The sequence below is a fragment of the Camellia sinensis genome, chromosome 14 (assembly GCF_055761805.1).
Source record: "Camellia sinensis isolate YWXY chromosome 14, ASM5576180v1, whole genome shotgun sequence".
Taxonomy (NCBI): domain Eukaryota; kingdom Viridiplantae; phylum Streptophyta; class Magnoliopsida; order Ericales; family Theaceae; genus Camellia; species Camellia sinensis.
Genome location: NC_138974.1, coordinates 44117763 through 44189851, shown reverse-complemented (window position 1 = coordinate 44189851; position 72089 = coordinate 44117763). Strand labels below are relative to the sequence as shown.

General features: G+C 34.5%; 2 protein-coding genes and 1 long non-coding RNA gene across 6 annotated transcripts in view; all 3 read right to left on the bottom strand.

Annotated features, from left to right (window-relative positions):
• Positions 1-6648, bottom strand: part of LOC114268248 (RNI-like superfamily protein) — a 12029-nt gene extending 5381 nt beyond the window's left edge. Inside the window, exons 1-9 of one of the 3 annotated variants that reach the window (XR_003631195.2) lie at positions 6320-6648; positions 6119-6197; positions 5929-6034; positions 4796-4864; positions 4559-4720; positions 3495-3568; positions 2202-2304; positions 1958-2000; positions 494-556 (exon numbers count right to left, since the gene is read on the bottom strand). Coding sequence is in view for 2 of the 3 variants with exons in the window: in XM_028209387.2 (XP_028065188.2) it covers positions 494-556; positions 1958-2000; positions 2202-2304; positions 3495-3568; positions 4559-4720; positions 4796-4864; positions 5929-6034; positions 6119-6182 (684 nt within the window). In the remaining variant the exon portion in view is untranslated. The remainder of the gene's footprint in view (positions 1-493; positions 557-1957; positions 2001-2201; positions 2305-3494; positions 3569-4558; positions 4721-4795; positions 4865-5928; positions 6035-6118; positions 6198-6319) is intronic. The other 2 variants (XM_028209387.2, XM_028209388.2) reach the window with 2 other exon arrangements.
• A 3894-nt stretch (positions 6649-10542) lies between these two features.
• On the bottom strand, positions 10543-13543 carry LOC145807594 (uncharacterized). 2 transcript variants are annotated; one of them, XR_014350835.1, is made up of 3 exons: positions 13412-13543; positions 11052-11144; positions 10543-10802 (listed from the first exon to the last, which is right to left on the bottom strand). It is a non-coding gene; the product is annotated as an uncharacterized LOC145807594 (long non-coding RNA). The 2 variants fall into 2 exon arrangements; XR_014350834.1 differs by lacking the exon at positions 13412-13543 and having other exon boundaries at positions 11052-11182.
• Positions 13544-38708: 25165 nt separating this feature from the next.
• LOC114268250 (GDSL-like Lipase/Acylhydrolase superfamily protein) lies at positions 38709-44334 on the bottom strand. The gene is made up of 5 exons (XM_028209391.2): positions 44033-44334; positions 43619-43746; positions 40768-41010; positions 39382-39634; positions 38709-39141 (listed from the first exon to the last, which is right to left on the bottom strand). The coding sequence occupies exons 1-5, from the start codon at positions 44280-44282 to the stop codon at positions 38909-38911; spliced, it is 1107 nt and encodes a 368-aa protein (XP_028065192.2). The 5' UTR covers positions 44283-44334; the 3' UTR covers positions 38709-38908.
• Positions 44335-72089: the final 27755 nt, after the last annotated feature.

The window sequence follows — 72089 nt, the reverse complement described above, 5'->3', positions numbered from 1 at the left end:
AAAAGGATAAAGGGGCTGCAAAAAACGCCCTTCTTACATTGAAACCATTTTGCCTATTGGTGTTTCAAACTCACAGGTTTAAGAACAAAAACAAAACAAAGCATCATTTTTCACACCATTCTGGAAACCTTCAATTGGTTATTCCGCAGAATAGAGTCAGCAGGTACTGAAAAGAAAGAGATATGCGTATTTAAGATTGTTGGAGGACAGAGAACTGACAAACAAAAAACCATGGCAAAGATTCATAATCATACACAAATGGGCCACTAACCACAAGTATGCATGGGCTAGTTGGCTCTTTTTGTTTTGAGGTCGCTCAGCAAACCAGAAACAGCTTCAAGATTCCTAGTTCCTTCTCATTGTTTACCATTGTGCTTGTTTCAGTTGTTAAAAGTCACTTAATTTTATTTCTTTATTCCAGAAGTTCTTAATTTCACCACACAAATCTGCCGATATATATATATATCAATAAAAAAAAATAGCCTAGGCTTACATGCTTTTTGGACTTAATCCACCGTAGTTCCAGGCCTTGCAGGTTACTGGTCCTCAATAAATGCTGCAAAAGAATAGTAATTAGAGATACAGAAAGAGAGGTGGTGTAAATTAACGGCCAAAGTTATAATAAACATTAATTTCCAAAGCTTTTACCGAAAAAAAAAAAAATCCGAAGCTATACCTTCTCTGAAAGACTCCTAAAACAATTCATTCAAGTCGATTAAAATTAAATTTTTATTCGAATCATTTCAAAAATCTTTTCAGAAATTAACCGAGTTTCAACTCCACTTGGCAATATTAAAAAAGTTAAAACATTTTAATTCTGTAGAGTATAAAAGATTCTTGTCCAAATCTGAATTACAGCAGGAACATAAAAACTGAGAAGCAGAAGCAGCAAAATACTTTCTTCCGGTATTATAATACCAAAATGTAGTACTTCGAGCATGCAACGTTGTCCCAATTTACTTCAATTTTTTACAAATACTAGAGAAATGCCCACTTTATGATCTTCATTGGACAAAAAATCAAAACCAGAAAAGGCAAAACAGACAACTTATTCTAAGATAATAATTCTCGGTTGTCAATTGAATATATGATTTTCTAATAACCGCAGAAGTGATATTCAAGTGAACAAGTCGGAACATAGAAGTATGTAATAACTTTGAATTTTTAATGTTCCACGACACACAGAATTGTGAATACCTAATAAGTGGAAAGCTATAGATTGTATACAAGGCAGGAACAGGCATAACTAAAGGGACATTTTCTTATGTATTATGTGCCACATATTATTCTAAAGCAACTGTTGTTTATCAAGTTGGCATTTTAAATTTCTGACATCATTATGCATTTATTAAAATGTGCAGAAGGTTGCTTCCAGCAGGAACAAGAAAACTAGAAACATGAATTTTTATTGACCTATAATGTTTGTCCTTCCTAGATCTTCAATTAATCATTGAAAACTTATGATCATTTGGTTCATCCTATAGCTTTTGTAGTCATCCTTTGCCAAATAATAGATTAGAAAGAAGATAAATATATAAACATAACTGAATCAAAAGGTAAGCAGGCTTTTATCAAAATAGACACAAAATGCTTGGTGCTCGTTGACAATGGAAAACTTCAGATAAAATAAACTAAACTACGCCCAGTTTAGTTCACAAAGATGCTCAAAAATTGAGTTTCTGAAAGATGAATTGGGAAAAAAACCCTATATATGTAGAGTAAGTAGAAAAACAGATTTAAGTAGCAAACTGCATTAATTACTTCAGATACACCTAATCTGACAGAATAGACTTTGACATCAGACACAAGAGTAAACACTTTCTGCTTTTTGTAATTATGCAGAAGTGCTGACATAAAATCATATTCAAATTGATTTAAGAGACATAACCACAAGAGACGAACTAACACAACATTGTTTGACCAGGATTTTCTCCCATCTATAGGATGTGTAACTTACACATGTTTCTGCAACACAGAGTACACTTTGAAGTCTCAGACATCTGCATGACAGAAAAACATGTTGCAACAACCTAACTCTTCAAGAACCCAAAAAAACCAGCAAAGTAGAAAAGGTTTGCAGGTGAACAAGGGTAAATGGCATGGTACAACATACTGTGCAACTAAGTTCACTAAAATGGTTACAAATTACATTGTTTATGATAGGTTTACGCTCCGTTACCAAAACTGAAATGATATGTTACCTGGCATAGCAACCAAACTGTTGACAGTGGTAAGACAACTTTGAGTAGTCACCTCTAAAACAACTCGTCGGTTCTTCATAACCAATGGGTTTTAGGATGGTATCTGCGCAGATCAAGAACTACATGAAATTCAAGATTTTTGTGAAGTGTTTGTCAGAGAGAAGATGTCCTCCTTTCTTCCATTTGGTATGCTTAGAAAGAGAAAAGAGGGAACCTGCGAGAAGCTCTTCTAAAGTTCCTCTTTGGCCAAAAATAATTTCCACTCATATGATTTACACAGGCACATATAAAATAATATAAAATAGATGTGTCTATATATAACATTGCGCATATATATATATATGTGTGTGTGTGTGTGTATGCTTGAGCAAAGTAGGTTAAAAAGATTGTTCAAGCTCGCTAAATCCTTTTTAACCCCTTATGGTTTTGGCCTAAAGCACTTACCCCTTGACATTTAAATGTATACAAAACCCCTAATGTGGTTTTGACTCATTTTGCACTTGACCTCCCTACCATAACTAATTTCTTCAAAATTGACAAAAATTGTGCCGCACACCCTATTTTGAGAGTTGGCATAAAAAAAATAAAAAATTGAAGTCAAACTCCAGAGTGAAAAGACAATTTTGCCTTTTTTTCATCTTCCCATTTCAAAACCCTAACCTAAAAACCTTTAACATTAACCCTAATCCACTCACCACCATTGCCACTGCCGCCACCCCTTGCCATGCCCTCCCTCCCTCCTAAGCCCTCCACCCTGGCACCCACTCTCATGTAACCTTCCCCCCCCCCCCCCCCCAATACAGAATGTCGCAGATCTCCAACCGCCACCCCTCCATATAGAATGTCGCAGATCTGCAAGTTTTCAAATTTTTTTTTTTTGTTTCCCATTTACTGTTAGGAGTCAACAACAGTTGTGACAAGCACCAAAATGAATGTGTTGTGTATTAAATGTCAAAATCTATATGTATATCTATGGGTATAGGTATACTGTTTAGTCATGGGTGATGCTATTGGGGTGAATGAATCTGGGTGAGGTGGGTTGAATATGGCGGTGGAGGTGATGACGCAGTAGAGAGAGGGGAAGACAAGATGCAGTGGGATGGGTATAAATGTCTTTGCATTTTCTGTTAGCAACGTTAACTTTCCACTTTAGACTGAACACGTGTGAGGGTGACTTACATATTTTTAAATGATATTGGGGTGAAGTGCTTTGGGGTCAAACCACAGGAATAAAAATATTTTTGCCCTTTTTTTAAAAGAGCAAATATAATATTAAAGCAAGCACCACCTTACCTGGAATTCTTACTTCACCAATACAACCATCAAAAGTTGGGAGCAAAACTATCTCTGCTGCTTCATCTAGGCAACTGTTTTTCAGGTCAACATAACAAAAGTGCTGAGAAAAGAGTGAATGTAATGAAAAGTAAGTGTTTTGGTTTCAATTCTTTTAATTCAATTTTTTGAAAATTGAGTTTTTTGTTTTTCATGTTTTTTTGTTTTTAGTAAATATTTTTATAATTTTAAGCAATTTTTTTATTTTTTTAGATGCACCTTACTTAGATGTATTTAAAAAGTAAAATATTTGTAAAAACATACTTTAAAAAATCAATAAATACATAATACGAAAAATATATTGAATTTTCATTTTTTTTTTTTTTTTTTTTTTGCATTTTTGCTATTTAGTGAATTTTTTAAAGATTTTTTTTATAAATATTATACTTTTTAAGTGTGTTTATGCTAGGTGTACCTAAAAATTAAAAAAATTGCTTAAAATATTAAAAAGATCAGCGAAAACAAAAAAACATGGAAAACAAAAAATTTCGGTAGCGTTCGGTAGAGTTTTAGAATTATGATTTGAAAATAAAGTTGTATTTTAAGTTTGTGAGTTTTGAAATTATGATTTGAGTGTGAAAAATTTGTTTGGTTATGAATTTTGAAATGAGTTTGAAATGAATGATGTGACATATGATATTTGATTCAAAAACTTACAACTCATAACCAAACACACAACCCAAAATTCTATTCAAAACTCAAAAAAAATTAAAAAATTCCAAAAACATTTTTTATTTTAAATATAAAATAACAGGTGCAAAAAAAAAAAAAATTAACACTATTCGGTCAATTGGCCGGACGTCTGGGGGACGTCCGGGGGATGACCGGGTAGACGTGTTTTGAAAAGTGGGTGTGGAATCAATTTTGAAAGCGCTAACCAAACACTACACTCAAACAAAGGGGTGGAATAAACTTTCAAAAGCTTTACCAAATAAAACCTTCAATTTTCTGAAAAGTGAATCCTGAGTTATGATACCAAACAAGCTGATAATCTCTAATATTTCAATCAAATCAAACCGGCCTACTTCTGTAAATGTGCTTCCCAGTACATCCGTTGCCAGTCATTTGTCAATTTACATTCTTCTACAACTTGTTTTGACAACCAATTTACTGCTCGGTTCTGCCTGGCAGGACCAGGCCACCGTGACTTATATAACGTTCTCCACACTGCATCAAAGTTCAAATATCTGCAAAAACATTAACTCTATAATTAGACCTGTTGAATGTACAGTTGGTGATTGAATACACCTTTTCTTTCAAACCTTTTGCGTTTTCTCTGATTTCCAAAGCAATCATTTGCAGATTCACTATCATGCCAGTTCTTAAATGGCCTGCACAAAGAAGAATTAAGTTGTCTTATTAGAATAGCTTCACATTTTTCACTACTTCTTTTGAAGTATATGGGGATGACCGCATTAAACCACGAAGATAGAGAAAGTGAAAAATGATTAACTCAAACACAAGGGCTTTGAATCAGCATGAGTTTCAGAGTAACAAGAGCCACTGAGAAGTATTTGAAAAGTACTATATGCAAATTAAATTACTTGTATGTGTTTCAATTATGATTCCAAGACTGATGAAGTCACCACTTATGAAAAACTTGCTCGAACAGTCAAAGTAGTCAATAATTTCAAAAGATTTAACATGAAAAGGAAAGAAAGAAAATGCCACCCATTGGAGCTTCTTAATCCCAAGATAAGAACAAATACACTGAAAGTGTCTCTCCCTGTTCAATCTTTAAGTGTTTTGATTAGAACAGGAAGACAAAATTAGAATGCAAGAAAAATAAGTGAATATACGTTACCCGGTTAAACAAGAAAAGAAAATAAGTGGAGCCCTTTAGCCAATATTCCACAAACAAAGTCAGAAGGTAAGTAATAGGAACCAAGCACAGGACGTGTAGCATGAGATTTAAAAATGTTGACCAGCTGCAAAACTACATCAGACAAAACTACTAAACCAAGCTTGTATATGGTAGCAACATAACAGACACAACTGCTAAACCACTACGTGGCCTCTCCTACACGATTAATTTAGGACATCCATATGAAATACTTAAATTGTAGAACCCTTCAAATTGTACATTCAGCAGATTTAATGACTAAATGGTCCACAAAGCCAGAATCTCTTTATGAAAAACAATACAAACTTTATGGTTGAGGGAAAAAAAATCTTAAAACTGATGAACTTTAGTGACTAAATGTTAGCAGTGCAAAGTCATAACACCTAAATAAATAAAATCACATCCATTCTAATTTAAATTAAAAACCTGTGACACAATTCCAAACAAATATAAAACTCATGTACACAGATGTATAAATGAATCAATTTTATCTTTACAAAAACTAGTATATGTAATTAAGTGAGGAAATTAGAGTGAGTTTTTTAAACTGACATTTGTTCTTGTATCTTTTGCAAGGCCAATGGAGGTAAAAATGTCAGCAAGCTATCAAATAAATCCGATGGAATTTCATATACATGCGGTGGAAGAGTATCATCATCTGCAACCATATTTTAAGAAAAATAAAATTAAATAAAATATAAAATGAGAGAAAAAGAGAGAGAATAGTCATTCGAAAAATTACCGCTAAGAATTTCTTTCTTAATTGCAACCATACATAAAGTATACAGAGATGGAACTTCACCCATTCTTGAAAAAATGATCTGCAATTTTGCCAGAATCTTCAATTACGATTTCAACTCAAATTTACAAACAAGAATCAGAGAAAAAGCTATTACAACATCAAAAGAAGTAAATTGAACAATTGAATTGCAAACTAGGTCACCTTTCAAGCCATAGATCGATATTCTAGGGCATATCAAGTTTACCAAACAAAACCCTAGATTGCATCCTCATCGATCACCGTCAAAGCTAACCTATGTCTGGAAACCCCGCCGACGAAGAAAATAGACGCTAAGGGGTTGTTTGGGTGATCTATTTGAGTTATGTGATTATCAGTGAGAGATTTGTTATGCGACTATCAGTGACTATCAGTGGGAGATTGGTAGCCTCCGTTTGCGACTTTTTGATTTTTTTGATAATTTTTCTTTTGGGGTTAAAAGGTTTGATTTGAGGACAGTTTTTTTAAATTTTTTTAGTGAGATATCTTCTTATGAATTTATTAAAATACCCTTGATAAGATTTATACTTGTAATTAAAATATATTTGACGTCCACGTCAGCTTTCTAACTGTCCGAACTTCTTGTTGTGTGTGTTTTTTTTTTTTTTTTTTTTTTTAAATTTTTTTCTTATTTTCAATTTGGATTTGGCGTTTTTAAGCTAACTTTTTTTTTGGGGGGGTTTGATTTGGCCTATTTTGTTTAAATTTTTTTATTTTTTATATTTTTATTTTGGGTTTTATTTTATTTTGGTAAAATATTTATTTATTTTTTTGTATTTTTGGTTTGAATTTGATGTATTTTGTTTAAATTTCAATTTTTTTATTTTTTTATTTTGGGTTTTATTTTGGCTTATTTTGGTAAAATAATTTTTTTTTTTTTGGTTTGGATTTAGCGTATTTTTTTGAAATTTTTTTATTTTTTTATTTTGGGTTTTATTTTGGCTTATTTTGGTAAAATATATATATATATTTTTTATTTTGGGTTTGGATTTGACGTATTTTGTTGAAGTTTTTTTGTTTTTTATTTTTTTATTTTTGGGTTTTTTATTTTTTTTATGTGTTTCATTTATTTGTAAATTACGTGGCGAATGGTAATTTATATTTTATTTTTTATTTATTTTGTTTCAATGAGGCATATTTTCTCGTTATTTTGTTTTTAATTTACGATTTTGTCATTTTTTTATTCACTCAATTTAATTTGTTTTTATTTTTCAAAAATGGATTTTCATGTGTTTTATTTATTTGTAAATTACGTGGCAAATGCTAATTTCTGTTTTTTTTTTTTATATATTCCTTTTACTTTTGGATGAGGCCTATTTTTGTTTTCTTTTTCGAACTGGCTTTTCTCTATGGTTTTTGATTTTTCAGAGTTAGGCACGTCACCAACTGGAAGTGGGTATATTCTCGTATAAACACATACATATTGTACATGATGATATTTTTGAATACAGTCTGTTCCACATGTGTTACCAATGTTCCAACCCTACGAAAATTATGTCGACTATTATATATTTCCTAACATTCCGTTATTATGCATGTAATATAATTTGTCACGTATGCAAAGGCGCACCAATGCCATATGTGGGTCCTCATCCCTAACCATTAAACCATCCTCGTCATATTCAACTTCTGGTATGGCATTTACTATTGTTATTGCCTCTTTCTCGTCACAGATTGGGTGAACAGTTGTTGGATTACCTGTATTTCGCCGTATATAATTATGTAATGCCATTGACGCACCTACTAACTGAACTTGCACATTTGCAAAGTCATAGCGGGGCATGTCTCGAATAAACCCCTATCGATTGTTCCAAACACCAAAAGTGCGTTCCACCACACTGCGTAATGACGAGTGAACTTTGTTAAATAATTCCCTTGGCGTGTTTGCCATTGTGTTCCGAGCAATACGTCGGAATTCTTGTTGGTGGTAACGGTGGCTTTTGAATGGTGCTAAGTAACCTATCCGGTTTGGATAGCCAAAATCGACAAGATAATATTTGCCTGCAGATATGACAACAATGTATGACACGAAAAGCAAACATTGTGCTTCATTTTCAAGTAAAGCTATTTCCGAAAAAAAATGTATAGCCCTATAAATCTAATTCATGGCCATGTGTTACCTTCGTCAGGATGTGGGAATGGCATATTGTCATTCGTTAGTATCTCGTTGAATATGTGACTATCATGCATACTTCCTTCCCATCCGCACGAAATGAATATGAAACACATGTCAAAATCCACTGCGGCCATGATATTTTGCGTGTGACAGTATTTCCTACCGAAATATGTTGCCGCATTTGGTCCCGTAACCCATGCACTTACATGTGTTCCGTCTATTGCGCCAATGCAATCCTGCAAACAACCCACTTCTTTTGTTGCTTAAACAGGTAACAAGTGTTTGGTTTTTCCTATACGTCACCTTCAGTTAATAATAAAAACAAAATAACTGACATTCTTTATTTATATGTCAATAATGGTTTTCAGTAGTACCTTGAATGGTAGGTATTTCCGTCTAGACCGCACGTATGAATGTATATGATGCTGACTGTATGTGGGGCGGCAATGAACTACAGTGAACGCTTTCATGGAAGTTAATACGTTATGCACGTGCCGAGACACAGTCTCCCCCGAATGTTAGAACCGTTCTTGAATTTCCCGATTTTGCTTCCCTTTCAACACATAGATAAACATTGCAACGTTTTTTTCAACAGCTAAGCCATGTGGACGTTGCGGGACTTGTAACCCAAAATCATTTACTAATGTCTCACACAAGGCGACAAAAACTTCTTTTGGCATGCAAATATTTTCCTCAAATCGCCCCATATGGCCCGCATATAGTTTGGATATCCATGCATTCCTGGTCAGTATAGAATTGCGACATGGCGTTTTGGCCATGTGTTTTGCGTACCATTTTGTCGCATACTGGCATGGTTGTAGAAATGTGCAGTTGTGTTCTTGTTGCACTTGGACCGCCATTTGATTAAACATTTCCCTTATTCCGTCATTGTTGCTTCCATCCCACAGATTCATTATGTCTGATGCGAAACCTACAAGAGTGGCACTCTGTCAATTAGTTTGCTTTCCTTTCATTGACTCAAATTATTTGGAAAATTACAATAAACAAATATATTAAAATTGGTTTTCATGTAAGCAATGTCGTCACCACTGTCAGTAGTAACGCGTAATGATATGAGTTTTACAAATTGGTAACCTGTTCACACTACAACAAATTTGGGATTTAAAGACGAAACAAATTTGTCCCAAAATATATATATTTCGTCACCCAAACTAATTACGACAAAAATTTTTCGTCACTCGTTTTGTCGCCAAAGCCTCGTCGCTAAAGGGTCGTAGAGACGAAAAAACAATTTCGTCATTGAAAATGATAAATTTGTGACGAATTTTTTTGTCTCCAATATGCTCTGTTGGGAACATACTTGTAAGTAATTAGCGACAAAATATTTTGTCATTAAAGGAAGAAATTAGAGACAAAAGTATTTCGTCATAAATATAAGAAATAAAGACGAAATAATTTTGTCACGCTTAATATAAACGATGACGAAATTTTTTTGTCAAAGAAGCTACCAATAGAGATAAAAACAAATTCATCATTAAAAATGATAAATTTGTGACCAATTTTTTTGTCTCTAATACACTCTGTTGGAAACATACTTGTAAGTAATTAGCGACAAAATATTATGTCATTAAAAGAAGAAATTAGAGACAAAAATATTTTGTCATAAATATAAGAAATAGAGACGAAATAATTTTGTCACGTTTAATATAAACGAAGACAAAAAAATTTTGTCAAAGAAGCTACCAATAGAGACAAAAACAAATTCATCATTAAAAATGATAAATTTGTGATGAATTTTTTTGTCTCAAATACACTCTGTTGGGAACATACTTGTAAGTAATTAGCAACAAAATATTTTGTCATTAAAGGAGAAATTAGAGACACAATTATTTTGTCATAAATATAAGAAATGGAGACAAAATAATTTTGTCACGTTTAATATAAACGAAGACAAAATTTTTTTGTCAAAGAAGCTACCAATAGAGACAAAAACAAATTCATCATTAAAAATGATAAAATAATGTCAAAAAAAATTCGTCACACATCGAGGATAATAGTGACAAAATGTGACAATATTTTTTGTCACGACAAATGCATTTAGTGACGAAATAAAAAATTCATGACAAAATTAATCATCCACCTAAGCGAAATAAGAGACAAAAGAACCTTCTTTAGGGATGGAAAATTTTGTCAATAATTTCATAATATTTTTTTCCATATTATACTTATTTTATCAAAATCTAAATTTTAGTTCAACAAATATAACCCTGTTCATGTTGAAACCTGTTGAATATAACAATTCCATCACAACTTAACCTAACCTGTTATCAACACATTTACGAATTAACAAAATGAAAATATCCATTCATCATCACAAATAATTTCATCCTAATACAATAAAATAGTGAAATATCCACAAAATATCCAAAAGTTATAACTTGTTCAATTTTACCAAAAATCCAACAATAACTAGTGCAACTACACAAAGTATGTGTATCCTTATCAAACAAAAATGAACATTCAAGCAAATTAGATCATTGTTGCACGTCAAAAATGTCACCCCAATCCAATCTGCAAAAAAATAAATTAAAAGCTTTAGTAATTAATTAATTATACAAAAGATTAAAAATATTAGTAACTCATCAATTTACAATTAGATCAATTATACAATTTACCCCTCTAACAAACTTTTTTTTCGAGATTATGAGAACAAAAAATTAATTTTAAGGCTAATTCACAAATGGTGCATCCCATTAATGTGCCGTAAGTTCATATAACTTATATTGGTCCATTTAATTCTTAAAGTGCAAGGATACGTACCAGTTTTTCTACTCTAACAGGGATTGACCTAGAACCACACCTGTGTTTTGTATACATCCTTTCTCTGTTCGCGATGTTACCCTTTGATTGCTCCTATAAGAAAGAATGACCAATATAATAATGAAATGTATCATTAAGACAAATATGTTAGCTTTTGATTGTTCCTGTAAGGAAGAATGAAACAATATAACAATGAAATGTGTCACTAGTAAAGCAAATTTAATGCTTGATAATAAAGAATTGCATTGTTCATATCTATCCTTTTCCTATATATCATTTCAACTTAAAAGATGTTTCAAATTATTCACTAGTTTCATTCAATTCTTTGAAATATAGATTAGAGGACTTGTTGAGATTTCATTATAAGATGATTTTTCTGGGTGAAAAAAGAAAAACGAGTAATTTACACCGTTCACAATTAGGGGGGGCATATAAGCATGGGCAAGATAGATTGTGAAAAAATCCATTTACATTTCACAAGATATGGAACAATTACTGATACCAAACTCATATCCCTTTCTTTCTTCCATAATTATATCAAATCTAAAGTTCTGTCTTAATACCCTGTATTAGTTACTCAGCTAGTTTCTTACCATTATCATGAAACTTCAGACCAAACTCAAGAACAAACAGAAAATACAATTATAAAAACTGAAATCTTAGTTCTTTATTCTATGACGTGAAAGATGCATTTTAAGGAATCATAAATTAATCTCCTATTATGTGAGCCTTCCAATCCATGTTTAATAGTTTCCCTTTCTCATTTTGCCACTTATTTGGTTTTTATTATGTTTCACTTACATGCTTAGAGGATAAGGAAAAAAGAACACATGGAATTTCACAGCAAATTGATTGTGTTCTTTCTAGTTTTTTTGAAATCTCTCCCTATTCTAATCAAATTTTATCTAAGTTACAAGCAAAAGAATATGAAGTTGCTACAATTCATCCAAATTACTAGCTCTCTGTTGATCTTCTACCTCAATGCTTTCTGAGAGGCCTCATCACAAAATATACACAAAAGTAAAATGACACTACTACAAAAACATATAAAAATCACACTTTTTTTGTGTGATGTATGTTATTTAATCACACCTTTTAGTTTTGTTAAAGTGTGATCTTTGGGAGTGTGATTAAAAGGGGTCATTTTTAATCACATATTTTAAGTGTGATTAATAACATTTAGATCACACCTTTTAAGTATGATTAAAAATATTTAAATCACATATTTTAAGTGTGATTAAAAATATTTAGATCATAGCTTTTAAGTGTGATTAAAAATATTTAGATCACACATTTTAAGTGTGATTAATAACATTTAGATCACACCTTTTAAGTGTGATTAAAAATATTTAGATCGCATCTTTTAAGTGTGATTAATAATATTTAGATCACACATTTTAAGTGAGATTAATAACATTTAGATCACACATTTTAAGTGTGATTAAAAATATTTAGATCACATCTTTTACAGATTTTAAGTGTGATTAATATCTAAAAAACATGTGATTAATAATCAGATAAGATCACACGTTATATGTATTTGAAGAATGTAATGCGCACTATATACTATATTTTGAATCACAACCATATATTGAATGGAATAACGTCATATATTTCATAAATGAAAGTTAAATGTTTAAAAGTATATACAAAGGAATTAATAAAAAGTTTTTAACTGTGCTTACATATATTAAAAAATAAAAAAACTTGAAAAAATGAAATTGTTGAATTCTTTAACCATATTTTGCATTTCTCCAAGAAATTTCTGACTTGAAAAATAAAAAACACAAATTAATTCAGAAACCACTAGAAGTATATGAATAAACTTAATATTTTTTGTAGAGATTGTTCTTGTCTTACAAAAGACAAAATCGAACATTTTCTCATCACACTGACTCGTCATCTACTGCATCAATAGAAAATGAATAACAACTTTGATTATTATTAGTATAAAATGCTTGGATTACCATATATAAATATGACATATACATAGAATCAATAAATCCAAAATGAAAATCTTCAATGTATGAACAGATATTTTAAAGTCATAAAACCAAATATACATAGAATTAACAAATCTAAAATGAAATCTTGAAGTGATTATATATTCCTTACCAACTAAAGAAATTGTTGATTAGCAATTTAAATAACGGAAGTTATATCATACTTACATTAGATTTCAACTCATATTCTTTAGTACGAAATTAATCCATTCAACTCGCACTTCATCAAGTTTGGTTTCCGTGTAAGTCTTTTTTCCATTGAATTGCAAGAGGTTATTTACAAAAAATTAGATAATATGAAGAAGATGTACAATTATCATGAATATAATAGTAATAAAAGTATAGAATTTATCTTACATTTTGTTTTCCAGCTGTTTTATTGTCACTCTGATCAGAGTAGGGGACATACTGCTGAGTTTGGTGATCGTAAGAATACCAAACCCCATTGTTACCATCATAATATAATCCTGCACATTTATAAAAAAAAATAAAAATAATAATAATAATATAATCCTGCAAAACACAAGAATAAATAAATAAATAAAACATTGATCTTCATCAGAAACTAGACCAAATTCTATTTGGTCTACTCCACTAGCACTAGTACCCGTCCAGTTCGTTAGCAGCAAAATAAAGCATGCTTGCATAAAAATAGAATACATATTATCATAGATATGCTTCACCTGATCATGGCATTAAAAATAAAAAAAAATATTAATACTTTATGTTACATATTTGTTTACCACTAACCCAATTTTAACTAACAAACCATGCCTTCATTGATTAGTATTGTTTTGAATTTTCAGAGTATAAAACAGAATATGAAGATATACGAATATTTCACAAGTTTTCTCACAATTATAAAACAACAAGAAGATGTTGAAATCAAAACAATAATGACATTTTCTATCTGAGAAGTTGCGAATGTCAATATAAAATATCATCATTTCACTCTGTTTATGACAATATCATGGAGTTGGGGGGTTTAAGGCTTCTTGTGGCCATGACTCCATATGTTCATGAGAAATGACATCTGTGAATGAACCGACAATAAATACACAAGAAGAAATTGGTAGGAGTAAATATTTTTTATAAAACAAAAATATTAATTATTTTCAAGAAATATTCCTCATGAAAACTTTTGTATATCTCCACAAATTAACCCTCTGTAAACCTCAAAATTTGGAAGAAAGATCCCCCATCAGTATATTGGATAGGTTTGTTAACAGCACCCAACAAATACTGCTCTCAAAGTTGTACAATTCTATTGAGTGATGTCTCTCCTCTCATCTCTCTGAATAGTGTAGAAATATCGGGGCTCTGCTCAAAATTTCAAATATAAAAAACCTTGTAACAATTACTAAAATTATATTTTCTTAAAATAATCCATACTGAAAACCATCAACAAATGCAGAGCAATCCAAGCCAACCATAAACTCCAAAATAGAAATGCTGTCAATGTAAATTTCAGATTGGCTGAATAATTCATTAGATGAAACTTCTTTTACATTGACTGATCCCCCAGTTCTTGACGTGTCCTCTGCTAATCCATACTGCAAATATAGGATAATAGCATAGATTATTCAATTTGTTTGTAGAATGGATGGGACAAAAAAATTATAACTTATTTATGTACATCTATCGAAGCAAACCCGATGCTACTAAATAGCTATCGTACCTTATTGATTGCGGTTTTCACAATTGCTTGCTTTTCTCGTACAGGAACAATTGCACTGAGTTCCTGAAAATGCCCATTTATAACATGAAACTAAATAAAGCTCCAGCATAACCACATAAATTGCAAAACAAAACCTTTGTGTAACTGCTCTCAAACTAGAGAATACTACTTGAATGAAAAACAAAGTTGAATCCAGGTAACTAAAAGTACCTGCAGAGCTAGTCCCCAGTTGTTGAATGCCTGGAAAAAAAATATATTTATCATGAATTTGCCACCAATATTTTAAACATAAACGTATTCAAAAATTCTCAAGCAAATCATCCAAGAGCTAATGATAGAAAAATGGCAGTAGAAGATAACACTAGAATAGAAGAAAAGGACGAAACTGTGATGAGTAAGATTTTAGGGTTCCAATTTTAAATGGAATAAAAATATTTAATTTCACAGTTCTAAAAATACTTGCTTAGGGACTTTTCCAATTGAGTTGGACAGCTTTTTCATAGTTTTTCGTTGCCTGCAAATTGGAAGAATAATATTACACTTTACCCACTCTTGTGCCATTCTTTTTCAATGATGAATAACTGTTAGTTTTAATTCAAAAGAGGATTGCATCCATTGCAGACTAGAACAGCATAAGACAAACAATTTTACAGAAGGTGCCATTAGATCTTTTCAAAGTCACAACGGCACCTAGTGAACTTTATAATAATACTTAATATTATGAAGCAATATATTGTCTCATAAACACAACATTTAGTAGTTCCAAATGCTAAATTTTATATCAATCAACATATAATATGTTGATATGACAAAAGCAGAGCAAAACTAGTTAAATACATAGAAATCAAATAAATGAATTTGATCTTTTTTATGTTATCCACATATGCCACGTTTTGTGTGCTACTAATTTATCATTATTATGCAGATTGCAGAAAGTAGAACTCAACCAATATTAATATTTTTGAAATTTAAAACCTAGAAAATTAAAAATGATGAAATCTCTTTTTTTTGTTTATTGTATTTCTTCTTCTACAAATCTTAAAGTGTCATTTTTCTTCAATTATAATCTCCTTAAGCATTTCCAGTAATCTATTGCGATAGGAAGCTCTATTATATAGGCCATCTCCAAACCCATCAAAAACAAGAAAAGAGAATAAAAACAACCAAATCTTGAAAGTGCAAGCAAATCATATGGTTAGAAAATTAGGTTTGGGGATGAAAAACCCTAAGATGTGAATCGTTTACCTGTGATAGAAGAGGGGCCAATCCACCTGATTGTGCCATAGCAACCTAAAAAAAGTTAATCAAAATCACACCAAACCCATAACATACAGCAGCTAAATCAAAAAAGGGGAAAAACATAGGAGAGTGAGAGGGCAGCGACCTAGCTAGAGAAGAGGAGAAAAACAGAAGAGGGAAAGAAGAAAGAAAAAAAAAGGGCAGCGCCACTGCCAGTGCAGTTGGCGCTGTGAGAGAGGGAGAGCGAGATGAAGGGAGAGAAAAGAAGAGAAGAGAAGAAGAACAGAGGAGAGGGAGACAAAGGAGCAGTGCCAATGCTAGTGCAGTCGGCGCTGCGAGAGAGTGAGAGCGAGTGGGAGAAGAAGAAGAAGAAGAAGAAGAAGAAGAAGAAGAAGAAGAAGAAGAAGAAGAGAAGAGAGGACATACCTGTGCCGTTCGAGGCCATGAGAGTGAGGGAATGAGAATGAAGTTTCAAGTGTTTAACTAATTCTGAGCAAAAAAAAAAAAAAATAGGGCACATACAACATTCAAAATGGCGTGAAAAATTAGGGCAGATCAAGAGTGAAATCGTGAGGGAGAGAGAACTATGAATTGTGAGAGAAGGGTGTGCAAGAGTGAAATTGTGGAGATTGATGAGGGGGAAAAAAAGATAGGGAATTTTGAGAGGAAAATTGCCACCGCCTCACCAGAGGCAAATCATCCAAAAAAAAAAAAAAAAAAAAAAGAAAAACAAAAAACTAAAAAACAATCCAAAACAATTTTTAGATTTGTTTTTTTTTAAAAAATAAAATTAATTTGAGAGTAATAAAAATCAAAAATATATTTTTAAAATTTTAAAAAATTACTTATAACCTAAAAGATAAAATTATACAAAAATAATTAGTATTTTTTTATTTTTTCACCCAATTTTTTTTTCCAGTTTTTTTGAAAAATAAAATAAAATTGAAACTAGTTTCTAAAAATAAAACCAAACATATTGAAATTGATAATCTAACTACATTCTTTGAAAAAGTTCAAATTATCTCAAATTAGCCATCTCAACTTAAGAGCGTGTTTGGGTTTAATGGGTTCATTTTGTGATCTAATTCAATGATCACTTTAATTTTACAATTCAATAACTATAATATTTAAAACTATTTCAAAAGTTATAATAAAAACACAAATCACTAAATTGCCTCGTTTTACTAGCAAAACTTTTACCGACGAATAGTGTTATCGTCGCTAATTATTTAACTCTTTGCCCACGTCAACTTGTCGTCGCCAAAAGTAAACACACTAATAGCAACGCTCATTATGTTGCTAAAAAATAAGCCTTGTGAAATGGCGTTTGCAGTAGTGGTGAAGGTGGTAGAGGAGATGAGTGGTGAGAGAAAGAGATGAGTGAGAGACACAGAGAGAGAGAGAGAGAAAAGAGATAGAGAGAAGAGAGATGGATGAGAGACACAGAGAAAAAGAGAGAGACAGACAGACAGAGAAGAGTGATGAGTGAGAGAGAGAAAGAGAAGAGTAACAGAGACACAGAGAGAAAGAGAGAGACGGACAGACAGAGAAGAGTGATGAGTGAACCGCAACCTCTGATTTTTTTTTAATATATAAATTATGTTTTTTAAGATTTTTTTATAAAAATAATTTAACAATCTTATCACTAACCATAGCGCATGAGAGAAGTTGAAAAGGGTATTGCAGTAACTATACACAGATTGTATCTATAATTATTTGTATGAGGGGATTTTAAATACTGATAGGGGATTTTGACCAAATCAATAAATACAAGCATGTGGAAAGACATGTGGATTGAAAAAAGTTAATAAATGCTGATCAAGGGATTTTGACCAAATTAATAAATGTTGATTTTTTTTTTAAATAAAAAATTTAGAAAATTCAGATTTGGATATTGAAGCTCCCACAGGTCTTGGGGTTAAAAACCCCCTTTTGCTTAATATATAGTATATATATATATATATTTAATAAGAATTTATATTTGTTTTAGATATTTTTTTAATATACTAATTATTTTTTAAATTTTTTTTATAAAAATAATTTACCAATCCCATCACTAGCCATAGTATATGCGAGAAGTTGAAAAGGGTGTAGGAGTAAGTATGAGAAAAGTCAAAAATTGGGTTGGGAGAAGTCAATAAATGCTGAGTTCTTTTTTTTTTTAAAATCAAAAATTTTTAAAATTAAGATTGGGATATTAGAGCTCCCATAAGGTTTGTAAATTTAAAACCCCATTTTCCTTATATAATAACTAGCCTATCACTCGTGCTATGCACGAGATAATTATTAATATATAAATTATGTTTTTAAAGATTTTTTATAAAAATAATTTAACAATCTTATCACTAACCATAGTGTACATGAGAAATTAAAAAGGCTACTGCAGTAACTATGCACGGACTGTATCTATAATTATTTGTATGAGGGGATTTTAAATGTTAATCAGGGATTTTGACCAAATCAATAAATGTAGGCATATGGATTGGAAAAAGTTAATAAATACTGATCAGGGGATTTTAACCAAATCAATAAATGCTGAAGTTTTTTTTTTTTTAAATCTAAAATTTAGAAAATTAAGATTGAGAGATTGGAGCTCGCTTGGGGTTTAGAAACCCCCTTTTCCTTAATATATTTACAATTATCAATATATGTGAATTGTGATTTTTATATGTCTTTTTTTTTCTAATTTTTAAATGTCTTCTTTTTTTCTTTTTTTATATTATATTAAAGTGTAATATTTTGATAATAATAATATGTGTTAGACTTTTCAAGGAATTAAATGTCTTCTTTTTTTTTATTATATTATATTAAAGTTTAATATTTTGATAATAATCATATGTGTTGGACTTTTCAAGAAATTTTTTTTATACTTATTCTTAATGCATTAAAGTGTTATTATGGGGGATAATAGTAATATGTGTTGGGACTTTTCAAAGAATTCATATGTGTTAGATTTCAAAGAATTTTTTTTAAGTTTGTTCTTAATGCATTAAAGTGTTATTATGAGGGTAAGACTTGGGGGTTGGAAGAAGTTAATAAATGCTAAGTTTTTTTTTTTTTAAATCAAAAAATCAAGAAATATAGATTGGAAGATTGGAGCTCCCACAAGGCTTGTGGTTAAAAACCCTATTTTGCTTAATATATAGTATAGATGAGCAATACTAGGTATCATGAATTTTTTTTTATGAAAATGATCATGAAAGATTTATGACTCTTGGATTACACTTAAAATAAAGCACCACACACTAATCAAGGTAATCCAAGGTTCATAATTCTTTATGATCATTTTCATGAAAGTTTTTTCATGATCCTTAGCTTTTCTCTATAATATATAGACAGATAGATAGATAGATAGATAAATATGGCACATAACGTTTATATGACACAAGGACCAAAGTATCGGGACAACTGCTGCAATTTGCCCTCATCTAAATTAAAGGGATTTAAAAAGTAAAAAAAAAAAAGAAAAAAAAATTATAATATTAAAAAATGTTCACTAAAAAAATATAAATTAAAAATCAAAAATTAATTATTGAAAACTGCATACTAAACAAGGTAATGTTTTTTTATTAATTTTGAAAATTAAAAAAATTATTATTAATTTTTCCTATGTTTTTTTTTTCGCACAAAAAAAAAGTTACATTAATTATCTTTTTTTTTTTTTTTTTTTTTTTTTGTGGAAAGGGGTTTTGACCTGCGATTTTTCTAAAATGTGTGTTCTACATGGAAATGGTAGAATTGGTTTAGACAATGAGAAAAAGTGCTTATGCAAGGGGCACCTTCACTATGAGAAAGAATAGTCGGTTTTGCATAGGGTGCCTTCTTGGATAATAGCTTTCAATACTGACATGCATGAAGGGCTTAAGTGTGAGACATATGAGAGGGGCTTTAGTGCGAAAATAAAAGAAATGGTTTACAGAGTGTCTTCTTGCTTCACGACTTCAATACTTGTGAGAGAGGAGTAGGCTCAAGTGCGAGAGAGAAATGAGGGTTTGTAGGAAGTGTCTTCTTGGGTCATGACTTGAGTGTCCGTGCACATGAAAATGAGTGATAAGGGTCAGAGCGTGTCTCTTGGGGTGACGGTTTTAGTGCTCCGAAACACAAAACCATAGCATTTTAATAAAGAGAAATAATTAGTGATAAAATATTTTTGTCTCCTTAAATACAAGAACAGAGAATTTATTATTGGTGACGAAATATTTTTGTCTTCCACAATATAACCTTATGAGATGAAAAATATATTCATCGCGCAATCAATCAGAATTTATTAGTGACGAAATATTTTCATCTCCCACAACTTATTCTTCAAAGATAAAAATATATTTGTCGCCCATTTAATAGAAAGATGAAACGACATCGTTTGCATGATGGAGTGTTTATTGGTGATGAAATATTTTTGTCTTCCATAACTTATCATTCCCAGACAAAAATATATTTGTCGCCTAATAAATGGAAATATGCAACGACATTGTTTAATAGGTAGGGAATTTATTGGTGACAAATTACGTTCGTCGCAAAAAATATATATATTTTGTGACAAAAATGTTCATCTCCAATGAGCTAAAATAATTCGAGCCAATGCAAATGAAATTGGCACTTGAATTTTGCAGACGAAATTCTTTTTCGTCTCCTATACGTTTGAGAAAAATTAAAACAAACGACAAAATCAATATTTTGTCATCTTTGGGTTAAATTTTAAGACAAAAAAAATTTCGTCATCAAATTTTGTCACAATAATAGCCTAGATTTCTTGTATTTTGTTTCCTTGTTTAATTATTATTATTATTAGTATTATTATTATTTTCTTTTTGTGGAGAGGGGTTTATTGTGAGAAAGAATAGTAGCTTTGCACAAAATGTCTTCTTGGATAATAATGTTTGCATGCACAAATGGCTTAAATGTGAGAGAGAATAGAGGAACTTCAGTGCAAAATAGAAGAGATGGTTTATAAAGATTGTTTTCTCGAGTCACAGCTTCAATACTTGTAAGAGAGGAGACTCAAGTGTGCGAGAGAAATGAGGATTTGTAGAGGGTGTCTTTTCGGGTCACGACTTTAGTATTTGTGTGTGTGAAAGTAAGTGATTAAGGAAGAGTGTCTCTTAGTTTCTGACGGCATTTTAATAAAGAGAAATAATTAGTGACAAAATATTTTTGTTTCAAACTCATATGTTCATTGCCTAATCAACAAAAATACAAAAACAACGTTGTGTGGGGATGGAGAATTTATTGGTGATGAAATATTTTCGTCTCCTTCAACTTAACGTTATGAGACGAAAATATATTCGTCGCACAATCAATCAAAATGCAACACGACACATGGAGAATTTATTAGTGACGAAATATTTTCGTCTCCCAAAACATATCCTTCCGAGACAAAAATATATTTGTCGCCTAATTAACAGAAAGATAAAACGAGCATGAAGGGTTTATTGGTGACAAAATATTTTTGTCTCCCATAACTTATCCTTCCCAGACAAAAAATATATTTGTCACCAAATAAATAAGAAAATGAAACGACATCGTCTAATAAGTTTGGAATTTATTGGTGACAAATTCCTTTTGTCACAAAATACTTTAAATTTTGTGACAAAAATGTTCGTCTCCAATGAGCTAAAATAATTGGCGCCAACAAGAAAAAAAATTGGCGCCTCTTTTTTTTCTGACAAATTTATTTTTTTGTCTCCTATAGTTTTGAGAACAATTAAAAGAAACGACAAAAGTAATATTTGGTCAAGTTTGGGTTATGTTCTAAAACAAAAATAAATTTTATCACCAAATTTTAAAAATTAATTATTGAAAACTCCATACTAAACAAGGTAATGTTTTCTATTAATTTTGAAAATTACAAAATTTTTATTATTTGTTTCTCTGTATTTTTTCTCACAAAAAAAAAAAAAAATAGCTACATTAATTATCTTTTTCTTTTTCTTTTTTTGTGGAGAGAGGTTTTGACCTTCGATTTTTCTGAAATGAGTGTTCTAGACGGAAAGGATAGAGTTGGTTCCGACAATGAGAAAAAGTGCTTGTGTGCAAGAGGAGCCTTCACTGTGAGAAAGAATAGTGGGTTTGCATAGGGTACCTTCTTGGATAATAGCTTCAATGCTAGCATGCACGAAGGGCTTAAGTGTGAGACAGAAGAGAGGGGCTTTAGCGCGAAATAGAAAAAATGGTTTACAGAGTGTCTTCTTGAGTCACGACTTCAATACTTGTGAGAGAGGAGTAGACTCAAGTGCGAGAGAGAAATGAGGGTTTGTAGAAAGTGTTTTCTTGGGTCATGACTTCAAGGTCCGTGTACATGAAAATGAGTGATAAGCGTTAGAGTGTATCTCTTGGGGTCACAATTTCACAGCATTTTAAAAAACAGAAATGATTAGTGATAAAATATTTTTGTATCCTTCAATACCAGAACAAAGAATTTATTATTGGTGATGAAATATTTTTGTCTTCCACGACTTAACCTTATGAGATGAAAAATGAATAAAGCTTGAGACCCCCACCCCCAGTGACCCCCAATGACCCCCCAGTGCCACGTGGCACCGCGTGATTGGAAGGAAAGGAAAAAAAAATGTTTTTGGCCTACTGGGGGTGCTGGGGGTGCCCCCCACTGGGGGTCCCTAGCACCACTGGATGAAAAATATATTCGTCACGCAATCAATTAGAATTTATTAGTGACGAAATATTTTCGTCTCCCACAACTTATTCTTCTGAAACAAAAATATATTTGTTGCCTATTTAATAGAAAGATGAAATGACATTGTTTGCATGATGGAGTGTTTATTGGTGACGAAATATTTTCGTCTTTCATAACTTATCATTCCCAGACAAAAATATATTTGTCGCCTAATAAATGGAAATATGTAACGATATCGTTTAATAGGTATGGAATTTATTGGTGATGAATTACGTTCGTCACAAAAAACAATTATATTTTGTGACAAAAATGTTCGTCTCCAATGAGCTAAAATAATTCGCACCAATGCAAATGAAATTGGCGCCTCATTTTTGCACACGAATTTTTGTTTTCGTCTCCTATACTTCTGAGAAAAATTAAAACAAACGACAAAATTAATATTTTGTCATCTTTCGGTTAAATTTTAAGATAAATTTTTTTTTGTCACAATAGCCTAGATTTCTTGTATTTTTTTTATTGATTTTAAGCATTTGGTGACGAAATTTGGTTTTCCTCTATAAAAATAATACATTTGGAGATGAAATTATTTCCTCTAAAATTTTTTACAATAGTGACGACAAATTTTGTCTCCAAAATGGCGCCAAATCTTCCACCAAATTTTCCAAGGGCGGGAAATTATTTTGTGACGAAAAATAAAATTTAGAGACGAATAAAATTTTTGCCACCTATTGTTTTATTTGATTTTAAGCATTTGGTGACGAAATTTGGTTTTCGTCTCTAAAAATAATACAATTGGAGGCGAAACCTTATTTTCATCACTAAAACATGCATATTTGGAGACGAAATATTTTTTCGTCATGCATTTTCGTCACCATAGACCTTTTTTGTTGTAGTGTCAACTTGAATTTACCGGGGGGTGATAGTGGTAAAACAACAAAAGTGGACGTCAAAGTAAACTAACAGTTAAATTTGCATAATATAGACATACAAAAGCATCCCATTCATTTCTCCAAGAACATGCACAACCATGCTTCCATGAACGACAACCCATGCACTGAACTAAAAGTTTTGTCTACCGTAGGTAGCAAAAAAAAAGGAATAAAAACATGCACACACAACCATCCTATTTTAATACAGTGCCAACATTAAGATAAGTAAAAGTTTTCATAATGTAACAGAAGGACAGGCATCTTCAACACTCTTAACACCGCTACATCACATCCGGCGAGCCCCAAACAGGTTTGCAAAAGGCGTCGACGCAGTACATTGGAGCTGCTTTTGTGTAAGCCACCCTACGATGGAGTTGTCATCAGGCTGGCACATCATCACCTCTTGCAAATCGGCATTATCCATAAGTGTTGAGGCGAAGTGGAATAACGGCGTACCAACCAGGGATGGAATACTCGTTAGGCGATGCATACACTTCGAAATAGTATACAACGATTTGTTGCCTGTGAGGTGCCTCACCGTAACTTGCTGATTCTTCGTACGCACCACATCTGTCAAATTGTTCATGCTTTTCGCAATAACTGATGCTCCACTTGTTGTCTTCTTGGACTTTGAAACACTGCTTGATAGCGTCTTTCTCCTTTTCCCATTTTCAATCGGAACATGCTCTAGTGAAGAATCTGAATCCACATCTTGTACTCCTGCAGGTATCGGATCAGCAAATGACTGGGCTCTCAAACTGTGCACTGAATCAGATGGGTCGTCAGCAGCTTCAGCAAGTTTCTCTTCCGGGGTCCAATGGTGCTTACCAGTAGCTGATGCCCCCATGAAGACCGTCTCCATCAATTCACGATGTTCCAAGGTTTTTTTTCCTGAACTTGGCACACATCTTGTTTATCTGTAGAAATACAGATATATGAAAGAGAATTACATTACATTTCATATAAATAATTAAAATTGAACTACAAAATACCAAACATGTACTGGTAAATGACAAATATGAAACTTGTTTGTACATGTACTTACTGATTCCATCTTGTCCCACCACTCCTCAGGTGCCTGAAACATACCGGTGTCACTGTCAAAGCCTATCCCTGACACTCCTTTGCTTGAATCCATCAACTTTGTCTACGCTTGCCACCCTTTTTTCAAACTCATGTACTTATTCTTCAACTGTTTCTGTCCATGTTTTCTTTTTGTTTTTTTCTCAAATTTCCTTGCCAAGGACTTGTACCCTGCTTGGCTGAGGACTAGGAATGGGCGATTTCCTTTAGTAATCCCATTTGCAATCAACTGTAGGAAAACTCGAATTGAGTCACTGTCCCATGAGGCCTTGTAGCTGAACTAATTATGTGTCTCTTCAAGACTGCTTGACTTGTCAATGACAATGCATTTGCTTCTCGATTGGGTACGCGGAGAAGTATATGTCGAAGCCATTACTAATGTACGCTTACAAAAGATTACTATCACAAATTCAGTTGTTATATACACACGCATACTGTAACAACCCTCACCACTGTTTATTGATAGCACTACTAATTAGTGCTAATCTATGATTAAGCATGTTAATTGACTGACTGCCTGAATTACTAAACTGATTGATTGATTGATTGTGCTAGTTTGATGCAATTCTATCTGTTGACTGTTAAATTATCTGTTCATGTTTTATGCTTTAAACTGCAAATTGAAGGCCTTATCGGTGGCCAAATCTGAAATTGATTGATGTTTTGTGCTAATTAAGATTTATATCATTTTATGGTATATTTAATTGAAATGTGATTTGGTATGATTAAATTAGATTTAATAAAGCTAAATTACAAGAGTTTGACTTAATTGCCATTTTGCCATTGGTGGGCTTTGCTAGACAATTGTTTAGTTTTGACTTATCTATGCTATACATCATCCTTGTTCATTTGTGACAGACCAAAACCGACTTGAGTGAGAGAGTGGGAGAAATTGGGTTCAACTTGAAGGTTTTGCTTGGAAATTATAGGAATTGAAGAGTAATTTGCTTAATTGAGCTCCCTTATCTTGCATTCAAGACTTGAGGTAGGAGATTCATTATCTCATTTGTGTATTTGAGTTGTTCTAGCATGGTCCATGGTGAGATTAGTGATTCAAAGTCTAGAATTGGTTAAGATTGTTGAATTAAGTTGTAATTCATGCATGCATGTACATATTGTGAGGTTTTGAGGTTGTAGTTCATAAATTCCTCACATGCATGTCCATATCTTAAGAATAGTTCATGAATTCATCTTATTTTTGAGGTAATGAGCTCATTTGAGCATGTATTTGAAGCCTTGAATTTATTAAACACATGCATGTAAAGTTCTTATTTCGTTCATAAAGTTTTGTTTGAAATTGGGTTTAATTGACTCACCTTTGGGCCTTGATTTTACAAATTGAGCTTTGAATCATGTTATATTATGAGTTTAAAGTGTTTTCCAGAAAATTAGCCCAAAAGGATCGAATTTGGTATATTGAAACTTGATTTTGAGCTTGAGGTTCAAATCTGGAAATTCCAGATTTTGGACTCCCGCTTGAGCGGGGTTTTTCACGCTCGAGCAAGAACTTGTGTCACACGCTCGAGCGGGTGTCGAGCGCCCATCGAGCGTGATTTTCATACATCCAGTACTTTTGCAGTCCGCTCGAGCGGGAAAGTTTAAGCTCGAGCGGAGACTTTTGTTTGCATGTCCGCTCAAGCGGGGAAACCCACGCTCGAGCGGGATCTCTGTTTTCTGAAAATTCTGAAAATGTTTTTAAAGTGCATATGTGCATCCTCATTCCATTTTAGACATTCTTAGGCCTAGTTTAAGGCATCTTTATGAGGATATTGATGTAGAACCACACCGAGGTAAATTAGGGATTAAGTTATTATTTTCCCAACTGTGTAGCTTAGTGTGTGTTCACTCTGTAACTGTGTAGGGTTGGCATCCGAGGACGCGTACTAGCTTATCTTTAGCCCAGAACTCTGTGAGTAACAATGTTGTAAAGATATGTTCAATTGAGATTATTTTCTGAACAAATAAATGTACTGCTTTATGAAATGACACTGTTTGCTGAATAAATGTTTGTCCTATTTGTGAACTGTATTCGTGGCATCCATAGCAATATACTGTTACTGAACTGTTACTGCTACTGTTACAGAAATCTCTGTCGGTTCCCATGTTTGGAGCCATTATTGATGGTCATCATTGACTGCTCGGTCTGTTAAGACCTACTGTACTGCTTTGTTATTGGATGTACCACGTATGACTATTATAGTTTTTGAATGACTGTTATGGCATGAATTATGAGCCACAAACTGAATGACTGATATACTATTTAAATGACTGTTTTCAATACTGAAAGGACATTCATTCTTAGCCTCTTTACGCATATATTATTCACTGAGCTTTAGCTCATTGCTTATATATATATGTAGGTGTTCAGGCACCAGACCGTTGCTAGGGGCGTCAAGCTTAACTCCTGTTTTGTCAAGCTAATCTTTGTGCCTCACTTTGAGGTTCTAGAACTATTCAAGCTGAGGCTGCTTGGGGTGTTTTAGTTTTCCCCCTCTTTGTTTATGTTCTGTATAGACTAAATGATGTTGTACTGTACTATTCTATTAGGGATTAAGTTCTTGTCCTGAATGATTGTATATATTGTACATACTGTTTTGGCACTGATTATACATGTGTATTGAAAAGTCTTTTTGCATACAGACTGTCACAGCTCATTGGACATCTTTTAATTACTGTTTTGGCTTCCGCCAGCCCCTGTACCCTGTATTTTTGTTTGACTGTTAAGCAGGCCTTCGGTAATCTCGGATTACTGGTTGGTTACGGTGCTAAACCCATAGAGACGGGTTTGGGTCGTGACACATACGCCATGGCACATTAATAACAACAAACAGAGATATAGGATGCTAAATTAAATTTTCATATAACCATTGCACATTAATAACGTACGTACACAGGTTCCATGGAAGTTAGTAGTGGACAAAAATATGATAGTTATTAATACGGCTCCCATATGCGACAACATACTACCAACATACTAACTACATACTGACAACATACTAACATGTTTCTACATACTGACAACACGGTAACGGTGCTTACATACGGCACAACAAAATGACAACGACAATGCAGAGCACATACACAATGGTCTTAAGGACACGCAAGGATTATTGAATGTTTATGACATCAGCCCGCAATTGCATGGCAATTTCATCTCCGGGTGACGCATAGTCTTGGTTCTCTCGCCTTCGTTCTTCGTACCAACCAATCCAACTGACATAGGGCTGATGAGTGCAAATTATGGAACTATTAGTTTCATGGGTTGTTAATGTTCATATAGTTATGACCGGTAAAGAATGGGTCACTCACCACAGGGCGGGGACAGACAAAGTAGGGACGCCCTGGATTTTTGGCGGACCTGGAAATCTTAACAATACAAGGGCCATGTCCACAGGCACACATTCGTTGTGGCCATGTACTGGAAGTTGCAGTAGAGGTGAACGACTCCATGGTACGCTTTAAATTTCAATGAAATTTACATGAATCAACATGAAAACGTACAAAGACTAACGGAATTTTATATTTGATTCCATGAACGAACTTGATTGTTTGTAAAAGTATTGTGCATCTTGAATTTAGGTATATTGGTAATATATTTTTGAATATATTTTTTAATATATTTGTGAATATATTGTTAATATATTTTGTAATAATTTATTTTTTTAATATATTGTAGACGCCCCCGAACGCCCCGGGAGGACGAGTCCCCTCGTTTTGTTCGTTTTGCGGGTCTACTACAGTTCAGGACTCTCAAATTGTCACGGTTCTAAATCTGAACCAAAGAGTCCAAATCCGGCAAATCGTTTTGAGAAACAGATTTTGAAAGAAGTGCCAAACATGGACTGCTTTGCCAGATACAGAGTCGCCACCTAAATATTTTTATGGGGGAATTTAGGAAACCCTGACTCGGTGCCAAAGGCCACGTGTCCATCATCACCAAAGTTGCCTCGGCTCGAGAGCTTGGGTACGATTGGGGAAGGTCAGCTATGAGCACCCCCTCTCGCCCGATCCGAAGATCGGCCTCTACTAACTGTGATATCCATTTTTGAAAACGTTATGTGTTCTTATTCCAGTTATTAGCCTAGAATTACTATGTTATGCGCACAGCAAACAAGTATAGACCAAATTGCCTAAATTGGAACAAAACATTTCATGCTTGTTTTGAAAATAGTTTGCTACTCGCAAGTAGGCTGAAATGTAGGTTTTGCCACCCTCAAGTGGGCTTTAGAAAAGATGGTTTTGCCACTATCTAGTGGGCTTAAAACTCACAGTTTCAATGCATTATCTCAATTTAGTTAATTCAACCTCCACCCACAGGCACTCAAGCAGTTATATCACATAAGCATCTAGCCTCATGGCAATCATACTATTATGGCAACACTCACACGCATGCGGTATGCTAAAGCATAAATGCTTACCTAGTACTCCGTGCCAAAACAAGAACATGTTAGCAATCATGCATGATCCAAGTCCATGTTTAAATGCCTAATGCAACGCATACGGAATGTCACTAGAGTAGGCTCGGCTAGTCTATAAATGACATGTGAAAATGCACAAGTAGCATGTATTCAAGTTAGATTTGAAATACTTATGCAGTTAGTATGATGCGCCGAGCCTGGTGCATGCAATACTGATGAATGATGCACGCATGCATAGCATAAGGTATGCTAAAGTAAACATGTCCTAATGCTAACCATCAAAAGCAGGTAAGTAAAAGGGAGAAAGAAGTGGGGGTTGGAAGACATGCACACACGCACCCACACTTATTACAAATTCACCCTCGCTCGGAGGGATCAAAAGAATAATACAAATTAATTAACCTATAAGCTAATTAATTATTACAGACCAATTAATTAATTAACGAATTAACTAATCTAATGAAAGCAGTAAATGGCCTCGAGAAGAGGGCCCAATGCAATGCGCGCTCAGCTCCGCTCGGAAAGTCACTGCCATGTACAAGTTTGCCTCTGCTTTGACTGTTCTGCTTCTCTGAAAATTGCACAACTCCCAAGGTTGCTTCTCTGAGTGTTGTGGGACACTACCGGCTGAGCGAGATCATCACCGGCCATTTAGAATGGTCATCGGCTAAACATTATGCTCTCAGCCAAACCTGTTTTGCCGGTCGGCACCCAACACTGTCGGCCGGCCAATTCTTCCTGCTGAAACCTATTTGACAGCAGCAGAGGGCAGACAAGGCATGGCAATGTATTTCAAGCAAATGTATGCACCAACCACACTTCTTATCATGTTTATGACTCAAAGGAGGATGGGCCTCAATTCTCGGGCCACCAATCACGCATTTCCATGCATGATGGCCCAAGGGACCAAGTATGCTTCTTGATATGGAATGTAATGCATATAATCAAACAAATTAAATTCAACCTCTATCATACTCACTTCAAGAGGTCAAGCATGCATACTCATGCAATGCAATCCTAAGCATGTGATCTAGCATACAACATGGCAATGCAATGCGAATATGCAAGTATGCAAGCAAACATACAGGGTGAGAACACAATCAAGCAAAGGGGATGGAGTTAAACTAATTTAGGATGGCTCGCAAGCATTTTAAAATCAGTGGCCAAAGTTCTCAAACATGAGGACCAACACACACACACACATATGCACATGTTAATGGGCTAACACTTGAACATCAAATAAGCAACCTTTAAGCACACTTAATAGGAAGACAAACATGGGCATATGGCATGTATCATAAGCTCTGAAATTGCATGAAAGAGAGGTGCCAAAACCAATTAATCAAAACAAGCAAAGCATACAATTGGTCCGAGTACTTGAAGCTAGTCAAGGAGACTTGAACCATGGCCAAGCCAACCAAGCCTCACAAGGCCAAGAGGGCTTAAAACAGGTTCAAAGTAGGCCTAGACCATGCAAAGGGAACACCTAGATGGTATCCAAGTGGCTTAAACATGGAAGCATGCAAAAGAGGCTAAACATGGAGCATACAACACAAGCTTTTAAGGCATTAAAGAGGCATTGAAGGCAAGCATACAAGCATGTTATAAGGACTGAAATAACATGGCAAGTGGTTCCAAACCACTAAAACAATGCAAGTAATGCATGCTAGAGAGGCCAAAACTTAAGGCATTCAAGAGGGATTGCATGGTAGCTATACAAAGCAAGACATGAATGACTCAAATGACCTAAAACAGTCCCTTAGCACATCAAAATATGCATGTAAGCTTCACAAAGCTAAGCCTAAATCATGCTAGAACAAGGGTCTACACTTAAAGCATGTTAAGGCAAAATGTGGCATTACAAGACATGTATGAAAGGCATGCAAGGTGTGTCCAAACCAACATACAACAATGCTATATTATGACATAATAAGCATGAAAATCAGTCAAGGCATGGTCAATACATACTCAAACTATATGCTCCCTCAAGAGGCTAAAAATGACCCTTTTCAAGGACAACAAGGAGAGGGGGTGGCCCTCTCCTTCCTAGGACCTCAAGGCACCATCCTCATCACTAAAATCCCTCAAGATTTCAGTGGTGAGGAGGCCCAAACATAATGGTCCCGGAGCTCAACCGAAATGGCACAAAACAAGGGCCAAACAAGCCTTAAGAGGGGTCAAACAACCCCAAAGCTTAAAGCACCCTTAACAAACTATTTATAGCACTCAAAAATAAGACTTTTCTATGTTATATGTTAAGCTCAAAAACAGTTGCAAATATGGAAAAACAAGCTATGAAAACAAGGCTTAAAAGAGGTAAAAGCTCACCCTTGAAGCACAGCAGCAAATCAGCAACTTTTGGACCAAGAAAAGGCTTCAAATCACCCCAAAAATCACTTCAAGGACCTTAGCTCAATAAAGGGAGTAGAGAACTAGGTGTTTGTATGCAAAAGTGCAAAGAAAATGCACTTTTGAGCACAAACAAGCCCTAAACCTTAGAGAGAGAGGCAGAAAAATGTAGAGAGAGAGAGAGAGAGATTTTTGCTCCTCTTTTGTTGTATATCTCCTCCTCTTCCTCTTGTATATCTCTCTCTCTTTTGAGAGAGCTTGATTGATATAGATATATCAATCTGCAGCCCCCTCAGAAGTCCCACGTCCAGGCATGGGCTGGGGTATGGCCTGGAATGACAGCTACCAGCTATCTACAGAAATATCTGTTGAAAACCACATTTGGCCGGCCGGCCATCAAAGTGGTCGACCGGCAGTGAAATTGGCCGGCCGGCCATCACATTTGGCTGATGGTAACAAGATACAGCCGGTGGCCTCAAGCCACGGTCGGTGGAGTGTAGGGATGTCCCAAAAGCCATTCCCTTCCCTCCAAAGCAAAAAAAACAAGTGTTTGGTGCAAAACCAGACACAAAACGGTCGAGTCGAGAGATTCTAAGGCAAGGCGCGTAGCCGAGGCTTCCGGGAACTCAAGATGAACACAAACATGAATGATCACCGAGTGTTCAAGCGGTGACGTCCAAGTCTTGAGGACGGTCAAAAATGGGTTGTCTACATATATGTGGACTAAAAATTTTACTGACATATAATTTGTTAAATCTAAATTTTTAATATACATTTTAATATATTTTTAATATCTTTTTAATATATTTATAATACATTTTTTAATAAACCCAATTTTTTAATATAGTTGTAATCGAATACATTTAATATATTTTTAATATATTTACCTTCCTTCCCAAATTTAGTTTGTAATATATTTTTTAGTGAAATATATTTTTCGCAAATGAGAATTGAGCATTGAGTATTGAGTACAAAATATATTAAAATTAATAAATCTATTTTGTAATGTATTTTGAATATATTTTTTACTCAAATAAGTGTTTGAAAACTAAATTTTTGTTATATTTTTGAAAATATTTTTGAGTAAATTTTCCTTAACATATTTTAAAAATATTTTTGAATATATTTTGAATATATTTTTTAATAATTAAATTTTGTCATATATGTTTAATAAAATTTTTACACTCTTTACTTTTTAAATCTAAATTTTTAATATATATTTTAATATATTTTTAATATCTTTGTAATATATTTTTAATATATTTGTTAATAAACCCAATTTTCTAATATATTTGTATTATAATTTTTATATATTTTGTAATTTGTTGTTAATACATATAGATAATATATCTACATTCCTTCCCAAATTTAGTTTGAAATATATTTTTTATCTAATTAATATATTTTTTACAAATGAGAATTGAGCATTTCGTATTGAGTAAAAAATATATTCAAATTAATAAATCTATTTGTAATATATTTTGAATATATTTTTTATGATATTTTGAAAATATTTTTGAATATATTTTTTAATAATTAAATTTTGTCATATATGTTTAATAAAATTTTTACACTCTTTACTTTTTAAATCTAAATTTGTAATATATATTTCAAAATATTTTTAATATCTTTCTAATATATTTTTAATATATTTGTTAATAAACCCAATTTTCTAATATATTTGTACTATAAGTTTTATATATTTTGTAATTTGTTGTTAATATATATAAATAATATATCTACCTTCCTTCCCAAATTTTTTAGTTTGAAATATATTTTTTATGTAATTAATACATTTTTTACAAATGAGAATTGAGCATTTCTAAATTAGCAAAAATTCAGGCTTCAACATTGACTATAAAAAAAAATATAACAAAAAATTTCATGTTTTCCTTTATTTTGTAAATTAGCCACAGTTTGTGATCAAAAGATCTGAAAATTTTCATTTGACCTAATTATAATAACAAAATGTGTGAACCCAAGCACAAAATCAAACGATCTGCAAAAAATCAGATAAGAATCTAAACCCAAATGGATTGTGATGTGAACAAAATGTGTGAACCCAACCACCAAATTTTCCATTTTTAATTGTGATCTGAGAAAAGTAGATTACAACTGATAATTAGAAGAACAAAATCAAAAGAAGAACATAGTCATTTACAGATCTGAACCTATATATACATAGTCTAGCCCTCATTACTCACAGATTTACAGATTTATATGTAAGAACAGATGTATGTGTGTATATATATATATTTATTATTTTTATTTATTTTTGGATAAATATATGTATATATATATACATTTGTCACAACAATGTGTGAACATGAACAGATCAATCTTTCGAACAAGGGACTCCACACATGAAAGGGACTCCACAGATCTACGAAATCAGAGAGAAAGGGACTCCACACATGAACTGTAAGCATACGCCACACACACTCACACAGATCTACGAAATTAGATGGGTTTGAAAGAGATACGTCAAGATCGGTGGTGTTTGAGAGGGTTCGCGAGTCGTCTTCGCCGCCGCAGATAGCTACTTCGGCCCGATCGCCTGTAAGAAGCTGGAACCAGATGTTGTCGCCGTCGCTGGTTCAAGCAAATCGCCTCATTTTTTTTGAAATGCCCTAGGACGATTATGTTCTTTGTTTACCTTTGGCGTTAGGCGAAATGAATGAGAGGAATAGCCAGGGTATATCCGTAAATCTGCCCGAAAAAAGGGTTGTCTCCAACCCGTGTAAGGAGGCTTTGTCGTGATGTGGCTAATTTAGCCACAATTTGCCTTCCCAAACACCACCGTAATAGGTTATACCATCGTTTGGCATAAATTAAATGGAGTTTTTTTTTTATTAAAATAATTATAAAAAGATAAAATAAAATTTATAATCTAATAAGATAAAATGTTATATTTAAATTATAATTTTTTTTATTATAAAAGTTTAAAATAAAAAATTTATTCCAAATAAAACTTTTTAACCCTAAATTAAAATAATTAAAAAATCAACTCACATTCCAAACGGAACCTTAACATTTTCCAATCTATTTATATCACTTTTTTATCATTTTATCCACTACTCTTTCATATTGCACAATTTTTTTTATTTATTTATAAAAAGTCAAAATGTTTAGATCATCATAAATAACTCATGAAAAATAGGTTGATTTGCGCAGATCAACCGATATGACGTAGTTTCGTAAGATCACGAAATCTTAAACTGTGTTTGGTTTAATTTTCTAAAACTAATTTCACCATTACATTTTAATGTTATGTTTGATTTAAGTTTTCCAATCATGATTCCAAATCAATTTCAAAATATATTTTGAAAACATGTTTGGTAAACTAGATAGTTTTTAAATTTTTTGTCTGCCTGGGCCTCTGCTTGGACATCCTCTCGAATATCTGGCCGGTGGTTTGAAACAGTACTTTTTTTTGCAATTACTAATCACCACCTGTTATTTGGAAGAAAAAAAATTATAAAAGTATTTGTTTTTGATATTTTTCAAATATAAAAATTATTTTTTAGACCAAAATGACAAATTTTTTTTTTGAATTGAATTTTAAAAAGAGTTTAATTATGAGTTTTGAATAGAATTTTGAATAGAGTTTTGAATTGTGTGTATGGTTATGAGTTATAAGTTTTTCAATTAAATTGTGAAAACTCTTTTCAAAATTTATAACCAAACAATTTTTTTTCTTTTCAAATTATAATTTTAAAACTCATAAATTCAAAATACAACTCTATTATTAAATCATAATTCTAAACTTTACCAAACGCTGCCATATGTTTTACTGTTGGGCCGGCATAATCTGGGCTAGAAAATACAGAAAGGCCCATGCATAAACCGACCTAGTTTGATATTGGACTTAAAATTTTTGTCCAAGCCCGATTTTAAAATAATGGCGTATTCTTAAATGAATAATGCTTGAGAGCTCGAAAATGAGCTCCCCTAATCCCTCTAATGCCCAAAACGATGTCGTTTTGGGCATTAGGCTTTTTTTTTTTTTTTTTTTTTTGTTCTTGCCATTTTCGTTCGACCTGTAGGGGAGGGGGAGGAGAGGGAGAGGGAGAGGGAGAGGGAGAGAAAGAGGTCGCCGTCGCCGTCATCTCCGATCCGTCGCTGATCGCCGCGCCTCCGCCTCCGTCGCCGATCGCCATGCCTTTGCTTGTCGCCTCTGCCATCGCCGATCGCCGCGCCCCCCGCCTCCGCCTCCAGCCCATTTTTTAGGCCCCCTACAGTCCCCCTCTGTTGGAACAATCTTCTGTGTAAATAAATAAATTGAAATAAATGCAAACAAAATAAATAAATAACATATCGGATTTATTTATCGAACTGAATTAATTAAGACCAAGTCGAGTGTGTGACACTCTGTCCTTAAGACAGATTCGCCCCGCTACGGTACTTACGGTTGAGTGGCGTCTATCTCCCAGGATACAATGATCTTCACAAATTGTAGTAGTACTCCAAACAATTTGTTCGGCGAACCAAACCTGTGTTCTAACTCTCTGAATATTATACTAAAACTAATATGAAGAATAAAAACAAATGCAGTATTTTTGGACAGCAAAAAGACCACAAATAGACTGAATTTTTCCCGGGGCCTAAACCATTGCTGGAATGTAGTATTTATAGGCAAATATTACTGTTTGAAAAGGTTCCAATTTTGAAAGAACATAAAAGATTTCAAATGAACAGGTGCCAACTTATTCAAACAGTTTTAGCCGTTGCACATGGAATAGAACTCCCTTCCAACAGTTTTTGCCGTTGCACATGGAATAGAACTTCCTTCCAACCAATTTGAAAAACAAAAAGCCGTTAGAGGACAAAGTTCTACTACACTGTTTGGAATAAATTTTATTAAACTATTTGCATAGTTTAATCAAACCAACAACCTTCACTGTTAGAAATAATTATATTAAACTATTAGATTTAGATTAAACAAATAAATCTAATAGTATAATAGATTTTAATAAAACCTGTTTGGAATATAAATATTAATCTTATTTGACAAACTTTAGGAAACCATTTAAGGAATCCAAAAATTTGAATTTAGATTTAAATTAAATTTCCACAATAATTTTTATTAAAAAAATTCAAATGAATTTTGTCTAAAAATTAATGTTAAACCTGAAAACGATGTCAATTTCCCATTCACTCATAAATGGTTTTGACGTTCCGTCTTCATCGTGTGACTTGCCATGCGGCAAGGAATACTTCACCTCTTCGGACACGCCCCAAAATATTTTAGGGGCCTACTTAATTTTGGGCTCAAAGTCAGCCTAAAATATGCCTTATATAAACCAATTTTCCAACACCCTCCCCCTCCCCCTCCTCCTCCTCCTCCCCCTCCCCCTCCGTCTTCTTTTTCCTTCTGCTGAAAAAAAAAAAAAATGGAATTCGGGGCATTCGGGGGAGCTCAGATTCGAGCTCCCCAGCACGACCCTTCTTAAATTTGGTTAATAAAGTTATATATTAAATAGAAAATAAAATTTTAAAAATTAAATATTAATCAACTTATTAGGTTTGGATTTTCAAAATTCACTTTTCAGAAAATTCAATTTTTTTGTGTTTTTTTGTTTCTATTGAATTTTTTTTAATATTCTAAGTAATTTTTAAAATTTTTAGATACACCATAAATACACTTAAAAAGTATAATATTTGTGATGGAAATCTTAAAAAAATTCACTAAATACCAAAAATATAAAAATATATGAGAATTTAGTACATTTTTCATATTTTTACATATTTATAGATTTTAAATTTTTTTTTAGATACATCTAAATAAGGTGCATCTAAAAAAGTAAAAATTTTTAAAATTATTCACTAAAAACAAAAACAAAAAATTAAAAATTAAAAATTAAATCTTCATAAAATTGAAACAAACATAGTGGATAGTTTTTTTTAATTGATTAGGCACAAATACTTGTCATTTACTCATTACTAGCGGTTGCCACACGCGATGCGTGTGTAATTCAAATAAATAAAAACAAAATAAAACATTTATTATATATTGTGTGCTAGTTAAGTGGTAAAAGTCTTACTCATTTGACATAAGTCTAAGGTTCAAATCCCCTCATCTCATCTATCTAATTTTTTTTTTATTTCAAATAAAAAAGTAGACACATGACAGCATAAGAAATAAAGGTTTCAAGACACCTAAAAGGTGTTCACTTTATAATAGTATAGATACATAGATTTACTCATTATATCTTAAGTTTAAATTTTGACCGATGCATTTTCCCTCACAAATGCATTTTTATATAGACACTAAATACACGATAATGATCGGGCAAGATTGGGTCTTAAACATTATTCTCATGTGTGACCCATTTTGTAGTTAGGTCTTTCTCTGTTTTTGAAAATTCTTTAAAGCTAACTACAAAGTATTCAAAAATTAATTTTAAAAAAAGTTTTTTTGTCAAATTATTTTCATATTTGCGAGGAGAAGTGCCTCTATAGTGCTTTTTACATACAAAAATTTGTACATGTCTGCAAACATTTAAAAATATGAGTTTTATGTATAAATTGTTTATAAATATAATGATATCATTTGTAAATTTTATGCGTGGTTTAAGAATAATAAAAAATTAACATATAATTTAAATGAACTTCTGTAACAAATTTATATTTAATATTTAGTGAAAGAGAATCCAACATCACCCATCTTTTTTATTAGGTGGAGGTCACTAATTATAACACAAGCCGAGTAAGGAGTTGTTTAAATTTTATTTGAAAATGTAACCATCTTTTAAGATATGTTTAAACTTCAATTATTCAAGAGTTTCAATTAAACAATTATGAGATGAACTAAATTAGTTTGGTCTTTTATATAATTCTTTAGTATGAATAAATTTATTGAGTTGAATTTAGATATGATGTTCACATGTCTACTGTAAAAAAAAAAAAAAAACCGTTGTCTACCGTAAAATAAAATAAAATAATTGTCCTCTCTATTGTTTCGGTGATAATTAAAAATAAAAAAATCTATAAAATTTAAATTATACACATAGAGCACCATGAATGTGCTTTCTCATTCTTCGCCAATTGAAAGTGAATATGTACCAAAAGCTACTTCTACGGTTGATTTTGTATTCTTAAACTTATTAAACCAATATATATATATACTAGCCTATACACATCTTCTCTAATAAGCCAAGCAACCTGCTAAATTCATTGGTTTCATATTTCATCAAGGACCAACAAAACTAAGGAGTCGTTTAGCATTGGCTAATACAGCCAACTTTTTTGTATTGCGACTTTTTTAGCCTCGTTTAGTTTTTGTTTAGGGATTTTTTTGACTTTTGTGAGAGAAAAAATGTAATAATTATGAATAAAAAGTAGTATTTTGTTTTATTGACTTATATAGCTTATTTTGTTTTTTTTTTGTGCTTTTTTAGCTCTAATGAGAAAACCAAACGAGGGCTAAGTACATTTCATCCAATACAAACAGTGCATAATCAAAATGACTACTCAAAAGCATATAATGTATAGATATATATATAGCTTAAAATAGTAGATGATGAGTCAATTCATGGAGTCCATGGCCATGATAGTGCTTAGGTTCATGGGATTCATGTAGCGGTTGGAGCCAGTCATCATCTGTTGGACTATGATTCTGTTTGCCTTTTCTGTTGGATGGAATGGATCCCAAAAGGCATAGACATTCCGGTCGGGACAGAGGTTGGAAGCAGGGGTACATACTCCAAGCCCATTGTATGGTCCTTGTCCACAACATGCCACCTTCGATGTTACAAAACCTGTTAAATTTACAACCAACAAAGCATTATGTTTGGCAAACATATATTTGAAAAAAATTGCAGTCAAGTGGGAACAATTTAAAGTAATTACACTTTGATAAGAATTGAGTTGGAGTAAGTGAGAGTTGTGTTCCCATGTCACAACTTTCACTTATATTGGATACAAGTTCACTAGCAATTTGAGCTGTTTCCCATTTAAATGCACTTTCCATTATGTTTTTTAAGGGTTAGGGAACGAACCAAAGGCTTGGGGGTTACTGATGAAGTCAGTGCTCATTTGCATTGCATTAACAGCTATGAACACATCAGAGCCGAGCTCTTGGTTGAGGGATTGAATCATCTGGATGAGTTCTGGGTTGAAGAGTTCAGTAGCTCGTTGGGGCTCCTTCGCGCACTGCCCATTTGTGCTTCTGCTGGCTAAAGAAGATGGAACACAACCCAGTGGCCCAGTTCCGGTCACCATTACCCTTCGGGCGCCCAATTCATATAGCCTCTGTAATACACAGGTATACCACCTTTAGTCAGAAAACCTCAAACTACTGTTAAATTTTAGAATCCACTTAGTATGTGCTAACCTCTGTTCAATTGTAAGTAAAGTTTATTTGTTTAATTTTTTTTACAAATCTAAAGTGTTGGCACTTTAGATTCATTTGGGACTTGGAACATAAAAAAACATATATGCTATGTTTCAAAGTCAGATTTATCAAGGAAGGATAAACAAGAAAAGAAAAAAAAAAAACAAAAAAATGAAGCTAACAAAAGCCAAATTCCTCTCTTTTCTTTTGTATGGTTGGATTAGAAAAATTAGAAGAAAATGAATAGGTATATATACATATAATTTTTGGCCACTAAAAAAAATGAATAAATTAATTTTATTTTTGTTTCTCTTGACAATTCAAATACGCTATCACCAACAGGGGGTTAGTTCAGTGGATAAAACCTTCGAATTCCTCGCTCAAGGCTTGGGTTTGAGTCTCCATAACCCCTTGTTGGGGTTAAACATACTCCTTAGCGCCTGGAGCACGTGCCTAAGCTTCGGCCCCGACGTAGGTGCGGTGGAGTTTTCTGTAGATATGCTGTAGGTGCTAAGGGGCAATACTTCCTAACGGATATGTTGGAGTAGCCTATCCACATATCCATTTTTTATGAATCTAAAAAAAAAAACACGCTATCAATATTCAAGTAATTAATGCAAACAGTTATGAGAGACGGGACACATTTTTGCCCACAAGGCTCATCTAAATCAACGGCGCATGAATGCCCACCACTTCACTTCCGAAACTAATGAAATGAAATATAATTTTTTTTTTTATCATATTTTCTAAATCACAAATAATTCGATCAATATGTGCTAGAATTTTAAAAATCTGATATCAATATTTATTAATGCCATATGGGGTGTTTTGGGAAAGTGGGTTAAAAGTCACTTCCCACCTTTTAACTCACTTTCCTCTTTTACAAAAAATTAAAAAAAATCAAAAAATAACTTTTAACTATCTTCCTAAAACACTCCTATATCTCAATCGATTCTTGTCTAATATATGATCATATCAATATTTATTTTGATATCATTATTTAAACTATGAAAATCATAAAGCTAATACTGTTACGCATCTAAAGAATTACCTTTAGAATCTTTCGATACTCAGAGATAAGATATCGGGAGAACTCAGGAAGAGAGTATTGGAGCCTTCTGGCAGAATATGGGGTGAAGAAGTAATTGTTGACGAAGTCGTTGCCTCCGAGCACGATCAGAACCAGCCCTCCATTCACCAGCCGCTGGGTTTCGGCTGGCCCAATGAGCGCGCTTACCCGTTCCTGATAGCGCTGGAAGAATTCTAATTGCTGGCCTATCCTTATGATGTTTGCCTGCCTCCCCCAAATAAATAAATTGTGTAAACATTTCGAGAAAAACTCTAATATTGTAGAAAATTTCATCAAAATGATAAGTCAATGATATTATTTATTTTTTAAATAAACAATCATCTTGCGCCACTCTGGGTTGCACACATTGTTATGTATAAAAATTCAATATGATGAGACCATAACTTTCAGGCATTACATGCTTAAATTGCTAATAAGAGAAAGTAGTGTTCCACAAAAAAAGAAAAAAAGAAAAACTTGTTCGGATTGATGTGACTAAGATGTGAGTGCATTGGCGGAGTTAGAAAATTAAATTAGAAATGACACTTATTAATTATAATATCAAAAAATTTTACAAAAATATTTCATGCAAGTTTTTACAATTAATTTTGAGAAATATCAAAAAATTAATGTTATTTATAACTAATATATCATGGACAATATAAAAAAATATAGATATAAATCTTAAAATAAATTATATAATGATAAATTATTTTTTTATACATTTGATTAAAAATTTAATATAATAGTAATATTACGTCATCATTAATATGTGATATCACTAATTAATGATAAATAATAATGACATCACCGTTACTTGCATGTCAATAATAATGACATTACCGTTACATTTAAAATTTTTAATAAAATTTTGATAGATATATAGTTTATAATAGTCTCTTTATTTTCAATCAAAACAACTATTATTATTCTTATAATTTTTAAAATGTGATTGACATTACTTTTTAATAATATTTTTATAATTTTTTATTTAAAATATATTTTTTTATATTTACACCCAAAAAAAAAGAAAAAAAATCCCAAAATCTTGGAGACACGTGACCCCTGGTCCTTCCGCCCTCCGCCACTGTGTGAGTGTATCCCTTAAAACAAATGAAAATGCCTTTTAATGGTAGTACTATATACTAAAAAAAAAAATAAAAATAAAAATTAGTGGGCTGATGTGAATGGCAGTCACAGTTAGCAAAGGTTAAAGCATTTAACAATTTTAGCCAAGTATTTAACATGTCCATTGGAACTATTTTTGAATGATATGTGTGTCAACTGACCAATAGGGCCGGCCCTGAGGTTGAGGGACGTAAGGTGAACTTTGAAAATGGGTGCTCTCTTACATTGAAAAAAAAAAATTTATGAATAAACGATAAGTTATAACTTTTTTATTTATTTGTAGTCACAAAAAAATTTACTTGCACATATAATCATTAAAATTTTAAACAAAATAATTTAATGAAATAAAATTAGGACAAAAAAATAAGGAAAAAATTATTCAATTAAAACTGATAAAGACCTAGGTAAAAAAATTTGGACAAAATTATTTACTCTACTAAAATCTAATAGATAAAGAAGGTTAAAAAAAAAAAAATAGGACCCATATATTGTATGTATTGTTTTTCTTGGGCCCAAACATTTTTTTTTAATATATATTTTCATTTTAATAAATATAAGCAAAAAAACTACACTTATAAATAAGTATGAGCTAAACTATACATGGACCCAATAAATATTTTGGGACCCTTTAAATTGATCCTAAAACTAAAAAAAAATAAAATATTAAGCCTATAATATTTTACCAAATTTAAAAACCCTATTTTTAGGCCAAAATTTTGGGGCCTAAGGACCAGACCTTACTGGCCTTAGGCCAGGCCGGCCCTGCTGACTAGATGTGTAGTTGAATAGATGTGTGTGAGAGAAAAAGTGATTGAGAAGGAGAAATGTGAGAGAAAAAGTGATCGATTGATGTGTAGGAAAGAGAAAGTGATTTTGGAAAAAAATTTCAAAAATTTTCTAACCAAACAAAATTTTGAATTTTTTTTCAAAAATTATGTTTTGAGAGTTCAATCAAACAAAGCCTTAAAAACAGGACGCATTATAAGATGAGCATTCTAATATGATGGTATATAACAAAGATCACAATAATTAATAAATAAATAAATAAATAACTATAGAATTTATTAGTTTGTACATAATTACTCATTGAAGAAGTCAAACATATAGAACAGTCTCATTCAAGAAGCAGCTGTTACCAGAAAATTGACAATCCATATTGTTCTTTTTTGTCGGTTCAAAACACCCATTTCCATGTTTGAACAATGAATGGTAGATATAAAATTGTTGATGACATGCAGTGTGTGCATATATAGCCACTTATTCGGAACTTTCTCACCTTCTCTACAGTGTTTTTGCTAAAGAGTAATGTTATTATCTCATGTGTAACCACTACTCTTGGTTTGGCAATATATTACAATAGCCAAAAAGTATATAAAGTTAAAAATTATACAAAAAAAAAAAAAAAAAAAGTTAAAGATTTATTTTTTCTCCATTTTTTTGTACATTTTTTTCGTAAAAAGTTAAAAAATATTCCAAACGTATTAATTTTTTTCACCTTATATTTTAATCAAAAAATTAAAAAATTATTAAAATGACCTATTCCCAAACCAAGTGAATCATTAATTAAAAACTAATAATGTTTTGATACATAAAGCGTACTTTAAATGTTGCATAAAAAAATCATAAATGTAACATTATTGCTTTGTAAATATACAAATGGCTGTAGTGAAATGAATATATATACAAGTAAATTGGTTCAACTTACAAATTGAACTCCGGTGTCATTGAGGATTCCGATTCCAGCAGAAGCAAAGTTTGCACCCACAAGTAATTTTTGTCCGTCGAGCTCTGGGTTCAAGTATGGCAATGTGGACTCAGAGCCGAGTTGTTCACCTTATGACACACATTATTCGTGGTAAGTTCTATCTACAACAAACACAAAGTATAAAAATACAAAAACAATATTTGTATATAAATTACTGACAAAATAGTTCACAAATAAGACACTAGAAGAAAGGCTCCACATGTGTGTGAAACCCGCTTTTGGGCCTAGCCTCTTGTGTCTTGTCTGCGAGTAATTCTGTGAATGATTTATGTACATGTACTATAGCTCTTTCTCTCTCACACACATATATAAAGTGAATTCAGAAGAGAAGAAAGTGAAATGGAGAAGTTATACTGATGATATCGGGAATGTTTAAGCCATTGGAGAAGCGGCCGGTGGGACGGTGAGTGGGATAATCGATGCCATAGGGTGGCGAGTCTGCACGTGCAGTGGTCAGTAAGTAGTTGTTGTTTCCATTGTCGACGAGCGAATCACCGAACACGAAGAAGGCTCGAGCGGCCTCTGCTTGTGGTGTATTTGCGCTGAGTACTACCATTGCTAAGGCAACAAACAAGATGGTTGAAAAAACTGTAGGACTAGACATGGTAGTGACTTATGTGGGCACTACTTAGGACCTCTCTCTTATGTGAAAAGGGTTGGGATGGTTTTATATATAAAAGGGTGTTTGGATAGTAAGGTTAGTAGTTGAATATTGAAACCCTAATAAATGGCCTCCAGTACTGGCAGGCATGATAGTGTGTAGGGGGACCAACTAAGCAAGATAAGAGCAAGGTGAAATTTAAGCTGAGTTGAACTGAATTGAGAGAGAGGGAGAGTTTTAAGTAGGCAACATTAATACCAAATTTGTAAGCCTATTTACAACTTAGTTTGAACAATTAAATCATAAATTTAAAATGTCACTCTAACTATATGATCGTTTTTTAGGGATCAGACGGAACCCAACCCAGTTAATTAGCAATTCTAAGGTATATGAATGAAAAATAATTAATAAACAACTTAGTCTAATTGTGTGTCTAGGCCTTACATAAAACTATAGAGGAACAATTAATGGGGGATAATTAAGTTGAGGTCAGGACCATACCGACCGAAGTAACCTTTTTTACATACACTAGTTGGCTGGTAAGAAATGTGGAATATTCTAGCACGCAATAAAGTACAGTGTTTAAAAAATAAAAATAAATAAAAAGAGAGTATGTAGCAGCTGAGGAAGTAATTGCATCATTACTACAAAAATAGTTAAAGATCACACTTTGACAAAAAAAAAGATCTCACTTTTATTGGAAGTGTGATAAAAAAAATTAGATTGATATTTTAATCACATTTAATTTGATTGAGTGTGATAATATTTATTTTTTATGTCACTTTTCAATTAAGTGTGATTGTGTATATATATATATATATATATTTTTAATCACACCTTTTAATTAAAGTGTGATTATATATACACTACAACTTTTTAATCACATAAATAAGTGTGATTATATATATATTTTTTAATCACACATTTTAATTAAAGTGTTATTATTTATATATTTTTTAATCACACATTCTAATTAAAGTGTGATTATATATACACTACTACTTTTTAATCACACTTTTTAAATAGGTGTGATTATATATATATTTTTTAACCACACAGTTTAATTAAAGTGATTATTTATATATTTTTTAATCACACCTTCTAATTAAAGTGTGATTATATATACACTACTACTTTTAAATCACACTTTTTAAATAAGTGTGATTATATATATACTTTTTAATCACACATTTTAATTAAAGTGTGATTGTCTATATATTACTACTTTTTAATCACATTACTACTTTTTAATCACACTTTTTAAATAAGTGTAATTATATATATATATATATATTTAATCACACTCTCTAAATAGGTGTGATTGTATAAAATATTTCAATTTAATTTTTATATAAAATATACAATTCCTAAATCCGTGCCTTTATTCTATCCATGAATGATAGAGTCGACTCACTACTAGAAAAGGAGGCTTTAGACACGGAACTTTTCACCAATTTTTTCATCTTCCTATCTCTCTATCTCTGTCTCTCTTCTCTCTCTCTCTCTCTCTCTCTCTCTCTCTCTTTCTCTCTCACTCATCACTCTTCTCTGTCTGTCTCTCTCTTTCTCTCTGTGTCTCTGTCTCTCTTATTTTTCTCTCTCACTCATCACTCTTCTCTGTCTGTTTGTCTGTCTGTCTGCCTATCTATCTGTCTTTCTCTCTCTCTCTGTGTCTCTCGTTCATCTCTCTTCCGTCTATCTCTCTCATCTCTCTTCTCTCTCTGTCTCTCTTCTCTTTATCTCTCTCGCTCATCTCTCTCCGTCTCTCTCTCGTTTATCTCTTTTCGCTCTTTTTTTCTCTCTCTCTCTTTGTATATATCTTTTCACCTATTTTTTCATCTTCCCCTCTCTCTTCTCTTTCTCTCTCTCACTCATCACTCTTTTCTTTCTGTCTATCTCTCTCTCTCTCTCTCTCTCTCTCTGTCACTCTCTGTGTGTCTCTCACTCATCTATCTCTTCTCTCATCTCTTTTCTCTCCCTATCTCTTTGCCTATCTCTCTTCTCTCTATCTCTCTCATCTTTCATCTCTCTCTGTCTCTTTCGCTCATCTCTCTTCTCTCTATCTCTCTTTCTGTCTCTCTCGTTCATCTCTCTTCTCTCTATGTTTCTCTCCCTCATCTCTCTTCTCTCTATCTCTCTCTGTCTCTCTCGTTCATCTCTCTTCTCTCTATGTCTCTCTCCCTTATCTCTTTTCTCTCTATCTCTCTTCTCTCTCTGTCTCCTTTTGCTGTTTCTCACTTTCTATCTCTTTATCTTTTTGTCCCTCTCTCTCTCTTTTTTTTCTCTCTCTCTCTCTCTCTCTCTCTCCCACTGTGTTCGCGTTGCTTACTCTCTCCCTTCTGTCTTCTCTATTTACTGAGCTCCCTCTCGATTTATCTATCCGCTACAAGAAAATGCACTTTTAGCGACCACTTTGTCTCTCTCTCGCTCATAACTCTTTCTTTGTCTCTCTCTCTCTCTCTCTCTCTCTCTCTCTTCTATCTGTCTCTCACTCATCTCTCTCTCTCTCTCACCACCCATCTCCTTTACCACCTTCACCACTACTGCAAACGCCATTCCACTACCACCATTATTACCACTGTCGCCACTTCACCTCTACGACTACCATTACTACTACCATTGCTACCACTACCATTACTGCCACTACTACTACCATTACCTCTCATTCACCCTTGCCACTTCATCTACTCTACCACTACCACAACTTCATCACTAATCTCCTTTGCTACCATCACCATCATCTCTTATCCACCACCTTCAGCACTACTGCCACTACTACTACCATTACCTCTCCTTTACCCTTGCCACTTCATCTACTCTACCACTACCACAACTTCACCACTAATCTCCTTCACCGCCACCGCCACCGCCACCGCCACCACTACCATCATCTCTTATCCACCACCTTCACCACTACTGCCACTCCTCTCCTCTACCACAAAAAATTAATTCGTGATTTTTAATAACAAAAAAAAAAATGGGCCGTAGAAAAATATTTTTCATTGACCACAAAAAATTAACTTTTATTTTAGTGGAAAATATTTTTCATTAAAATATTACCTCTACTTCTACCAAATAAAAAATAATAATATTTTTTTCATTAAAATAAAAATCAAACAAATAAATTTTCAATCTTAGTAACTAAAAAAAAAAAGAATTTTTTTTAAAAAAAATTCATTAACTACAAAAAAAAATATATTTTAACAAAAAATAATTTTTTTTGACGACGGCAACCCCTGTTGCAAAAAAAAAAAAAAGAAGAAAAAGTCAAACGACATTATTTTGTTATTTAAATTTCATTTCTGACAAAAAAAAAAAAATTTTACCCCTACTTCTACCAAATAAAAAATAATAATATTTTTTTTCATTAAAATAAAAATGAAACAAATAAATTTTCAATCTTAGTAGCTAAAAAAAAAGATTTTTTTTTAAAAAAATTCATTAACTACAAAAAAAAATATATTTTAACAAAAAATAATTTTTTTTGACGACGGTAACTCCCGTCGCAAAAAAAAAAAAAAAAAAACTTAAACGACATTATTTTGTTATTTAAATTTCATTCCTTACAAAAAAAAAATATTTTTTATTCTCGCCCCTTTTTGTTTTCCATTCCTGCTCCTTTCCCCACATTTTTTTTCCCCATTCCCGCTTCCCCCCCAAAAAACAAAAAATCCCCAATCTCAAACCCAAAAATCCCTAATCTCTTCTTGACCCCTCCTCTCTCTCGATCGACGGCGAGCGGCGGAGGAGCAGCCGAAAAGGCAAACGAGCCCTGGCCGTTCGCCATTGCATAGCTCGCAGTCTCTCTCTCTCTCTCTGTTCTATCTAGGTAACATTCTCTTCTGTCTTTGAATGAAATTCTGGGGTTAAAAAAAATAGGGTTTGGTTTGAATTTTGGGGAATCTCTGAAGGTACCCTTCAGAGTCAACGATGTCCTTCCAGTTCTTCCTCGGCAGATTTCGTGGCCTGTGCTCAACAATCTCCACAGCGCCGTTGACTTGTTGCCGTCGTTCGTCGGATCGGTCTCCCTTACCAAGGGGTCGATTGAGTGCAAAGGGGCTTGCTTTTTCGATAACGAAGCTCGGCTTGAGTTCACCGGCAGTGATCGGGGTTTGGGCGGCGGTGTTCTTCACCTCAAGGTTCGCTCTTTTTATCACTTGTATACATGTGTATGATTGATTTGATTTGAATTGTGAGAATTGTTGAACTAGAGTAACTAGTTATGATTATGTTTAAAATTGCTCCATAGGCAATGTCATTTTGGGTTTGGATTGTGTTGGAGAGCTTTTGAAGAGTATAAATGGTAGAACAGAATTTTGAGGTTGATTTCAGTGAATGTAAGTAGCGATTGATGTGAGTTCTTTGACTGATAACTTCATAACAGAAGCCATCTGGTGAATGAGACTGGGTTAACTGTTTTGAGGTGCAAATTTCATCTATGTTAGCTATTAGGCATTGCAATATTCCTTTACTTGCCTGCCTCATGAAAAATGTTTGGCTAAGAAGCGTGGACAACACAATAATTTTTTTTTAAAAAAAATGCAGGATACACATGGGTGTTATGCACAAAATAAACAGTTTTATATATTTGTTATATGTCATGAATATAAATATTATATTCGAAGACAATAAAAAAATGCAACACAAAATTAATTTATGAAGTTAAAGGTGCAAAATTAATTTATGAAGTTAAAGGAGTTTTGGGTGGAAGCAATGAACATGCTTATTTCTCAAGTGTCGGGAGAGTGTGTAGATCTAAAATAATTAAAAGAATAATAGGACTTGGATGTGTGTCCGACAAGTGTCTTTATAAACACGTGACCATGTTAATGTATCTGGCCTAACCATTTTGAAATTAAAATTTGATATTCAAGTGTGAGCCTATATCCACAGCCAATTGGCTGCGTCTAGAACAGTCTAATTTTCTTGCTTGTCATGCTACTCTGTCTATGTTCGTTTTCTTAACTTTCTTTTTCTTTCCATAGACTTCTGCAGCTCACAGCTGGACCTGTATGGATCTGTATGTTTTTGCAACACCTTATAGGATTACCTGGGATTATTATTTCTCTGCCCGAGACCATACTTTGAAATTTGAATCTTGGGAGAAAGAAGCAGAGCTGGAATATGTATTATTGTGTTCATCCTTTTTCTTTTTATTCTTCTATAGAAATCTGTTATAAAAGGTTGACTATCTGACTGATCATTGAGCAGGCAAAGCAGCATGGAATCTCTGTATTTCTTATGCCATTAGGAATGCTGGGGACCTTGTTATCCTTAGCAGACGTCCTTCTCCTATTCTCTAACACTGTTTGGGGTCAGAATGCTAACTTAGAATTTTTGAAGAAACACATGGGTACGGCATTTGAAAAACGTTCTCGGCCTTGGCGTGCAACTATCAATCCAGATGATGTCCATTCTAGTGATTTCTTAGCATTATCAAAGATTCGTGGTAGGTGGGGTGGATTTGAAACATTGGAAAAGTGGGTAACGGATGCATTTGCTGGTCATACAGCAGTTTGTTTGAAGGATGAATTTGGTAATCTTTGGGTTAGTGAATCTGGACATGAGAATGAAAAGGTAAGCAGAGGACTGCTCCTAAATCATGGACAAGCATGCACAATACCAACTCCTAACATGGCCATAGACATATAATTACCCAGTACGTTATACTTTAGAGCCATGTTAGATTTGTGTGCTTATTGGCATGAATTCATAAACCTAGAAAGCTGGAATTGGCAAGGGAAGAATTTTAGTTTAAAACAATTGAACTGTAGAATTGTAGTGCTTATATCATGTATGCAAACACGTGTGAGGGGCGTTGGAAAATACAAATTTGAAAAGATAGGTAGGTTTTCAAATTTTGGTTTCTGGAATGAACTTTCCTTTTTGGTTTTATAGACATGGAAATATTTGAACAATTCTTGGATTGAGTTTATTGGTGGATTCCTTTTTTTTTTTTGGCCGTCATATTTAGCAGTGTGAACATCATATTGTCTTTATACCATATTTATGTGAACATGTTCTTAGATTTTACGCTTATATTGTCTTGGTTGTGTTTCAGGGTGAAGAAATTATTATGGTAATTCCATGGAATGAATGGTGGGAATTGTCTCCTAAGGATGAATCCAATCCATAGGTAGTGTTGCTGCCCTTACATCCAAATGTGCGTGCTAAATTTAATTCGACTGCAGCATGGGAATATGCTTGGAGCATGGCAGGGAAGCCATATGGTTATCACAACATGATTTTTAGTTGGATTGATACCATTGCTGACAACTATCCACCACCTCTTGATGCTCACTTGGTATGCTTAAGTTTGATATTTTTCTAATATATTGTATTAAAGTTTAAACTTGGCTTTCCATGATGCATATGCTATGCTACTAAATACTGTGCATTTCTTGACTATTTTAGTAGGTTTTCTTGGTTCAGAAGCCTTCTGGTTTGATTGGATTTGGTGATATGGTTCTATTATGGTCATTGCTTTGGAATTATAATAGTTTCATTACATAGGTAACATGTGGATAGTGTGTTGAAAGTGCACATGCATATAAATGTAAACAATGGGGTTTATAAATCCTCACTATTTTGAGTGAAATTCTTTTGGCTACGGTAATAACAAATGGATGAGCAGCGACTTGTACTGTGCATAGTTTGCTTGAATTATTAATTTTAGGAGTCACTTTTTTCGTTCCTGTTTTATTCTTTTGTGCTTTGACAGTCATGTTTACTGTTTCATTTTTGCCGGCGAAAAAATTCTATCTACTTGATACCATCATTCATTTGCATTACATGTGAATAAATGCGAGGATGTTGAGAACTTTGCTAAATTTCTAACTGGCAGACTCTGTTCACAGGTCATTTCTGTCATGTCTATGTGGACTAGAGTGCAGCCCGCATATGCTGCAAATATGTGGAATGAAGCTCTAAATAAGCGGCTTGGAACTGAGGTACTTTTCCTATTCTTGAATGCAAAAAACTGTTGTGCAATGACATAGAACCCTTTCATCTTTCCTAACACGCCAACCTTTCATCACCCAATAGCGTGACGTTGATGAGAATATGTGTATTGTTGTATTGGTAAATTACTTCCATCTTTGTGATAGGCAGTTTAAGTTTCAATGGGTATTTATCATACAGATGAGACTTTTATCCTCTGAAGTGGGATAAAGTTGAAAAAATTGTGTTGTATTTAACTACGCATATTGGCATTAGGAAGGGGGAAATGATTGAATAATACTTGATCTGAGACTTTGAGCACAATTTTGCACCCGAATTTTTATGTTCCTTGTAGAAGGAAGCAAGGGAAACACTCCCAGTTAGGTTTGATGCGAAGCTTGTGATGGGGAGAAACTGTGTTCACTTCCAATGATCTCAACCAAAGAAAAAAAGAGATTAAAATATAGTTATAATGCTAAAACCAACTTTGTTATGGTCAACATATATTCTGAACTATGGAAAACTGAAGCATTAGTAGCTGTTTAAGCTGACGTAGGATCAACAGTATGCCTTTTAATTTCTAATAGTAGTAATTATTTTTGTGATAATAATGTATTTTCTTTATGATTTTTCATACGCTTATGGCAGCTATTAGCGTTTGCACTTATTCTTTGGTAGACAGGAATGCATGAAATGGGTAGTTGTTTTCTCTTCTTTTTCTTCCAAAGGTGCAAAAGAAAATGCAGACTGCAATGTATGTACTCCCCCCCTACCCAAAAAAAATGGAGTAAATTCTTAAGTTTTTATTTATTTATTTATGGGTACCTAGAATTATGGTTCAACAGTAATAATAATATACATTCACAAAAAGATCGTACCCAAACTATATTGAGATTTATCATTTTTAAATACTGTGCTCATTAGTGACCTCCTAATTACAATGTCATTGACACTGAGCTGCTATGGCATCTAATTGTTAACAGGGAAGTTACTCAAAAGGATTAAGATCAAGCAGAAATGATTAATGTTCCTATTTTGGTTTGCTGAATTAACTTTTTAGTTTATTCATATGCATCAGCGGTTTTTGAATTAATTTGTGTTTTCATTTTTCAGGTCAGAAATTTTTTGGAGAGATGCAAAATATGGTCCAAGAATTAAAGAACCTAGTTTTTAAAGTTTTTTCATTTTTTAATATATGTAAGCACAATTAATTTTTTTTTATTTAATTCTTTTGTATACACTTTTGAATATTTAATTTCCATTTATGAAATATATGACGTTATTCTATTCAATATGTGGTTATGATTCAAAATATAGTATATAGTGTGTATTACATTCTTCAAATGTGCATACAAAAATAATATTGATTATTTTTCAAATATGTCGAATCCTTTTTTTATCACAGATTTTATTAGTTATTAATCACACTTAAAAAATGTGATCTAAATGTTATTAATCACACTTAAAAAGATGTAATCTAAATGTTATTAATCACACTTAAAAAGATGTAATCTAAATGTTATTAATCACACTTAAAAGGTGTGATCTAAATGCTATTAATCACATTTAAAAAGTGTGATTAAAAATGACCCTTTTTAATCACACTTCCAAAGATCACACTTAAAAGGTGCGATCTAAATATTTTTAATCACACTTAAAAGGTGTGATCTAAATGTTATTAAGCACACTTAAAAAGTGTGATTAAAAATGACCCGTTTTAATCACACTTCCAAAGATCACACTTTAATAAAACTTAAAAGGTGTGATTAAATAACATACATCACACAAAAAAAGTGTGATCTTTATCTGTTTTTGTAGTAGTGCATATTGGTAGTGCACCAACATTAGTGGCATTTCAATGGAAAAAGCTGGTAGTTGAAATTTTTTTAAAAGAGCCTGTTTAGTCATATTCAAAATGTTTTTTTACGAAATTCCAACATAAAACAATGGTTATGATTAGTTGTTAGCATATACAGTAAAAACAATTTAGTGACATATAACCATAAATATAAAATAAGTTTGACAAAGCTCTTCACAACCAATATAGTGGTGTTGCCAACAGGATATTACTAAACAAAATTGACTGCAACGAAGTTAAACTTCTTGTGCAAAAATGTGTCTATCCAACAATTAATCAAAATTCACATTTGAGAAACCAGAAATACTACCATATGCAAAGTTCTCCAATTACCAATTGACATTACTCAAGTTAGCCTAAATTGAGCGCCAACATTTTTCTGAGCTTGTCATGATGGGAGAGTTTCTTTCCGCGCACACACATATATGTATTAGAAGTCAAGCACACCAACATAAATGTGTTTAAATTTGCAGTTACAGAGATTTATATGCTTATTTGAATTAGATAGTTATAGGATTTGACAATTACAAAAAAGGGTAGTTTAAGAATAAAAAAAATGTGACATCCACACCAACATTCTAGTTGGCTTTATATAATAGTATAGATATATGAAAATTTTCAAGTGTATAAAATTTGATTATAGAAATAGATATAACTCTTTAACATAAGATGGGATTGATTAAAATGTATGGTTCCCATCTCATGTGAGAATCTTATGTCTAATTATGTGAATAAATTTTGTGCACGCATGATGAGTAATTTGTATATGAACAGCAAGTGAATGACCAAGAAGAAGAAGAACAGAGACTAAGAAAATGAAAGAGTTTTGGGATAATAATTCTCTATATCTTTATTCCACAGTTCCCAGGCTATTTATAAGCCAAATGAGAACGCCAGCTACATGAAATTAACAACTTGAAACAATAATAATGCGCAGAGGGTTGTGGCATAGAACGTGGAAGAGGTTACAACCATTTATTGAAAACAAACTACAACTAAATCCTATTCTTGCGGTAGAGGGATGGGATGGTTTTATATATAAAAGGGTGTTTGAATAGTAAGGTTAGTAGTTGAATATTGAAACCCTAATAAATGGCCTCTAGTACTGGCAGGCATGCTAGTGTGTAGGGGGACCAACTAAACAAGACAAGAGCAAGGTGAAATTTATGCTGGGTTGAACTGAATTGAGAGAGAGGGAGAGTTTTAAGTAGGCAACATTAATACCAAATTTGTAAGCCTATTTACAACTTAGTTTGAACAATTAAATCATAAATTCAAAATTTCACTCTAACTATGATCGTTTTTTAGGGATCAAGTGGAACTCAACCCAGTTAATTAGCAATTCTAAGGTATATAAATGAAAAATAATTAATGAACAACTTAGTCTAATTGTGTGTCTAGGCCTTATATAAAACTATAGAGGAACAATTAACGGGGTGATAATTAAGTTGAGGTCAGGAACATACCGACCACCGAAGTAACCCTTTTTACATGCACTAGCTGGCTGGCAAGAAATGTGGAATATTCTAGCACGCAATAAAGTACAGTGTTTAAAAAATAAAAGCAAATAAAAAGAGAGTATATAGCAGCTGAGGAAGTAATTGCATATTGGTAGTGCACCGACATTAGTGGCATTTCAATGGGAAAAGCTGGTGGTTGAATTTTTTTTAAAAGAGTCCGTTTAGTCATTTTCAAAATGTTTTTTTAACAAAATTCCAACATAAAACAATGGTTGTGATTACTTGTTAGCATATATCGTAAAAATAAATAAATAAATAAAATAAAAATAAAAATAAAAATTAGTGACATATCACTACAACAAAAATACATTTTAGTGACACCATACTAGTGGCATGTTCTTAAAAAATGTCACAAAAAAAAATATTTGGTGGCATTTTTGTCATGACCCAAACCCGCCCCTATGGGTTTAGTACTGTAACCGGCCAGTAATCCGAGATTACCGAAGGCCTGCTTAACAATAATACAGTAAAACAGAGTACAGGGGCATGACGGAAGCCAAAACAGTAAATAAACAATGTCCAATGAGCTGTGACAGTCTGTATGCCAAAAAGACTTTTCATACACATATACATGAACAGTACAGAACAGTATGTACGTATATACAATCATTCAGTTTAGGGACCTAATCCCTATTAAACAGTCCAGTAACAGTCTATACAGTTATACAACAGATATAGAGACAGACGGAAAAATTAAAACACCCCTAAGCCATAACTTGACAGGCTCGGAACCTCGCAGTGAGGCACAGTGGTTGGCTTGACAAAACTGGAGCTTACCCCGACGCTTCTAACCACGGTCTAGTGCCTGTACACCTTTATATATATATGAGCAGTGAGCTAAAGCCCAGTGAATAACATAATGCGTAAAGGGGTTAAGAATGAATGCCCTTACAGTAATGAAAACAGTTCGTTAATTCAGTATATCAGTCGTTCAGTCATATGTGGTACACCCATTAGAATAACAGTACAGTAAACAGTAGGTCTTAAAGGACCGAACAGTAAATGATGGCCATCAATCAGTAAACAGTAGTGGTTCCAACAAAGGAACCGACAGAGATCTCTATAACAGTAACGGTAAACAATAGTTGCTAAGGATGCCACAATATAGTTCAAAATATAGGACATACATTCATTCAATTAACAGTATCAGTTCAGAAAGTAGTACAGATCATTTGTTCAGAAGATAATCATTTTAAACATATCTTTACACAGTTGTTACTCACAGAGTTCTGGGGTACAGTAAAGCTAGAGCGCGTCCCCAGCCGCCAACCCTACACAGTTACAGATTGAACACACACTAAGCTACATAGTTGGGAAAGATAATAACTTAATCCATAATTTGCCTCGGTGTGTTCTACATCTATATCCTCATTAAGATGCCATAAACTAGGCCTAATAATGCCTAGGATGAGATGAGGATGCAAAGATGCACTTTAAAAGCATTTTCAGAATTTTCAGAAAACAGGGGTCACGCTCGAGCGTAGGTTACTCCGCTCGAGCGGAAATGCAGACAAAGGTTTCCGCTCGAGCGCATACTCAACTGCTCGAGCGTACCTCAAAACAGTCAAAAGTGCTGGATAGGTGAAATTCACGATCGATTGGGCACTCGACACCCGCTCGAGCGTAAGACACAAGGTCCTGCTCGAGCGTAAATTACCCCGCTCGAACTGGCTTAAAAACAGAACAAAATGCTGGGAGCACGATTTCCACGCTCAAGCGCCAGTAACCCCGCTCGAGCGTGAGTTCAAAATTTGGAATTCCCAGATTTGAACCTCAAGCTCAAATTCAACTTTTAAAACATAAATTTCGATCCTCTTGGGCCAATTTTTCAGAAAACATCCCAAAACTCATAGTTTAACATGATTCCAAAGCTCAATTGTAAAATCAAAGCCCAAGGGTGTTTCAAACAACTCAATTTCAAACCAATTTTCAAGAATATGAAAAACATGCAAATATGCATGAATCTAACCAATTCAAAGCTTCAATACAAGCTCAAATGAGCTAACTCTTACAAAAACAAGGTGAAAACATGGTTTATGATCAAAACACGGACATGCATGTGGCAAATTCATGAAGAACAAGCTCTAAAATGCAAGAGTATGCCATTCATGCAATAATTAAGCTTCAATTCAACACTATTGAACCAATTCTTGACTTAACTCTTTAAACTACCATGATCCATGCTAGAAGGAACTTAAATACACAATAAAGAGGATGAAATTCATACCTAGGTTCCTCAATTACAAGTCTAGAGGCTCAATGTTGCAAGTTTTCTACAATATCCTCAAGATTCCATGCAAATCCTTGATGAAATCACCTAATCTCCCTATTCTCACTCCCTAGTCGGCAATATCAATGAATAAGGCTGAGGAAATGGTTTGCTCAATGTATTACAAGTCTCAATATGTAAAAGGTAGTGGCCACAAGTGGCACTAATGTAATAAAGTCAAACCATGCAATTTAACACCATTTAGCCTAATTTAATCATACCGAATTGATTTTCAGATAATTACACCATTAAATCACATAAATTCTACTGATCATGAAACACTAATCAATTTCTGGTTCGGCCGCCGATAAGGCCTTCAATTTGTAGTTAAACACAAAGGCATGAACAGATAATCAAACAGTCAACAGATAGACATACAATTAAACAGATATACTTAATCAATTCAGTTCCAGATTTTAGCCAGTCAGTTCAGTACTTCAATCAATTCAGTTACCAATCATAATCAGTCTTAGTTTAGCAGTAATCAGTGGTTAATCGGTAAACAGTGACGAGGGTTGTTACAGTCTCCCCTCCTTAAAAAGAGTTTAGTCCTCTAAACTCGAGTTACCTTCGTTTTGGAAGAAAACAGGATTCAGTGGAAACAGTTCAGGATATCTTTTAGCCATGTCATCTTCCCTTTTCCAAGTGGCATATACGCCACCATGGTTTTGCCAGTCGACTTTCACTAACGGGATCTCTTTATTTCTCAACTTCTTGATCCGTCTGTTTACAATCTGAATAGGCCGTTTGTAGACATCCCCGAACGTCCCGGGAGGAAATTCCCTCCGTTTTGTTCATTGGGCGCACTACAGTTCAGGACTCAATGTCACGGTCCTGTATCTAATCTCGCAGAGTGCAATGCAAGACCGATGAAATCATCAAAGAGTCCAAATCCGGCAAATCGTTTTTGGAAACAGATTTTTTGAAAAAAGTGCCAAACATGGACTGCTTTGCCAGATACAGAGTCGCCACCTAAATATTTTATTTTGGGAAATTTAGGAAACCTTGACTCGTTGCCTAAGGCCACGTGTCCGTCATCACCAAAGTTGTCTCGGCTCGGGAACTTGGGTACGATTGGGGAAGGTCACTTCGTGAGCATCCCCGCTCGCCCGATCAAAGATCGGCCTCTACTAACCATGATACCTAGTTTTGAAAATATTATGCGTTCTCATTCCGGTTATTAGCCTAGATTTACTATGTGATGCGCACAGCATACAAGTATAGACTGGATTGCCTGAATCGGAACGAAACATCTCATGTTTGTTTTTTAAAGCGGTTTGCTACTCGCAAGTAGGCTAAAATGTGGATTTGCCACCCTCAGGTGGGCTTAGAAAACAAGGTGATTTGCCACTATCTAGTGGGCTTAAAACTCATAATTAATGAATTGTTCCAATCCAAATAACCCAACCTTCACCCACAGGCATTCAGGCAGGTATATCATATAAGCAATAGCCTCATGGTGAGCATGCTATCATGGCAGTCACTCACACGCATGCAAGGATGCTAAAGCATAAAACTTACCGAGTACTCCAAGCCAAAACAGAAGCTATGTTAGAAATCGATGCCTAATGCAACACATGCAAAATGCAACTAAGATAGGCTCGGCTATTCTAAAGATGGCATATGAAATGCTACAACTAACAAGTATTCAACTTGGAATTGAAATACAAATGCAGTTAGTATGATGCGCCGAGCCCGATGCATGCAAGATAGATGAATGAATGCAAACATGCTATCATACTGCATGCTAATTGAAACATGCCCTAATCTAACCATCATAAGCTGGTAAATAAAAGGGAGAAAGACGTGGGGTTGGAAGACATACATCACACTCACGCACACTTATTACAATTGTGCCCTTGCTCGGACGATCCGAAAGAATAATACAGTCCGAATAAATAGTACAGTCTGAATAAATACAAAATCCTAATTAATTAACAAATTAATCTAGGAAAGTAGGTAAATTAGTACGCAAATCCATGGACCGCCTCCGCTCTATTCCAAATGATGAATGATGCATGCTCGAGTTGCCTTGCGCAGAAATCCATTGTGATGCCCCGGTTTGCCTCTGTTTGCAATTGTTTTCGGAATATTGCGCAACGCTCTAGAAGGCTGCTGATTTCTAATTTACTGCAACAGAGAGCAACAAAGGGGCATGGCAAAGTATTTCACATATGTATGCATGACTACTCTTCAGGGAGTGTAGTCCTCGATCCTCGTGCCACCAATCACGCATATCGATGCATGATGGCCGAGGAGCCGAATTGCACGACTCAATATGAGATGAATGCACATGAAAACACAACAAGACCTAAACTCCATCATGGGTAATCCGGAGTGTCGGCGATAGGGAATTGAGACACGTTCCGTCACTCGGAGTACGAAACGTCCCTCGTTTCCCGTGCTCGAGCTAACTCCTATCCCAAACACAATGCAAATGAGATGGCATACACAATGCGACTAACATACAACCTAGCATACGCAATGCTATGAAATGGCATACACAATGCTCGATGTAACATGGCATACACAAAGCTCTAACACGCAACCTAGCATACGCAATGCTATGAATTGAAAAGGCATACGCAATGCATAATGGACTTACACCAATCATGAGTGGACCTCAGCCACACTCACATCAGTAGCCATTAGATGAAAATGAGACAACCGAAATGCGTGCACACATGCACGCATACTGAGGACCGAACCTAAGGCATCAAATGCCATTCTACCAAAGTATGGCAAGGGATGAAAGATGGCCTATGAACATGTAATTTCCAGCACTAAAACATGATGCTAAATGATCCCGAAGCATGGAAATATGGCACCCGATGCATGGAATAAGCCTCGAAACTCAAAACTAGGCACATGTATTGAACTATAAGTATACAAAGCAAGCATTATTTGATCATGAAGTCAAAATACAGAGCCAAGGTAGTCCCAAAACATGCACATTTCTAGTTTAGAGTATGGCCAAAAGATGCTAACATGATGGACTAAAATAGCATGCAACATTGGCTAGCAAGCATGGTTTACATGGCATGTATATGAAGCAAATGAGAACTCATCAAACCAGCCAAAAACAGTGGATAAAACATGCCAAAATATGCCTAAATAATCACTGAAATGCAGCTAATGCATGCAAAAATGAGGGGCTTCTTTGGAAGGCCATTCAAGGGGTTGTTAAGCACATACAAGATAGACACTTAGCATGGCAAAACTAACTCCGGAAATGGATTATGACAGCCCTAGAACTCACCAAATAGGCCCTGAAATCAGTCAAGGAAGCATACGATAAAAGGCCTCCTCAAAAGGCCTTGAATGAAATTGTTCTACACATGCACTATAGACATCAAATATGATCAAAAAGGCCCCAGAAAGACGTAAGGAAGACCTTAAAACCCACAAAATTGGGCCCAAAAAGTGACTTCAATGCATGCAAAATAGAGCCCCTTTGGAAAGCCAATGATGCTAGTAAAGAAAATGAGGGGTGAGAGGGTCTCCCCTCTATGATTTCAAAGCTCAAAACCTCATCAAAGCCACTGAAAATCCCTTGGATTTCAGTGGCTAAGAGGCCAAAACAAGTCCAATGCAAATGCTCTAATGCATGACCCTAAATATGAAGGAATGAAGCATGCAAGGAAGGAGATGACTCCAAACAGAAAAGTGACCTCAAGAAAACTTAAAGAGGAGGTCAAAACAAGGCTTTTTCCAGTTTATAACAAATCTAAAAAATGTTCACAAGTAAGGCTAAAGTATGATGCAAAAATAGCCCTAAAAGAGAGATAGAGGGTAAGGGGAAGTATATGACCTCAAATATCAAAGTGACCTTAAACAAAGTTGAAGAGGAGCTCAAAATATGACACTTTCTATTTTATGACAAATCCCAGAAATACTTGCAAGTGAAGCTAGGTAATGAAGCAAAAAAATGCAAGGTTAAGGGAAATAGACACTTACCCTTGAAGAGCCGACCTCCAGCAGCTTTTGGACCAAGTTGGTGAGCTTTAAACCTCTGCAAATGAATTCCAAGGTACTGGAATGGATGATGGAGGTGTGGTGCTAAGGGTTGCAGTGCAAATGGACCAAGAAAATTAGGGTTTTGAAGCTTGGAATAGTGACAATGGAGGAGGGAGGTTATATGCCTTAGTAAATTTTGTTCAACCCTCTGATATGAAAGCCAAGCCTCTCCTTTATAGAAGAGAGGTTCCAAAATATCCAAAAAGGTCCCTAAGTATCCTCCATACACGTGTATGGAGGATACACCAAATGGCCTCCAGCTAGCACTGCTAGACTACACTCAGAAAAAGCAAAAAGCAAGAAGCAGGCCGGCTAGTTCAAGTGGCCGGCCGGCCACCCCCCCTGGTCGGCCGACTAGGGGTCAAAAGGGTCAACAAAATTTTCTGGCCGGCCACCCCAGAAAGGTGGCCTCCCAGATGAATGCAACATAGCTATGTAGAGAAAAACCAGAAAATGTGACCTAGGAGAGAGAAAAGCTAGCTTTCAGAGGGGGTTAAAAGGGGAAAGAAGAGAAAACTGGTCGGCCTACCATATTGGTGGCCTCCCAGATGAGTAGATCACAATAGTGTAGTGGGAGGCCAGAAATTGTGGCTCAAAAGTGGGAAAAACCAGCTTTCGGTCAGAAAAATCGGCTTTTGGAGAGAAAATGAGAAAACTGGTTTTTGAGGAGAAAAGGTGGCCTCTCACCATCCTACCACCTTCCTAACAATGAAAAAAAGGGTCCCTACCAAAAATGGACCAAAACGGATGCAAAACGAAGGTTCGGGGGCCAAAACGCGCGGTTCGGGGCCCCGAAAACAGGCTGTTAGGCACCGGAAGTGGCGTATGACCACGAAGGTGATCTCCCGGGCCACAGTGTCCCTCTAAAGGGAGGAAATAAGGTGTGTGCAAAAACTGGAGCAAACAGAGGTAGTCAAGCGGTCCCGAACCGAGGCGCACGGCCGATGGCTCCGAAAACCGGAAACTGGGCTCCAAATGGAAAAAATGGCCTACGACCACGAAACGTAGCCTACGGTCACTGAGAGATGGTTTACGAGACCTCTACCTCCCTTCGGGAAGAGAAAATAGAGAAAACAGGACCCGGTTCGTAAACCGAGGCAAGACACAAAAAGAGCCCCGAAGTCCAGAGGCAAAGCTCGCAGCCGAGACTCTGAAACCTCAGAACGAGCACAATATGCAACATCACTGAGCGCTCAACTGGTGACGTCTGAGTCTAAAGGTCGGTCAAAAATGGGGTGTCTACACCGTTCCTCGTAAGTGTAGTCATCACTCAGCACTACACGAGTAGGCTCTATCACATGGAAAGGATCCTGGAGGTAATCCCTCAACATAGAAATGTGGAAGACGTTGTGCATATGCCCCATTTCAGGAGGAAGCGCAACTTGATACGCCACCGGATTGATTTTCTCAATAATCTTATATGGTCCGACGTATCTCGGCGCTAACTTGCCTTTGACTCCAAAACGAGTCTGGCCTTTCATCGGTGTCACTTTCACAAACACGTGATCACCCACTTCATATTCTCTGTCCCGTCTTCTGACATTAGCATAACTTTTCTGTCTGCTCTGTGCGGTTTTCAGTCTCTGTTGTATTAGTTTCACTTTCTCAGTCGTTTCGTATACAATCTCGGGCCCTAGTAAAGGCCCATCTCTAACTTCTGCCTAACAAATCGGAGATCTACATTTTCTGCCATACAATGCCTCCAAAGGCGCCATACCAATACTTGAATGATAACTGTTGTTGTAGGTGAATTCAGCCAATGGCAAATGGCTTTCCCAGTTTCCCTGAAAATCAAGGACACACATTCTCAGTAAATCCTCCAGAGTCTGGACGGTCCTTTCTGACTGGCCATCTGTCTGAGGATGATAAGCACTACTCAGCCTCAATTCAGTACCCAGTGCAGTCTGTAGGCTTTGCCAAAATCTTGATGTAAACTTCGAATCCCTGTCAGAAACAATGGACACAAGCACTCCATGCAGTCTAACAATTTCATCAATATAGAGTATAGCTAATTTGTCCGCATTATAAATTGTCTTAACAGGTAAGAAGTGAGCAGATTTAGTCAGTCTATCAACGATAACCCAAATTGAGTCCATACCTTTACTGGAGCGAGGCAATCCCACAATAAAATCCATGGTGATATATTCTCATTTCCACTCCGGTATGGGTAAGGGCTGCAATAAGCCTGCGGGTCGTTGATGTTCGGTTTTAACTTGTTGGCAATGAAGACATTTCGATACAAAATCAGCAATTTCTTTCTTCATTCCCGGCCACCAAAAATTCAGTTTCAGATCTTGATACATTTTCGTATTCCCTGGATGGATAGAAAATTTTGAATTGTGGCCCTCTTGCAGAACTCTTCTTTTCAATTCAGAATCATTTGGTACACACAGTCTTTCTTGAAATTTCAGTGCATTATTTTCAAATTTGAAACCCGGTCTTGGTTTAGTTTCCCTTTCTTCGATGATCTTCTTCAAGAAGTCATCCAGTTGCTGTTTCTCTTTAATCTCTTCAATCAGTGCTGGCTGAGCAGAAATAGCAGCTATTGTTCCACATTGTTCTCGTAAAACAATTTTAATTTCGGATTTTTCAAGGTCACAAAGCAATTCCTTCTGCCTGGTAAGCAAACAGGCTAAATTTCCAATCGATTTCCGACTCAGTGCATCGGCAACGGTGTTGGCTTTTCCCGGATGGTACAAAATCTGTAGGTCATAGTCTTTAATCAGTTCTATCCATCTCCGCTGTCTCATGTTCAGTTCTTTCTGTGTGAAGAAATATTTCAGACTCTTGTGGTCGGTATATACTTCACATGTCGCCCCATGCAGATAGTGACGCCAGATTTTCAGTGTAAATACTACTGCAGCAAGTTCCAGATCATGGGTCGGGTAGTTCTTTTCGTGCGGTCTCAGTTGTCGGGAAGCATAAACAATAACTCTCTCATTCTGCATTAAAACACACCCCAAACCCTTATGAGAAGCATCACTAAATACAGTATAACCATCCGTACCTGAAGGTAGGGTAAGAACCGGTGCAGTCACAAGTCGAGTTTTCAATTCTTGGAATGCTGATTCCCTTTGGTCAGTCCAGTCAAATGATATCCCCTTCTGAGTTAACTGGGTCAATGGTAAGGCAATTTTGGAGAAATCTTTGACAAATCTTCTGTAATACCCGGCTAGTCCCAAAAAGCTTCGGACTTCTGTCACATTTGTTGGTCTAGGCCAGTTTACTACAACTTCAATTTTCTGTGGATCAATAGAAATTCTATCTTTGCTAACAACATGCCCCAAAAACATAACATGATCGAGCCAAAATTCGCATTTAGACAGTTTAGCATAAAGTTTCTGTTCTCTTAGGGTCTGTAGGGCAAGTCTCAGATGATGTTCATGTTCTTCTATACTTTTAGAGTAAATCAGTATGTCATCAACGAATACTACAATAAAGTCATCAAGGTATGGTTTAAAGATTCTGTTCATGTGGTCCATAAATGCAGCAGGTGCATTAGTAACTCCGAAAGGTATAACTAAAAATTCGTAATGTCCATACCTTGTTCGAAAAACAGTTTTGTCAATGTCTTCTGGTTTAACCTTCAACTGATGGTAGCCTGATCTGAGGTCGATCTTAGAGAACACTTGAGCACCCTGTAACTGATCAAATAAGTCATCAATACGTGGCAATGGGTATTTATTTTTCACAGTTACCTTGTTCAGTTCACGGTAGTCAATGCACAGTCTCAGTGAGCCGTCTTTCTTCTTCACAAATAAAACAGGAGCGCCCCATGGCGAAGTGCTAGGCCTGATGAACTTCTTATCTAGCAGTTCTTGCAGTTGCACTTTCAATTCTTTCAGTTCAGTTGGAGCCATTCGGTAAGGAGCTTTAGATACTGGTTGCGTTCCCGGAATCACATCAACGGTAAATTCAATCTCCCTGTCAGTCAAATCCCCTGGCAGATTATCTGGAAAAACATCTGGGAATTTTCTGACTATAGGAATACTGTTCACGTTAGCATTATCATCAGTAGATACAGTCAATACAGAACACAGATATCCCTTACACCCCTTTCTAATCAATTTAACAGCTTTCACAGATGAAATCAAGTACGGAGGAGGTATTACTCCAACCTCATTAAACACAAATTCGGGTAAACTCGGTGGGCGGAAAACTACTTGTTTTGTTACACAGTTTATGGTAGTATGGTATTTCGTTAACCAGTCCATTCCCAATATTACATCAAAATGATCAATATTCAGGGACAGTAAGTCAATAAACAAATGTGCATCTCCAACAATAATTTCACAAGCAGGGTACATATATGCACAGGTCATAGATCCCCCAATGGGTGATGATACAGCTAACAGATAATTCATGGGTTCTAATGGTCTATTCAATTTTCACGAAAAAGCATGCGATACATATGAATGCGTAGACCCCGAATCAATCAGTACATAAGCATTTTGAGTACAAATAGAGAGAATACTGGCTCATGGGCTCTTTCCCGGTAGCTTTGGGGTTCGATTTTGGTGCGACAGTTGATGTTGCCACGCTTGGTGCAGCTTTACTACTGGCTTGTGGAGCAGAGGGACAGTTTTTAACCATGTGGCCCACCTTGCCACACCTGTAATAGGCTCCAGATATTTTGTAACAGACCCCTTTGTGCTTCTTGCCACACTCAGAACAGGGTGGTATGAAACCACTCCCTTGGCTGGGGCTAGTTGCTGACCCCATATTCTGTTTCTTGTTCAATGGGCTATGCTTGCCTTTTTTGAATTTATAACCCTGCCTTTTACCACACCATTCAGACGCTGGTGTTTCAGTTTTCAGTGCTTCGATGTTCGATTCAGCCATCAAGGCTCGGTCAAGAACATTTACGTAATTCGGTAATTTCAGAACATTTATTCTGTCGAGTATTGCAACATTAAGGCCGCCTTCAAACTTTCTGGCCTTCTTGTAGTCAGTGTCAACCATATGTGGTGCATAACGGGCAAGTTCATTAAATTTTGTCTCATATTCAGCAACGGACATTATGCCCTGTCTCAGCTGTTCGAATTCAGTTACTTTTCTGTCCCTAACATACTGAGGGAAGTACTTTTCAAAGAAGGCTCATTTGAATTGAGCCCAAGTCATAACAGTATTGTCATCACGGATAAGCATCCACCACCTTCTAGCTTCTTCTTGCAGAGTAAAGGTGGCCAATAGCACTTTATGTGCTTCGGAGCACGGAAAAACCTCAAACAATTTTTCTGTCTCGAGAACCCATGCTTTAGCTTTTAATGGTTCAAGGCCTCCCTGGAAGGATGGCGGTTTCATTTTGCTGAACTTATGGGTGAGAGCAATTATGTCCTCATCATTAACATTCACATTCTGCTCCGGCTGTACCGGAGGAGGAGGTGGGGGTTGTTGATTCTGTTGTTAATCTAGTCTTTTAGTTATTAGTTCCATCATTCTTTCCAGTCTTGCCATTCTTGCCTCAGAGGATGAGGATTGAGATTCATTTGCAGTTCTTGCATTATCCATTTCCACTATAGGCAGTTATAATAGTTATCAACATAGGCAGTCATTTGTTTAAACAGATTAACACATTAGCATATATTCAGTCATGTCATAGCCACACACTTATCATGCTCATGTAATGCCCTAATCGCTTTTCCAGGACATCCTATAGCTCATTGGGACACGTGTATGCGGTATAACTCGTGGTAAGTATCGCTCTGATACCACTCTGTCACGACCCAAACCCGCCCCCATGGGTTTAGTACTGTAACCGGCCAGTAATCCGAGATTACCGAAGGCCTACTTAACAGTAATACAGTAAAACAGAGTACAGGGACATGGCGGAAGCCAAAACAGTAAATAAACAATGTCCAATGAGCTGTGACAGTCTGTATGCCAAAAAGACTTTTCATACACATATACATGAACAGTACAGAACAGTATGTATGTATATACAATCATTCAGTTCAGGGACCCAATCCCTATTAAACAGTCCAGTAACAGTCTATACAGTTATACAACAGATACAGAGACAGACGAGAAAATTAAAACACCCCTAAGCCATAACTTGACAGGCTCGGAACCTCGCAGTGAGGCATAGTGGTTGGCTTGACAAAACTGGAGCTTACCCCGACGCTTCTAACCATGGTCTGGTGTCTGTACACCTTTATATATATATGAGCAGTGAGCTAAAGCCTAGTGAATAACATAATGTGTAAAGGGGTTAAGAATGAATGTCCTTACAGTAATGAAAACAATTCGTTAATTCAGTATATCAGTTGTTCAGTCATATGTGGTACACCCATTAGCATAACAGTACAGTAAACAGTAGGTCTTAAAAGACCGAACAGTAAATGATGGCCATCAATCAGTAAACAGTAGTGGTTCCAACAAGGGAACCGACAAAGATCTCTGTAACAGTAACGGTAAACAGTAGTTGCTAAGGATGCCACAATACAGTTCAGAATATAGGACATACATTCATTCAATTAACAGTATCAGTTCAGAAAGCAGTATAGATCATTTGTTCAGAAGATAATCATTTTGAACATATCTTTACACAGTTGTTACTCATAGAGTTCTGGGCTACAGTAAAGCTAGAGCGCGTCCCCAGCCGCCAACCCTACACAGTTACAGATTGAACACACACTAAGCTACATAGTTGGGAAAGATAATAACTTAATCCCTAATTTGCCTCGGTGTGTTCTACATCTATATCCTCATTAAGATGCCTTAAACTAGGCCTAATAATGCCTAGGATGAGATGAGGATGCAAAGATGCACTTTAAAAGCATTTTCAGAATTTTCAGAAAATAGGGGTCACGCTCAAGCATAGGTTACTCCGCTCGAGCGGAAATGCAGACAAAGGTTTCCGCTCGAGCGCATACTCAACCGCTCGAGCGTACCTCAAAACAGTCAAAAGTGCTGGATAGGTGAAATTCACGCTCGATTGGGCGCTCGACACCCGCTCGAGCGTAAGACACAAGGTCCCGCTCGAGCGTAAATTACCCCGCTCGAGCTGGCTTAAAAACAGAACAAAATGCTGGGAGCACGATTTCCACGCTCGAGCGCCAGTCACCCCGCTCGAGCGTGAGTTCAAAATCTGGAATTCCCAGATTTGAACCTTAAGCTCAAATTCAACTTTTAAAACATAAATTTCGATCCTCTTGGGCCAATTTTCCAGAAAACATCCCAAAACTCATAGTTTAACATGATTCCAAAGCTCAATTGTAAAATCAAAGCCCAAGGGTGTTTCAAACAACTCAATTTCAAACCAATTTTCAAGAATATGAAAAACATGCAAACATGCATGAATCTAACCAATTCAAAGCTTCAATACAAGCTCAAATGAGCTAACTCTTACAAAAACAAGGTGAAAACATGGTTTATGATCAAAACACGGACATGCATGTGGCAAATTCATGAAGAACAAGCTCTAAAATGCAAGAGTATGCCATTCATGCAATAATTAAGCTTCAATTCAACACTATTGAACCAATTCTTGACTTAACTCTTTAAACTACCATGATCCATGCTAGAAGGAACTTAAATACACAATAAGGAGAATGAAATTCATACCTAGGTTCCTCAATTACAAGTCTAGAGGCTCAATGTTGCAAGTTTTCTACAATATCCTCAAGATTCCAAGCAAATCCTTGATGAAATCACCCAATCTCCCTATTCTCACTCTCTAGTCGGCAATATCAATGAATAAGGCTGAGAAAATGGTTTGCTCAATGTATTACAAGTCTCAATATGTAAAAAGTAGTGGCCACAAGTGGCACTAATGTAATTAAGTCAAACTATGCAATTTAACACCGTTTAGCCTAATTTAATCATACCGAATCGATTTTCAGATAATTACACCATTAAATCACATAAATTCTACTGATCATGAAACATTAATCAATTTCTAGTTCGGCCGCCGATAAGGCCTTCAATTTGTAGTTAAACACAAAGGCATGAACAGATAATCAAACAGTCAACAGATAGACATACAATTAAACAAATATATTTAATCAATTCAATTCCAGATTTTAGCCAGTCAGTTCAGTACTTCAATCAATTCAGTTACCAATCATAATCAGTCTCAGTTTAGCAGTAATCAGTGGTTAATCAGTAAATAGTGACGAGGGTTGTTACAATTTTTTAGAAAAATGTCATAGAGCCATAAACATACAAGGCTCTAGTGACATTTCAATTAAAAAAAATGTCACTTCACTACAACAAAAATGTCACTACAACAAATTTACACTTTAGTGACACTACACTAGTGGTATGTTTTTAGAAAATGCTACAAAAATAAAAATTGGCATTAAATGTTTTAGAAAAATACCACAGAACCACAAACATATAAGGCTCTAGTGGCATTTCAATAAAGAAATGTCACATCAATTTTATGGCATTTTATAAAATAATGACACAAAAAATTATGTTCGTAACATTTATCAACGAATGCAACTAAACTTTAGTAGCAATGGCATTTTTTAAAAAATGTCAGGACACTAGGTAGGTGCAAATTACTTTTTATGGCACTTAGGTGAAAAATGTCATAAACAAATATTTTATAGCATTTTGAGAAATGCCACTAAGCCAAAAACTTTTCAAGCTTATAATGGCATTTTTGAAAAAACAAAAAATGCCAATATATTTTCTAAATTTTTAAAATACAGTAAATGATTAAAAATAAATAAATAAAATTCAATATACACTACAGGAAAAAGCACATTCGGCGACTAAATTTCCTGACCAAAAAAATTTTATTTAGTAGCCAAAAGTAAACTCAAAACAACATTAGTAGCCAAAAGTAAAACTTTTTGGCGACTAAACAATTTTAGTAGCCAAAAGTCTACAATTGGTGACTAAAAATAAGTTTGGTCATTGATTATAGGGGTTTTACCGACTAAAAAATTTTTAGTAGCCAAAAGTAAAGCTTTTTGGTGACTAAAAAAATTTTAGTAGCTAAAAGTCTACAATTGGCGACTAAAAAATAAGTTTAGTCGCCAAAAGTGGTCATTTTTAGTGCGGGAGAGCTAAATCCTATGGCGGGAATTAAATTTTTTGGCAACCAAAATTATGGTAACTGAAAGTGCATTTTCGACGACCAAATCCGATTTTGGTCGGCGAAAGTTAAGTTTTTTAGCAACTAAAAAACAATTAGTAGCCAAAAGTATAGAATTGGCGACTAAAAAATATTTTTAGTCCCCAAAAGTGGTCTTTTTTTATTTTGCGAGTAAATAGTTTATTTTACATAAATTATGTTCAATAAAATAATTATGTTTATACATATACTTTTATATTAATATGGATGTATGTACTATATAAATAATATATGTTGCATATATAATTATGTGGTGCTATAGAGGTGTAGTGGGAAGAGTGTGGTGTATAAGGTTTATGGTACGGGAGGTTGGCGGTTCGAGTCTCCGCAAGAGCGGATCAAATTGTTCTACAACATATTATCGTCACGAATGGCACTTGCTAGCGTCACGAATAGTGCCTACCATGACATTAAAATGTCACTGAAAGGTTTTAGTCTTGATGGTGTAATGACACTTATAAGTGTCACTAACTCTTTTTTAATGGCGCTTGATAGTGTCACAAATAATATCTACCATGACATCAAAATGTCATTGAAAGTTTTTAGCCATGATGGTATAGTGACAATTGCAAATATCTACCGTGACACTAGTATCTACCGTGGCACGAATGCAAATGACACTTGTTCAAAATGCCACAAGACTAAAAAATGTCATTAAACTAATAGTTTTGTGCCACTTTCAAATGTCACTAAACTAAGAAAATGTTGTAGTGTATATATAACCATAAACACACAACAAGCTCAACAAAGTTCTTCACAACCAATATAGTGATGTTGCCGACAGGATGTTACTAAACAAAATTGACTACAACGAAGTTAAACTTTTTGTTCAAAAGTGTGTCTATCCAACAATTAATCAAGATTCACATTTGAGAAACCAGAAATACTACCATATGCAAAGTTCTCCAATTACCAATTGAGATTACTCAAGTTAGTCTAAATTGAGCACCAACATTTTTCAGAGCTTGTCATGATGGGAGAGGTTCTTTCCACACACACATATATCTATTAGAAGTTGAGCACACCAACATAAATGTGTTTAAATTTGGAGTTACAGAGATTTACAGGCTTATTTGAATTAGACAGATATAGGATTTGACAATTACAAAAAGGGTAGTTTAAGAATATAAAAAATATGTGACATCCACACCAACATCCTAGTTCGCTTTATATAATAGTATAGATATATGAAAATTTTCAAGTGTACAAAATTTGATTATAGAATTAGATATAACTCTTTAACATAAGGTGAGATTGATTATAATGTGTGGTTCCCATCTCATGTGAGAATGTTATGTCTAATTATGTGAATAAATTTTGTGCACGTATGATAAGTAATTTGTATATGAACAATAAGTGAATGGCCAAGAAGAAGAAGAACTGAGACTAAGAAAATAAAAGAGTTTTGGGATAATAATTCTCTATATCTTTATTCCATAGTTCTCAGGCTATTTATAAGCCAAATGAGAACTCCACCCACAGGAAATTAATAACTTGAAACAATAATAATGCAGAGGGTTGTGGCATAGAACGTGGAAGAGATTACAACCATTTATTGAAAACAAACTACAACTAAATCCTATTCTTGAGGCAGAGGTTGCTATTCTCATGCATGGCCTATTCTTATGACAAAATAATGAACATATCACTCCTTCCCCCTTACATTATCCTTGTCCGCAAGGATAAAATCAGGGTAAGTCTTCAAAAAACGCAAATGATTCTCCCAAGTAGCGTCTTCAATGGGTGCACCACCCATTTAACCAAAATCTCGGTCTTTGGTCGGTAAAGCCCTTTTTGGATGACACGGGTGTCCAACACTACTTTAGGTTAAGGAAGAATCTCAGATGCGTCGGATATGGGTGGCAGGTGGGTGGAAGCAGTGGTGACTGGTCCGATGTGCTGCTTTAAGACACTCACATGAAAAATGTCATGGATTTGGGAACCAACCGGTAACTCGAGCTTGTAAGCCACAGGTCCGACTCGGGCAAGGATCTTATAAAGGCCAAAGAATCAAGGTGAGAGCTTCATAGAGCCGTGGAAGGCGATTGTCTTTTGCCTGTACGGCTGAAGTTTGAGGTACACGCAATCACCAACCTCGAAAACAATTTCCCGACGATGT

Excerpts from the sequence above, each read along its gene's own strand:
- LOC114268250 (XM_028209391.2), bottom strand. The coding sequence starts at position 44,282 with ATGTCTAGTCCTACAGTTTTTTCAACCATCTTGTTTGTTGCCTTAGCA. Across the intron at positions 43,747-44,032 it reads AAACATTCCCGATATCATCA|GTGAACAACTCGGCTCTGAG; the intron begins GTATAACTTCTC and ends GTGTGTCATAAG. Across the intron at positions 41,011-43,618 it reads ATGACACCGGAGTTCAATTT|GCAAACATCATAAGGATAGG; the intron begins GTAAGTTGAACC and ends TGGGGGAGGCAG.